Raw genomic sequence first — 72,089 nt, forward strand, 5'->3', positions numbered from 1 at the left:
CTTTTTTATACTAAACATATAAACCTCTATAGGGTTTATAGAAACCCTATTAAAATATAAGAACAACAACAACAGCTTTTTTTATGTTATGCCCTATTCAGCTGATACTGTCCTTTTGGAAAGCCAATGACTTGTTAGTACCTCTAGCAGGAGTGTGAACAGATGCGTCCCTGACAGGCGATGGATGGTCAGGGTCCATCTGGCCAGTGCAGCTTGGACAGAAATGATGTATACAGCTTCATCAGCGAATGACTGTCATCAATCCTGTGCCATGGATAGCGTAAATGACAGCTACTCTGCAGCTGAGGCCCAGGTGTGAGAACCAAGAAGGGGCTGATTTAAGAATGCTGGGTAATCAGGAATGTATAGTCTCCAGGACTTTAATTTGTATCTTTAACCTCCTATAAATATCCCTGTATGCTGTAGGAGGCATGTGTTTTTAAAGAGTCCGATAGTGAAATTAGCTTCAGGATGACAGACATTCTTTGCTCTCCTGTAACTGCTGATTACCCCAGTTCCCAGTATACATTAAGAAATGCATGCTGAGCTTTGGTCACTGTACTGTGGGCTCCGCAATTTAATTATTACCTCATTGATTTTTCATGTATTTCAATTTTCTTTTCTTCAAATCACAGTGACCGTCCTATTGGGTGCAATGTTTGTTTTTTCTTTCCAAGATTTCCTTGTGGAATTTATTTTGAATTCAAGGATTTATTTTTTTTAAAGCATCAGGAACTCATATTTGCTTAGCCTGTCAGTTCATAGACAGGGAGATTCACAAACCCTTAAATTGAAACTGAACTTTATGGTTAAAGCTAGATATAAACAGAAAACAACAATGTACTGACCACTGGTATTAAAGGTAGCTCTGTTTTTTAAAATGTCTCCGTTTTAGCATGCATCAAAGAGCATGCATAATTTGCATTTATTAGCATTTTATTATTTCATAGCATTGGGGACAGAAAAATGGACACAATTACTGTATCCTCACAGGGTATTTCTCTGTGTCTATTTCACAACAAATTGCTTTTCTTTATCAGTGGATCATATGGATTAAAGCACTGATTTAAAAGCCCAAGAAATTATTAATGTTTTATATAACGATATAGATTGGTCGTTTCATTACACAGTAATATGTTTGTAGTCATAAAAGGAAAGTGGATATGTCTTAATATTGAGGTGCCCTGGTCCAGCTCCTTTTCCATCCAGATTGGATGAATTAGACTTAGCTTGGAAAGAAATCCCATTTTTAAGTCTTAAATAAATAAATAAATAAATAAATAAATGCTTGAGTGTGTGCAAATTTACACATGAGAGTATTTGAGTATGTACTTCCCAATAGTAATTTTCTGAAAACAGTTTAATTAATATTCTGAAAATAGTCCTCTTCAAGTTCACTGAAAGTCAAAACCAAGAACTATTCTGAAGAAAGAAATTGGAAAATTCCTTGAAAAAAAATTTATCTGTGGCGAACATGGAACTTTTTGGCCTCCAGACAGAAAATTTAATTTATAAAAAAAATTCCAGTAAATGTATTAAGATTAATCATCTGGATTTTCCTGAAGAGAATCTATCTACTCAAACAGGAGGGAAAAAAATATAAACCCTTCCCCCCTCCAGGTTTGCAGAAAGGAAATTTTTCATCAGAATACTAATGCAACAAACCCCCTGACAAGTCTACAAAAAGACCATAGTGCAGGTTTCTGTGAAACACAGATGAGCTGTATATACACAGACTTTCGGCTTTAAGTGGTTTAAGAAGACATTTTCAAAAAGCGCATGTGGAGTTTAGTATTGGTGATCTCCAGAAAGTCTTTGCAATTTGTGCTATGAAATTCTTGCAGACTTGAAAAAATACGCCCTTTAATATTTTATAGGGCTGTAGTTTAACCTTTAGAATATGAATAGAGCCCCCATCTGTGTAGGCTTACTTGTTACCCAGTAGTGCAGGTCAGTACCCATCAGATCAATACGACCTCAGGAGAAGACGGAAGTGGAAAAGGGCCATTGAGCAGGGAGCATTTACACCCATGAATCACAATTACAGGAACACCTGTGCTAACAAACTGTGTCCTGGTCCACTGGGAAAACCTGCACAGTGCTCAGTAGCCCTCTGAATTCCTCATTTATTATCACTGGTGGGTTGGCCTGAAGTTGTATATTGTGTTACAGTGTAAAATTCAGAAGGACGCTGGTCAAGACCTCTTAGGATGACTAAGCCTTCATAGGGCATTTTGCTGTGTCTCCTATATATGCCTTTTAGCATTATCTTTAAGGTACTGCTGGATGCTTTTCATTCATACATCTTAGTTTTGAACAGCAAAACACACATTCGAGGAGCACATTTTCAAAACCGTTACATCTAAAATCATGCTCACATTGAAAGCGATGCCTGTTAATGAACTGTTTACAAGTTATGGCTACATATATTACAGAGAAAAAGAGAAAACAGGAAAAATAACCATACAACACTTGAAAACCCCTCCCTTGCACACTGCTACAAGACTATCTGTTATCATAGGTGTGGAAGAGCTTTATTATTGCTGTGTCATTACAGTAAATTATCTACCTGAAGTGTAAGGAAAGGCAGCAGTATAATGAGGAACAGCCACTACATGAGAGTTTGGACTGGCAGGAAATACAAGCATGCCTGTCTCTCTAAAGCAACAATATATTAATACATCTCGAGTTTCTTCACTTCTGTGCTATCATAATACTGCACAACATCTGTTTTGCTATATATGCCAGAAAACTAATAAATATATTGCTGAACGATGCATCTTTAAAATCACATAGAAGCCAGAAAGCTTCCAAAGATTTCCTGTGAAATTTAGCAGATAACATTGGTGATATGCAGCAGGCAGAGCCACGTCATTTGCATTTCACATGTGTTTCACAGTGAGCAAGCATCAGCATAGAAGACCATGCTACACAACTGAGAGGAAAGTGTCCATCCAGCAAGCCTCATTCTTCTGGCTTCAGAAGTCATGCTGAGAAACAGCTACTTGGAGATTGGGACAGATGAAGACCTGGATATGTTCTCTTTTTCTATCTCAACATTTTGTCTAGGCAAATCTAAGGCTTTGAACATACGTTCAGGATGTCTGTCTGGATGCCCTTCAGCCCTGGTAAAAGAACACAGCTGTTTTACCTCTGACTAGGCTTTGGCACATCTGAAAACCCTGTGTAGTAAGATTGCTGAAGAACATGCCCAGTGAGCTGGTACACTGAAGACACAACACTTAGGCTGTGCTATGTAGATGACATGGAAAACTAAAATATCCCACGTGCAATGTCATCTGTGAAATATCATCATGCAAGGGGATATCATCATTGCACCACCCAGACACTATTTGGCACATTTGTTTATATTTGTTCATACAGGTGAGGAATACAGAATATCACCAAACTCCTACATCTTAAAGCCAGAAGATAAGAAGTGGGACTGAAGATTATATGAAGGGAGGAAAAGAATGAGACATCCGGAGAAAATCTTCATTTTCCATAAAGAGTTTACATGACAAAGTGCTTTAGGGGGAAGAGAGTTAGCTATGCACTAAGCTATTTAATTTATCACTCTGCAGAGCAGAATGAAGATATCCATTCCTACTTGCCACACATGAGTACCTCTCGAGATTTGAATTCAGATTTGATCACAACTAGAAAACTATTCAGCTGAGTTAGCCTTTCCATCATTTCTCATAAAATGAGGAGGTACTTATTTTGCTTAACAAAAACAGCAAAAATCACCAAATTTCCATTTATTCCTGGACCTCTGTTCTCTGACTCCTCTTACAGCTACTACTCTTTTCCCAGTGTTTGGTTTTTCTCAGGGTCTCTCAGATACCCATTGCTATCACCCTCATATCTCCCCAACCAGACCACATTTAACAAAATTCCTGCTCAAATCTCATCAGATTTTTCAAGGCAAAATACCACATGGTACTGAACAAACAAATTAAAAGGAGGGGAAGGCCCCAATAGAGTGCACATGTATTATCATTGATACTGCCTTTTCAGTCATTGCTCAAGCCTGAGAACCAGCATAGGACAAAATTTAAAAGGACGTACAAATCTGTAGTCTTACTATGATCAGTTTCCAGCTGTATAGAAAAATTAAGGATGGAATGCCTAATCTGATATATTAGTAATTGTTAAAAGTAATTTTTCATTAGCAAAACTTGCATTGTCAAGATTTTATAAAGTCCAGTGTGCCTTAAAACTCCTTTGATGCATTTTTGCTATTCTGGTTTTGGGACCTGCTTGATTGGAAACCACTAAGCATGCTTAACTGTGCCACTTATTTTTCCCTCTGATTAAAATGCAGGCTGGCACAAGCAGAGACTGATGGCCTCTGAGTTTATAGACTGACCAGGGCACCTGCCGTGCAAGCATCTTTGTGCTGCCCCATCACTGAATTTCATTCTGACCTTGAAGCATCACACTTGATAAAGCTGAAAGTTAGTTTCTATTTCTATTTCCAGCCCTGTTTTTTAGTATCCCTTAACAGACTGTCAATTGTACTCTGACACAATGGTGCCTGCTTCTTCTAGGTTGTAGCTCTCAAGAGATAGTAAACTCGATGTTTTCAGCTAGAGAGTTTTGCAGTTTTTTCGTATAATTATGGCTTAAAATACTTTTAAATCAATCACAGCAATAAGACCAGGAAGACATCTACTGATGACAGCTTTAATCTCCAGCAATTTTGCTGGATTCCTAAGATTGTACCTGGTCATTTTGGTACCAGCGAAGTTTTTTGGTTAAAGGTCTGGTCAACCTAGTTCATAAGCAAAAGTCAGAAGTGAAGTTTCCTCAGGAAACAATACCACTTTCTGAAATGTCTCTTGCAGCAGAGCTGTAGATACATGTCATAATGAATGCAAACATTAAGTATAAATCTTCCAAACCCTGAAAAGTAAGGAAAGTAAGGAAAATTAATACAAAAATCAGAAAAAAAATAACAAGCTTGTGTTTGCAATGTTTCAAATAATTGCCCTTTTTTGTCCATAATCAAAAAATCAAGTACCCCAGAAATTAATGTATACATAACTGCGCAAGAGAATCACATTTTACAACAGTGGGGATTGGGTAGAAGTACATTGCTAAAGATTATCCTGATATAACATATAAAACTCTGAGAATAAAAACATGCACATAGAGCTCTGTCTCAGATGATAAAGACCTCACTTTCTGAATAAAATATGAAAACCTTTCCAGCACACAAAAATTATAAACTAAATGTAATTACTAGAAATACAGCCCTGAATTTTTTTTTTTTTTGCTTGTGAAATGTATGCAAAACCAACAAGTACTTCATTGTACAATGACCATGATGTTGCATCAACTCGACAACAGCTTCCTAGAAGGGTTTATGCATAAAGCAGAGCAATAACTGCAGCTACAAAGCACACCAAACATCTGAAGACAAGCCATCAAAAAGCAAGGAAATTCTGATTTCTACTTGAGGCCTGTGACATTTACAGGCTATACCAGAATACATGGGATGTTATACAGCATTGCGCATCATTATTGTGGAAGTCATTGTTTCCCTCATTAGTGCTCTAGATCTGTACATTACTTTCATTCCAGGTCAACGACCTCCATGCTGACAGTCCATCCTTAACTCACCCTTTTGTGCCTAGGTATTGTAGCAAATTTGCTACAGTACGTGACATCTCACACTTGAATTTTCTGCAATATTTGAAGACATGTATCCCATTCAAATGCACTACTTATCAACTCGGAGGTCTTCAGAAAACTATTAAGAAGATATGGGACACATATCTAAAGGAAAATTAGGTATAATTTCATTTGTAAGTGTTGTATTTTATTATAATATTTAAGCTGTAGTTCTCTGTAGAGCTTTTAATTTTATGTGATAGAATGATGTGCAAATCATGCAGCACAGTTACAGTATTCCCAAAATGTTTTTAAAATCTAATAGCGTTTTCCAAATGAATAAAGATATTCATTCTCTAGGAAAATGCAAAACATTAAACAGTTCCACACTCATTGTCCAGATTTCTTTAAGTGTTAATTAAAAGCATAACTTAATAGGCTGCAAACATGTTAGACTTTCATTTTTAATGTAATTGAAGATAAATGACTAAAATTTAGCAGTGAATCTGGACTCCTGAAAAACTGTGATTGACACAGTATCATCCTGTAATGAAGCAGTTAATATGCAGACATTGACATGGCAGACCCATTATGATAGATCATATCAATTCATAATTTGGCTTCATAAATATGCAGAATTATTGACACAATATCTTACAATGGCACATCCTTTTCTACAATGTTAATGCACAGGACCGGCCTCTGCAGTGAGAACTTTAAAGTACAACCTGAGAGGATGTGACACGTGGAGAGGAGATAACATTCATGTTACAGTAAGTCACTTTCTGTTTTAATATCAGAAAACCAGTGTTAAAACCAGGAAAAGGAATCAATTGGGGTTTTCACACCTGAAAGTCACTTTAATACTTAGATAATACTTGCTGTCCACATTTGTTGTTTTGTTGTTCAGGAAATTGCTCAGAATTTGCCAGACAGTGGGAAATTGTTCGATCAAACTAGAAGGAAAAAATGCAAACCCCAATTCAATTTTATGGTTAGATAAAGAAAGAAGAAAACTGACCAACTGCAGCATTTTCCTTTGTGTTTTTCAAAGAAACCTTGTGTGGACTTGTTTTATGAAATTAATTTTTGAGGTTTGGTTTGAAATGTGCAAATAAACTTTTCTCACAACTTACTGGCACTGATGTTAGAGCCCAGGGAAACAAAGGCAAAGCAACAGAACCAGACAAATGCAGCTATTTTGTCCCAGCTTAAACAGCACCCTGTCTGTAATACCACTGTGTAAACTAGCAAGAATTTGAATCAAAACATAGAATTCTGACAGATCCAGAATATGGTGATGGGTATACAAAAGATCTGTGTTTATTTGTCCCAGTGTTCTTGGGTGCTGTCATGATATTCATACTGGGTGTCCAGCAAGACTTCTAACATTTTAGTTCTGTGGCATAGCTTTGGTCTCCACTCTTCTTGCCCTTGACTAATAATGAGGAGAGGATGCTTGGTGGATATAAATGAATCACTTGGCTGATCTTGAATCTCAAAAGACAGAAGACAGTCAGCTGATTCACCCCAGCTGAGGGTATGCATATTTAAATTTTACTTTCACAATTAGCTTCTGTTCAAATTGTGAACAAAAGTACTCTTTAAAGTAATCTAAACCACTGCTATGTATACAGGATAAACAGAGGCTGCAATGATATACACCTTTTAAAAAACCCTAAAACATATTGTGTGGGCTGAGTACTTTATATTGACTTGTGGTGCTAAGAGAATTTTATAATGGAATTATAAAACCCTCAAAAAAGGGGTTTATAAAGGAAACTCTAATATACCTTTATCTATCATGGCACGGCTGGGGGCTACTATAATAATCCTTTTCCTTTCATGTGGCCATCTGGAGGCCTATTAAAACTAGTATCTAAAACAGACTCCCAAGTGTGTTGAGTTTGCCAGTTTCCCACTAAGTCACTAAAATCGGGGAGTTAGCCCTGCTATAGGGTGAACTGTCTGCTACAGAGAGAAGACAGCTTGAACTCTAACCTTTTACACTGTGAATATGTTGTGTACAGGCTGATTTTGATACATACACTTTAATTGTGAAAAACCCCTTGCCCTAGGACTTTTGTGCACCTCTGGGGTTGTACAACAAGATGGAAGAGAGTAGGCAAAGTGAGAATCAAAATAATGCAAATTTAATGAAGTATTCTGTTTCAGCTGAGAAATACTCTATTCTGACTTTCATGGAGAGCAACAATGAAATACTGAAATTTTTTTCATTAACCTACTTTCCTTGCTCAAATATAAACACAGAGATTATATATAACATTTGTTTAGTGCTGTGAGTTTTTACCCAAAGTGTAATGGAAATAAATATTTGAATATGCAAATTATTTTAAGTGTAATTTGGGTTCTCTCTTTGTTTTTTATTCAATTAAGATTAGGTTCATGTTAATTTACTTAGTGAAACATTTTGTTTCAGTGGAAAATGGGTATCATTTGTCCAAAATAAAGCCCTTTCCATATACTCATTACTGATCTTATTCAGTAATGTTGTTACATCCTATTATACCTGATACATAAAAAAAAAAAAAAGACAAAGAAATTAAGTTGCTGTCTAAAACCACACTAGAACTCAGATCTAGGACCAAATAAGATGCATTAATTGCTTTACTGCTTCACTGCAAAGCCACTCTTAAAACATAATTCCTTAATGAAGTCCGTTAATTTGTTCATGGCAGTACACAAGCTGTTCAAAATGACACAGAATTGCACTCTGTTTTCTAACCCCTGCAGTTTCTTCTGTTAGTCACTCTGCCTTGTGTTGTTATCCCATGGATAGTAATTATTTTATAGTGGCTGTAATTAGGAGAGAATTAGGCTTGGTAAACAAAACCTGCCTTCTCCTGTTAATAGCTAAGGATAATAAATTTGGCTCTGACATTCACTATATTTGGACAAGGCTTGGCCTTCTTCCAGTTTTCCCAATAAGAACTTTATTATATAATTATGCCTTGGAGGAGCTCATATTACAAGGTAATTTTTTTTTTTGTTAAGACACATATTGCATGGCTTCCAGCCAGTAAATGATATACTGTAATATATGCCTTCAATAAATGTTTTAAACAAAATCTCTTTAAGCAATGTTCTGCTAGAGCTGCACATTGCAATTCGGATGCTATATTTACAGGAGTTTTTCATAATGCAAATGATTTTCTTTTGCTCCCAAGTCCAACATAAAAGTGTTTACAAAGAAGCCTAGGATTTTTTTTATTAGCAAATGACATGATTAGATCTTTAACTTATATCTCAGTAGCTTAAAAAAACCATACTTTTTATTCTGTGAGTAAAGTTTTGTTTTGTTGACATGCACAGAAGTGCAGCAAGTATCTGTTTTTCTATTTTCAGCTTGAATTAAAAAACAACCCTTTGTTCCATCTCTCAACACACACATTAATGCACCATCTCCCACCCTTTCCTTTATTTATCTTTTACCTTTTATGTAAAATACAATTTGAGTCAACAAACAATAGCACATAAATGCTTTTCAAAGGGAGTCAATCATAAGCTAAACAGAAAAGGAGGGGCTTAAGGGAAAATACATGAAGTAGTGAGTGGCTCAAAGGAGAGAAAGAAATCATTTCAGTGACAAGGAGGAGCAGAGATAGGATCAAGGCTGGGAAAGGGGAGCAAGCAATTAAATTCTGAAAAAAAAATCAAACAAGACAAGTTTTTAAGACACTAAATATTTCTCCTGCTGATAAGTTATAACTTCTCAGAAGATATAAGTAAATAATTTATCATAATTGCATTCACCATTTTTTGTAAAAACTGTGTAGGTGAGCACAAATGGGTTTACATACTTAAACAAATAAACCAAGTCCAAAAAGATTAAAAACTGGGTAAACAAAAGAAGAATCCAAAAGCCATGTTTCCAGGCGGTCTTTTCTAGTCACTAAATATCATGCCGTCCCTTTTGAATTTTTCTGTATACTATTTAATGCTACAGGTTAAAGAGTAGGAACTCTTCAATTGCAAAAACAATGTGATTCAGATAGATACACTGACCACCAAATGGTTTTGGTGTAAAAATAACTTATTTTGTATATTTTTACTTCACTCAATCTCATTTGAAAGCTCAATCTATTTTCTAGTGACACAAATCAGATCAGTATTGATAACTTCAGCATACAATCCCCAAGGTAAGAGGAGTCAAAAAGATCAGGAGAAGGGAACTGGGATATGTGTCAAGACAATGATGCCAAGGTTCTCTTGCATAGAATATGAATGATATATTAGCTTTAAAAACACTACGCTCACATAGACAGCAGAAAATAAGATTAATTGTGATGCAAAAAGAGTAAAATAATTATAAGACCTATGCTTCAAATTTAAGGCATAACTAAGCACTAAAGAAGTTAAAAATCTTGAGCAAAATTTATCTGCAGTAGCAGCACCCAGTGGATTAACTTGGCCCTTGGTAAGAAAGCTGAAAAGCACATGGGCAGGGAACAAGTACCTCAACAGTCATTCCAAACTGAAAAAAGATTATTTGATCAGCCAGAACAGTCTTATTCCCATTTGTTAATATAATAGAATACAAGACAGTATTTTGTTCCATGTTGTCTCAAATATATATTTTTAATTACTCAAAATAAAGAACACTCCTTTCCTTGGGAAACAAATGCCTAAGCATTCCATATTGTTTCAATCATACCTTGGAGGATATACATTCTACATTTCTCCAGAAAGTGTCCTCCAGAAAGTATTATTTTACTGTTTCTGTTAACTCTTCAGAACTTTTAAATTATCTTTGTTCTTTTCATCCGACTTCCCGGAACTCTCTTAGAAGGGGGTCCACAGAGTTGCCACAGCCCTTGAGACAACAGAGTTCAAAGAAGTACCTCTTCTGTGGATTCACATGGAAATGTCAAGGAAGCAGGGTGAGACTACTTTTTTTCATCAGGAGAGCACAGACCAGTAGTGATTTTATAGAGGTATAACAGTGTATAAAGGTGCTGTTGACAAAAAGGACTCATCTCAAGGTCTCTCCAAGATTTGGATTCTATAATTTTGTGAAGATCAAGTGGCAAAAGAAACTTCTATTGTTGCCTTTCCTCCCTCTATTTTCTCCTCTTCCTTTCCTCTTCTTTCCTTTCTCAAAAGGATTGCAGAAGAAGGAAATGAAAATAAAGCTGAAAGAGCATGAAAGATATTCAGGGTACATCTTTCTTGTTTCCAAGATGCAGAAGGAGATGCAAGACCATGAGGAACTGGTTTATGTATAATGGTGTTGATTAAGAATTTCTTTTGCCATCGTACCTTAAGCTAACATGATCTCAGTGTCTGGAAGGTTTTATATGGTTCATAATTTTAAAATATCGCTTTAGAAGGAGGAGAAGGTGGGACACAGACATAATTCTCTCCTGTATTGAAAGCTCAGCTACCTGACAAACACTAAGAGCCCATAAATGTGCATGTTGCCCTATGATGCACAAGGTGACCAGATTCAGACTTTGATAGATGACCAGTGGAAGCACATTCTAACATCAAAGAACCTCCTCTTGAAGTCTCTAGGATATGTCTCTATTACCCTCCAAAATTTTTGTAAATTTGGTAACAGAATAGCCAGTCTCTTCAGAAAAAAAACCATCATGTCTCAAGAAAAAACCAAATAAAAACCTCTATAAACCTAGGAGTAAAATGATAATTGAGAAGCAATGTATATAGGCTATAAAGACGCATAAAAATTATTGTATCCCCCCTCCTTCCCATTAGGCTGTCTCCATACTTCTGCAACTGTAGTAAAAGGCAAAAGGCAGTTTAAATAACCATATTGCACTTCCTATACAGACAACTTACTGAAAGTAGTAAGTATCCTAAGATACTCTCTGGAAGAGAGTTGGGGGAGTTGGCCTGAACAAATACTCAAAAGCCTTCTTTCTGGACTCCACACTGTGTTTTACGTTGAAGAGCTCTGAGTTTACTCTAAATTATGCACAGAGCCAAATTTTACCGTGGTCAGAGCCAGGGTGTAAATGAAATATGGAAAATTTTGCACACCTTTTGTATCCTTAACTGAGAGCATTTCTGACAGAACCGAGGATTAAGCATACCTTGTTTCAAACAGGGTTTTGGAGTTTACTTTTTTAAAGGCTGAGGAAAGCAAGCTCAGAGAAGGGCAGAGTGAGCAGCAGGGAAGCAAAACTCCTTTTATCATTATTCTAAAATGAGATAAAGTGAAAGAATGGTCATGAAGAATATCAGACATTAAATAGCATCCCTGTGTGCAAATCATAATGGCAAGCTCTGTTTTAGATAATGGCTTATATAGGGAAATGGCTCTTTATAAAGAAGAAACACTAAAAAAGGTGATTGAGAGGCCTGATGGTATTCTTATGAGAAATATTAGGGAATAAAGACAAAATGTTTCATTTGAGAAGCATACTTATAATATGTGCCCAGGTTCTTTCTTCTTTCTTGGTAAGCCATCCTATATGACAATATGTGAAATCCATAGCATATAGTCAGCTTTGGGTATGTGAGCTTTCTAGAAACTGAGAAAGATTCATGCAGTGGTAAGGAAAGGTCTAAATAGTATTGGCTCTAATTCTTTGACTTACCACAGAAGGCTTTTGGGCAGCTGGCTTGGTAATACATCCTTGGCTGGATGTCTGATGAAGATGGTCATTTATAAATGTGCAAAATCTCTACAGCTCCACCCTGGTCAGGTCACATTGGAAAAAATTGCTTCTGCTCTCGACCCATCTGCCTGTAAACACATCAGACTGACAGCTTGCTTTACTTGCAGTGCCCAGTAGGCATAGGGACAGCACCATGCTCTAACAAAGGCCTAGGCCACTGACTAGCTTTTGGCAAATCTTTGTGATACCAAACAAGGACATTGGTCTAGATGCTGATGATCCATAGCTTGTAGGTGTAAGAGATGTGAGGGGATGTGATTCTTCTCATACATGGTAAGATTAGTGTGTTAAAACTGCAAATGGAGTAAACAACTTCTGATTTGTTTAAGGCTAGTCAGTGTCTTTATCAATATCATCAACTGTGTGAATTACTACTACAACCAGCTAACAAAGACTCTCCTTTACATAAACAGCAGATGACTGTGGTTTTGGAAACAAAGGACAAAGAGAAGCTGAGCTGTCTCTGCAGTGTAACACTTAGACTGATATCTCACACTTACACTTTGGTAAAACAGTGGCATCTGGGCCAGAGCAGAAACATTTGGTTAGCAGAAATAACAATACTTTGGTCCCTTTCACCTTGGAAAACATTTCTATGCATTTGACCGCTGCAACATTTCCCAATTCCCTGGGAAAATAAATTATTTGGGGGGTACCAACTCTGACAGAAGCATCAAAACATTAGCACTTTATTTTCAAGCTTCCTCGTGATGTCAATTCCCACACCAAAATAATTTGTATTCAGATTTCATGACTACTTGGAAGAAATAACAAAAGTAGCAGAAAAGATTGCACACACAAAGAAAAAGTGATGGTCCCCAAGGATAATTCAAGAAGAAAAGTGGATTGTGTGAACACCAGTTTCTGTCCACCTCCCAGTGAGGGGGAAGATTTTGTGTAGCCATTTCTATCCCTCTGCAAAGGTGAGCAAGGTTCTGTTAATTACGAAATCTTTCCTAAGTCTAATTACAAGGAAACAAGAAACAACAAGAAAGGAGTTAAAAACAAACCAACAGAAGAATATGAGAGAATGAAATAAGCATTTATGGGTTTTTTTTCCTCTGGATGTCAGTTCATTACTAGACTGATACTATAACTTCAAGGGTCATTTCTCTGCAGTCACTAAAATACCAAAACAAGGGAAAAGCTGCATGTGAGTAGAAGAGAAACCAAAAGCCCTAGATCATTATACTCTCAAAAGAATTTTTACATAAAAGAGGCCTTGTAAAAGACAGTCCCCCTAAGTCATACACTGTTAACTGCATTCCCCTGCTAATGAAAGAGAGAACATATTAAATAGAGGAAGGACTCAGTGGAAAGATGCTGGAAAACAAGATTAGGTAAAATATTTTATTTTAAAAACATTTAGTGCTTTTTAGAGGGGAAGAAAAGACACTGGTAGAAAACTCTTCCTATGCTTTTTCAACATATGCAAGTGTAGCTTGAATATGAACTTTGCCTCACTGGACTTGACTGCCTACATATTTTCAACAACATTGTACACATGGTTCAAGGCCATTTGTAGGACCGAAACATGGAAATTCTTTGCATTTCAGATTTCTGCAAGGATTAATAGATTAGATTCCCCTCTGGTAGCTGTGCAACTCATCAGAAAAATTCAAATGATGTACAGATATTGCTACTCTCATATCAAGACAGTAGTTACACAGTTTGTGTACATTATGGTCACAGATATCAACTGACTTTTTAAAATAGCCATATTCAAAGTCCAACCACTGCTATCCAGAGATGTTTCAGAGATAGCACAAGTTCAGACCAATAAATGAATTCTCTGACAAGCTAAATTTCATAAGCAGTTATTTGCCCAAAATAGAAATTTCTAGATAGCTTTAGCGGTAGCAGAAAGCACTTTGATTATCTAGGGGTAAAACTGTTTTACATTCATTCCAAAGAAGAGGTGAAATTATAAAAGTAGTTTGAAAAATACACCAGTGAACCAGCATGTCAGGGCAGCTCCTCATAACATGACTGATGTGAAGTTTATCTGATCATATATCCGCCTTCATGAATGCCCATTTAAAAATGAGGTAAGGCCAATCTTTTGTAAACAGATCCCTTAAATTCAGAGTGAAAATAAACATCCCCTAAACATGAATACAGGACTAGTGAATTCCATAGGGCCATATGTACCAAACTGTTTCATTTCACAACCTAGGTGAGGCTGCGCCCTAAACCAGGGACCTGCCTAGACCCTTTTCTCCTGACCTTGAGCAGCAGCCCCTATGGAAAAATCTGTTTAAACAGATAAAGACCATTTCATTTTATATTTTGGGAAGACATAGTCAGATACAAGACTTCCTGGTTACTTTAATCCTCGTCAGAGAACAAAGAGCAAGATAAAATGGAACTTAGGGCTTGAGCCAAAATCCTTTGAAATCAATTAGATTCTTTTCATTGATTTCAATGAGTTGTGGATCAGACCACCTCTTCCTCAAGGCAGCAATAAGACACTTCCTAGAGAAGGCAGGGGTCCTCAGTTTCACCATTCATTCATTTTGATCTTTCACTGTTTAATGAATCTCTTCATCCTGCTCTTATTCTCAGCTCTCAGCCAGGCAGGCATTAGCAGTGCATTCACTAGGCAGTAGATGATCACCAGTATCCATCTTTCAAAAGAGACGTACAACTGCGGCCACTCAGGGCCATTAAAGATCCCATGGTATTTTTGCAAGAGCAGAAATAACAATGCCAGTGTCTTGGCCAAACTCCAGCCTCTTTAATTACATTCTGTCCATCTATATTCCCTCCTTAGTTTCAGCTGGAAAAATTAGCCACCATTTTCCACTATCTTATTAATCTTTTAATGTAGAATTAATTATAACAGAAAGACTATGAGTGTAAAATATTGGCACTTACAGTTATAATGAGAAAATCATTGCTGTCCATAAAAAACAGAAAATGCAACTCTCTTTTCACTGAAAAAGTGTACATCATTAGCACAGTAAAAGTAATCAGATAACCATTTTCTACTTTAAAAAGAGAATAGCCAAAATATGCCTGAGTGGAAAAAAAACCAAACAAAAACTACCCAAACAACCTAAAACAAAACTAAAATTTAAAAAAAAAGAAAAAGGGGAAAAGAAAAAAATATTTAGCACAGCATGGACAAGCTCCACATTACTATTTAACATCAGGAACCACTCAGAATTCTTGACCAGTGGGATTATTTATGTGCCTTTTGGAGTTGAAAACACTGTGATAAGATATCCAGCTATCTTGAGCTCTAGATTAGAAGAACATGCAGTTATTTTTTAGCATCTCTACTTAAAAACAAACAAACAACATTTAATCCAGGTAATTGACAATGTGTAAAATATCTGATCATTCCGCTCCTTGAGGACACTGAAAATCAAGGCAACAACTTCGCACTTTTGTCATAAGAAAAAAAAAGAGACCTTAAATGCTTTTCTTTCCACAGTATGGATGTAACTTATCATAGAGAAGACAGTGGCCCAAAAAGATCTCAGGGGTACAAAATTTTAAGTAAAAATTTGGATAAAGATGCAGCATAACTACATCTCTGTGGAATACAGTGAAAGAGGGTTTAACCATGAAAGCTTGCAGCTCACTCACTCACTCTTCTATCAGATGTGGTTGTGATTAAAAGGCTGTTAGCAACAAGTAAAATGAAGAGCACTCTAGGGGGCCCAGAGAGCTAGTCCATTAACTTCATCAGCCCTAGATTTAGTTCCCATCTCAGTACAGTCTTAGGAAATAGTCAAATTGCATTTACCCATCCTAATTACGGCATTCACTGAAAATGTAGGGCAATAGGTAGAGAATTCATAGCCAGAAATAAGGTCATGTGGGTATCTTTCTGTATAAATAATTTGGTCATTTGCAGATCATATTAGGTCAAGTCACTTGTGGTACTGTAATCAAAGCTACGGACTGGAGAGCTTCTGAGTGATGATAAATGACAGGAGATTGTGTCAAGAGTCAAGAGATCTGAAAGGAGAGAGAAAAACTAAGGGGAATCTTGCAATAAGTTCAACTGACCAAAGAGCTGCTCTTGCTTAGTTGAACTCAGGGCAATCTTCATGTTTTCTGGGCTCTGTTCTGCCTCTTCAGCAGAATTGACAGTATCTCATTTGCTAAGACATCTAACAGTGAAAAGCTGATATGTGGGAATTCCTAGGAAGAAACAATTCATCGGTGACAGGAAATAGCCTAGATAACTTCTGAAACTTTTCAGTCTTCATGAAAATTTGCAACAAAAAGCACTTGAAAAACTAAAGCATTGTTATACATTATTGGTATTATTTTCTCTTTGAGACAGCAGCACCGCTTTGATAGTAAAGTTCTGCTGTTCAAATCAACTGTAATGTTGAACCATCCTGGATTTCATCCCGCCTGTAGTGGTTTTTACCTGGCATTGAGAGGTAGAGTGAGGAACTGAGCCTCTGTCTTATTTCTGACATCTTCTGTGTGGTTACTGCTATATGAGCTGTAGGAGAAAGGTACACAGATGTACACATTTCTCTTGAATTCCTGCCATACATGACAATATTTGTTAAGACTTAATATTCCAATTATAGCTGTTCCGTAGCTAGTTTCACTAGCTATAGAAAGTACCAGAATACTCTCTTTCCTCCTGAGATATTGTAAAGCAGACTGTAACTTCCTCACAGACAAACAAGCGAAGTAGGAAGCCTAATATGTTCAATTCAGAACTTTTTTCCAGTAAGAGGTAACTTTCCTCAGACAGCTCTCAATGCTGCTCACAGAGCATGTAGAAAATAATTTTTAAAAATACAGGGAGAAATTATCTGCACTGATACAATAAAGACTTCTGAAACATCCACGAAATATTTCAAATTTTTTTTGTGATAAATTTTTCAGACATTACACCTGCCCAAGCTCTCAGAGTTTGCAAACATAGCTAACTCTGTCAACAGTCTTGTGAGGAGAATAGTTTTTAAGTGTTCATTCTCTCCCTCAGCCCATTTAAATGCTTTTACTTGCTGTTTGTGCAAGATGGACAGACAAGAAAAGCTGAAAGTGTGTTCAGAGACTCCAGTAAAATTTTTTATTACACAAGTTAATGTTAAATGTATGATTTTAAAAAAACAGATGAATACATTGTTACTCAAATCTTTTACAGATATCTCAATCCTGTAATAAGGAAAGACCAAATAATTTTCAGGTAAGTGTGTGCCCTTTCTCTACAGGTATTAATAAGGGAAACACCCGGTCCCCTCTTGCTCACTGATACTGTTTTTTTCCAGCAACTAATTATCCTTGATAATTTGCATTGGGCATGAAGAACTATTTGAATTTGAACATATTAAAAAAGTGTTCTCTGCAACAGAAATCTCCAAATGCAGCATGTCCTGTCCCACAGATTCAAATTAAAGACCTTACAGCAGCTACCTACCCACTGCTTACCCAACCAAGAAATCTCTACCTATCAAGTGTAGCTAGTAGGTTATAGGCAGAGAAAATAAATCGAGCAGCCTAATCTAATTTATGAATGTACATAATTATGAATAATTGAATGAAGCTAAAAGAAGAAAACTACGAGTGAATGACGGAGTACAGATCAATTCCCAAGTAAAGCAGTGCACACCCAATGGTTTACCACAAATTAAATTTGACTGAAAAAAAACTAAAAAAAATTACTCTTCTGGCAAGAAATAGAAGTGATGATCTAGCACATCCTATAAGCCTATGATTAATTACCAAAAAGCCCTTTACATATTAATAACTTTCTTTTTTTTTTCTCTTGAAATGTACTTTGCTTTTGAAAACATAGCTGCTTTTAATACTGTAATAAAAATAATAATATTTTAAAAGTTGTCCTCACCAAGAATAGTACATTTCATAATTAAAAAGCTAGATGTAGCCTCATTTTTAGTTTGGGGGTCAGCCTGGATGACACAACGGCCATTTCTGGCTCGACTATCTACAAATACGTAATTGGAGTGTAAATTATTTTCTCTATATAAATAGCTCTTGATGATATCACAATTTGTAAATAGCGCCGTTTATTTTCCCAGAAGCAGTTTTGTGCTAGCTGACAGCTCTGAAAAGTTTCTGCACTTGATTATGCCTTTTTCCTCTTTATAGTTCAATAGGAAACTAGATGTCGTGTGCCCAGTATGAATTGGGTCTGCTTTTCCAGATGTTTTCTTACATCCATGACACATAGGCACCTTTAACATCCTTGGCTGGGAAAGCAAACTACATGCACATAGATGTATTATTTTTAAGTCTTTATTTTTATGTAGCTGCAACAGTGTATTTCACAGCTGGCTGATGAAACACACTAGAATGATTTGGAATTCCTCAGTGCTCCTTAACAGGCAATTAAACTGAAAATAGAAATGACCGTATGTGGTCAGGTGCATTTCTTCTACTGTATTACTCACACTGTTGCCAGCAGAATATTTAAAGCATACATTGGTGCAGCTGTGCAAAGGGCTTTCCAAATTTCACTACTCAAACTTGCCCTAGAGAAACCTTAAAAATGCATCTGTTTACTAAGATTTTTCCATTAACCTTTCCAATATCATGGCATCTTTTTAACTTGCTTAGTGATTTTTAATAACACTATGCTGTATAGTTTATATCTGAAGACTTTTAAACCCACTGAGAAAGTATTCTAGAAACCTTCTATCCTTCTCAAATAGAAAAGTAATATTAAGAAATGGCTTTCAAGGAGAATATCCTCCTTTTCTTCCTACAGAAGTTGAAGTTAAATGCACCACAGAAGAGGCTAGAAAATCCTGTGCTGAGATACTCCAGAAGCTGGCACAACATATGGCGAGATGAAATGGGATGAGTCTCTCGGGTAATGTGGTCAGAGAGAAATCCTCTTCTGTTACCTTGTAAAAATTGCCTTTTCTTGAAAGACTAGAGATTGTTGTATTCACCTCCCTTCATCCTCTAGAAGAGACAAAACTGTTACTACTTCCCTGTCTGTTCCTTAGGCAAGACTGCACAAGAACAAGAGCTTACCAAGAAGCTTACCAAACAGAAGGGAGGGCTTTTTACCAAAAGTAGTATAAGATAATACACATCCATACACAGTACTATTTTCAATATAAGCATTTTCTTCCTTGCGTCCATAGAGAAAGCAAGGGGGAAGGAAAAAAGACACATAGCTTTTATCTACTAATGTGAAATTTTTTAAAGTGAAGCTCAGTTATAGAAAAGTCTTACAGAAGTTATAAATACTTCCTATTGTATGTAGCAGTTTTTTGATAAACATCTGTCGAGTCCAGCTAATTTAGATCTTAGCCAATTCTCTAAGAATTGTCATTGGGAAGAAATGGAAGCATGTAAGCCGACATAACCGCAAAAACAAGTGGGGCCATCTCTAGGAAAGAGAGTGACAGTCATAGAAACCTGCAGCGTCCAGAGGAGAAGCAATCAGCCCAGGTGGAGGGAAAAAGCAGCAGTTTGAGATTCAAACTCTCGATCAGGAAGCCCAAGGAATTCCTCCCTCCCCTCACACACATGGCAGGGGTGGTGGGGCTGCCAATGGAAGAGAGGAAACTATCCCAGCTCTCAGTTAGAACAGTGAGAAGTGTGGCTTAGCAAACTAAAACACAACTGAAATGAGGAAGCAGACAGCTATGTGGTATCACTTTGAAGTTTTGTTTCTAAGTTTCTGCACTAAAACTGCCATTGTTGAAAAGTCGTATTAGATTTACTTATCTACACATGAAAGTCTTGTTAAGGTTAATGAGAATTTCTGTTAGATAGGTGATAACAGACTTTTTCATTATTATTACAACACCAAAATGTTTTCCCAGGTTTCAGGATTAGAAAGCAGTGGGTGTCTTGAATTCTAGGTCTCTGAAAAGCTCCATGAGAAGTTCATCTATTTCGATCAGCAGCAATGTGGAAGCTGTCAGCTAATCATATTTTGATCCTAACTGCAACACATTAATTAGAAATAAAATAAAAGTAGCCTGTTTTAGGAGAGGGTGAGGCACTTAGCTGACAGACATATAAAGTCTTTTTTCCATTACACGTCACATGTTCCTTATTATTTAGATCCAGATTCTTTCTAGATTTTCTTTTAAGCTGCAATATCAAATAGCATTTATCTAGGCATTTTAAAATCATGACAAGATAAAAGCCAATCTTTTTGTAATCAGTATGCAGAGAAGAAGAGAAGCAGTAGTAAAGCAGTTGATGCATGTTTGCTGACAAAATATTTAATCCAAACATTTAATTTCAATCTGCCACTGTTCTCAGTTGGTATAATTACTTTAAGCAAATATCATGTAGAAAGGAGCAGAAAATAGTCTCAGCTACTGAAATGTAAATAATAAAATATATTCATAATCAAATGTTTAAAGCGATATAATTCCATTCTAGGATCGTTTTGTGTGGACTATTTTAAATGTTTAAATGATTTTAAATTATTTCTGACATAATGGCCTATGATGCTATCTATACTGGCAAGCAGTGGAAAAGATTTAATTCTCTCTCATGTTCATACACACCATTCTTCAAATGGTCAATGGAAAATTGTAGACTTTTGCTTTTCACGTCATTGAACATTAAAATCAACAGAAATTTGGGTAGTGATCATAACAAATTTTTGTGTGATTTAACCAAATTAATATGAACAATGTATATTACTCTTTTAAGCTTACTTGAAACCAAATTAGCTCAGCACCCGGTGACAGAGTCTCCAATTTTTAGGACAACATTTTTGAGCAAATTTTCTATTTTCTGCAAAATTTGGGATGTAAAATACCACTCCACCCAAAAGCCCCTTTGATTTTCAACAATAAGGTAATCAATCCATCACAAATCTTGTGGCGCTACAAAGGGCTAAGAGTGTGATTAAGGTGGATTTCAATGATGATTAATTCTTTTCTTGCGGTTTTCCACATTCTTGACTCTATTACAATGCTTTTCTATAGTGCTGATGGGATTTTGGACCCTGTTCTAGAAGTTATATAGGCTTGTAGTACTTAAATACAACTGCCAAACATGTGCATTATTCAAAACAAACAAACCAACAAAACCAACAACAAACAAACAAAGACTGCTCTTAAGCGCTATTCTCAAGTGAGTAAAATTTACTTTTGTGCAGAGGATCATTACAAAGGAAGAGCAGAAATCAAGTCTTTTTTTAAACACTGACTTGCAGATTGATTGGGAAAATTGCAATTACAGTAACTACAAAGTTTATAGATAGTTTTACAGTTTGGAAAAAAAGGAAACCGTTTGGTTGCCTGTGTCCCAGTCATATGAAGAAAATTATTAAAAGGCTGAGAAGAGGCCAGGATAAAGAATAGAAACAGCTTTGTTTGCTAATTGAGTGCAGTATTTTTTTAGCAAAGTTCTGTACTATACTATAAAGTTTGATCCCCAAAGTAACTTGCTTTCACTTTTTCCTCTTCGAAGACTTCCTCTAGAACAGAAACAGGTAAGAGTGTTAATGTGAAGTATGAGTGACCATTCAATACCAGTCCTGTCCTCTCCTTTAGCTGCTCCATAGCACTTGCTCCTGTCCTTGCAGACTGGGAACAGAGAGCCAAGCTCAAAGCCTGCACTGCCGGCTCCCAGCCACTCTCATCTCTCAGTTCACCTAGACACATAGCACCGTTTGCATATATGGGAGGTGAGAGAGAAAACATTTCTACTTGCGATGGTGAGAGGGAGGCATTTTTGGGGTTTTCTGTATATAGCAAAAGCACAAATTCATTTCAAAGCAAAATGGTGTATGTTCTTAATTTGTTGCTTATGAAGTGCATGAGCAGATGAGATAATGCATACCAGAGAGGTTATCCAGACTAACTAGATATAACAAGGAAATCAGAAACAATCCAGGGGGGAAAAAGAAAAAAAAAAAAAAAAAAAAAAAAGAAAAGAAACTGTTTTAAAGTGAACTAAGCAGGATCCAAAGACTCTCAGAGTCATGTAATCTCTAACATAATTACACCAATATTTCTCTGAAGTGAAGTTACAATTTTGTTTACTTCTCTGGCAGACTCGCCTGTATTACAGGTCAAGCATGCGTGTCAAAACTGGCCGGCTTTTCAGCAGTGATTGCTGTTACTTATCGGGTTTGTTTCCATGGCTAAACAGGCGGCGCTCCCCTCTCCTCCCCAGCCCCATACCAAAGCAGAGCGGGGCGGGCGGGGAAGGCACAGCTGACAATGGCAGCAGAGGCTTTATTTATTGCTCCCAGCGGGGGTGCGATGCCGCAGCTTCTTTACAATCATCAACACCCTGGGGCTTTTTAGTTCCACATATAAGACAAGGAAGATGGGGGATGACAACTAACCTCAAGGGATTAGGTACCTGAATCCTATCCCAACTACTAGCAGACTCCAACTGTGTTTAAATGTTTTTTGAAGAATTTCTGATGTTCAGTGGTTGCTGATTACTTCCAGATTTTAGTTCTACACCAGTGGAGCTCTGCTACAAAGAGTTTAGCAGTTGTTGGTAAAAATTGCAATTGCACCAAAGAAATGTCTTCTTTAAAACTAGTTTCAAAAATATTACTACACTGTTAAAAAAACCAGCCAACCAACCAACAAACCAACCAAACAAACAAAAAAACCCAATCCAAACCCAAACCTACAGGTTTCTTCACAGTAAAAGAAGAATGCGGAGAAGTTGGGGGGAAGGGAGGAGAGAGGGTGGAGAAGATGACAGAGATCATTTTAGCTTTAAAGCCTTCTCAAATTTTCCTTAAAATGTTATAATGCTATTTTAATCTTCAGGAGGATGACTTACATAAATGTTCTATAGACAACATTTACTTTCTGTTGAGTTTACACAATTTAAGCTTCAAACTGGGGCATGTCTGGGCCTTTTCTCCATTATTAAATCTCAATGTAAGAGAATGTGTATACTTAAATGTGTCTTTTATTTTAGTAAGTTAGATATAATTAGATAGTAAGATACCATTTCAATATTATTAAATGAGTTACAAAGGGTTTTCTAACACACACAAAAATCCCACACATTCTGTTTTCAGTTGTATACATCTTTCTAGTAAATCAGAGGCCATTCAGTGAATAGCCTGAAGGTAAATGTGGTGAATTTGGAAATGTGGAGCTACTGAGTCTAGAAAACTACCAGGAAGGCTTCACTTGAGTTTTCTTCAGCTTTCTAGAGAATTAAAGGCATAATTCCCATATTTATATCTAAATACTTAATTGTTTTGTAAAAAAAGAAAGCATACTTAGAGGAAAACCTTAAAAGAAGTAATATCAGTTATATGACTGTCTTTTGTATATTTTTACACTGAATTTAAGACGAGTTTTGAACACAACTCAGTGGAAGAAAGACCTCCTTTGTAAGGTTGGTTTGTCTGTTTGTTTCCAGGTATGCTCATAGTTTTAAATAGCAATCAAGGCTAAAACAGGCATTTTAATAGAAGAAGAATTTAGAAGACTTATTATTTCCATTAACTGTTTTCAATGCAAGTGTAAATTTTTTAATTCATCAAAGCTCCTTCCCACAAAAGAAAAGGGAAAGAAAAAAGAGGAGTATAAGAAAAAGGAAAAAGAGAGAGACTAATGGAAGATTTTCCAGCACTCTTAAGGAACTGCAAAAGTCCTTAAAATCTTGGTAGTGAGACAAAAGCATGTAAACTAGAATTCACTTAATCTTCAGAAATGTTCACCATGTTTAGATAGACACTGCTCACATAGCAGAGCTCAATTCTGATATGAACTTCTTTTAGTTTTGCGATGCAATACTGGAGCTTACATCTTTCTAGCAAGCTCCAGGACAGTATCAAACTAGATTATTTTGGGCAGGCTATAGCCCAAGCAGCAAAAGGCAGATACTAGTGCATATTCACATGGTGCAAACTAGACAATATGTCTGTTTCATGGCACTAGGATTTTTGGGAGTACAAATTCAACATGGGAATAGATTTCAAATCTTTTCAGATCCAAAATGGATCTGAAGCTGGATGTACAGACTTCTGATGCATCGACAGCCCTATTATCTTATTACAACATGTGCATTCATTAGAGAGGAATTTTTCTGATTTTGTGTGAAGTAAGTCTCTGATGGCAAGCTGCATTTGCAGCACTGACTCTTGGCAGCACACAATATACCACAGCCAGCATTGTCCAAGAAGGGATTATTTCATTCCACTACATCATATCACAACTGACTGTACCTCATAGTACAAATGCAACCTTGTCATTGCAATTTGTCACACTTTTTTGTGTGCATTATAGCTCACAGAAGTCTCATCTCCTGTGCTGAATAGCCCACTGCCATATAACAGATGACACTATAAATGAAAAAGGTGAGATCTCAACAAGGGAGATATTGGTCATAGCATCCGTTACAGAGCTGGCTGTCTCCCGGATCACACACACTCTGGAACTGCATCCAAAGCTCAACCAGGGGACAGTTTTGCTGCCACCATCACGTGTCTGCTGGCCTCTTAGCAGACGTGGCTTGCTTTACATAATCATTGGATAACTTAGGAGCAGTTGCACGTAAAACATCAGGTGTCAATTCTGTTTGTTCCTTAGTTATCCAAGCCAATGTACAACTGAAAACAACAAAATCTATCTCCATTCTCATCATTCTCCACACTTTTTTTCCATTTAAAATCACTTCTGCAGTATCAAGAGAAGTAAAGGTAGAAATGAGAAGGCAGGAAGAGTTAGGCCTAGTCAGATGGGAGCTGGTGGGAAGAGGACTCTCAACAGTGTGAGGTGCCCACCCCTTCTCTGGGTCTGCATTCAAGCCCTGCCCTGCAACTCGGGTGAAAACCCAGCCTCCTTTGGGCACTGCGGGAAACTATAACTGTGCTGGGGGATGGCTGCTTGACTGGGACTCCATGCCTACATCTCACTGCTGATGTGTATTAAACAGTGTAAAACAACCTACACCAAGAAAAGTGCTGGAGGTGGGGGGTAGATTCTTTGGGATTTTCCGAAAGCATTAAGTTCCCTACCAGTTTCCCATCCTAACACTCTCTCATGCCTGATGCTAAGCAGCTGCACTGCTTTGACCACTGTTTTTCATGAAGAGTACTGTCTCATTGTTCCCTTATGTTATCCTTATTTCATCCATCCTTTGTGTACAAGTGTAAACCTTACACTGCAGGTTTCCCTGTGCAGTGATTGTCTTTGTTAGACATTTGTAAAGTGCTTAACTCAGAGAATCCATGGCCTATACATGTTACTGTTATAGAATGATAATAACAGGAGGTAGATTACTTAGAAGGAAGTGCATGAATTTTTCAAGCAGGTATGTGCAAATCAGGAAAAAACCCTCAGCAGTGAAAAATTTGTGATAGCAGAGTGAGTGAAATACATGAGTGGGCAATTGCCTATTGTATGGTTTTATATCATTGTGAGAAGTCTTTTAAGAAGTTTCCCCTCTCAAGACTTATTTCCATCTAGTTAACATGGAACCACTAACTCCAAAGTTTCAATTTTGTGTAAGATATAAAACAATTCAGCCAGCATAGAAAAACAGCGCACAGCAGGGAAACATTTTAGATAAAATTGAAGTGTAATTTCTGCTATTCTTACATACCTAATGAATACACTTTAATACAGCAGTACAATAGAGGTTGAGATTTCTTGAATCACAGACACACGGAAAATGTTTGTGTGTAAATAATTATATTCATATCCTACCACCTCTGATTTTCTAGCAAAACAAAAACTGTATAATACATTTAGGACTACACAGTAAAATATTCTCTTTCTCAATATTAAGGGGTTTCTGTTGCTCTTAACAAGTCCAAGAGGTGCTTTTCATTGCTGAAAAATTTCTTTCTAATCCTCAAAACAAATACAGGTTATTTTAGGTTCAGATCAACCTACTTAGCACATTTCACAACACCTTACCTGTACAGAATACTTTCCAAAAGCCAAATTTCAGTTCATTATCAAAGGATGAATGTGGTACAATAGCTCAGAAAAGAACTTCATAAATGCTCTGAACGATACAGTTAATTTTAGCCCACTTGCCAAGTTTTGCACTACACATCCCATGCCCTCCCTGCATAGTGTTCCCCAATCCTTGGCAAATTTAGAGTCTTGAGCTAATCACTTTACAGTTATCTCTGAATCCATCATACAGCCAGGCTACAAATGGCTTGTCAGGGCACTGTTTCCTTCTTCATTCAGCTTCCTTTTAAGTTAGTAGCAGCACTTTACAACAGAAGAACATCAATTAATAGTAAATTACGACAGGATTCATGTGGGATCGTATATTACAACCTCCTTGATGCCAAAACCTTTCACAATGATGAATACCAATACAGTGAATACCAAACACAACTTATAATGATTTTGCCATTCCTGAAAAGTGTTGCCAATCTACCTTTGATTCCAAAGAAGTAGCACATCTTTATCTGTCTGAAAATACGAACTTTTGCTCATGCGATCTACACAAAGGCTCTTTTATGTAGGTCAAAGGATGCTTCCCCTATGCCCATTTAATATGTTTTCTGTGAAGTTCTGTGTGCTGCCCTTAGGGCCATGCACATGCTGTCTGTATGCATGCAAGTTGCACAGCAAGTTCTTCCCCCTGCCCCATCACAGTATCTATGGTTCCATCTGCCCTGTAATGAAATTGTGTGCCTCCATCTATTTTTCAAGCATTCTTAAGTGTCACACATACAGTAAATCACTGCTTTATGAATAGGCTTCTAAGACAAGGACACAGTTTACAAGAAACTTAGCATTTAAGCTATTTTCATCTTGACAATGACTGACACGTCTCTCAGAGAATATTATATATTTAGAGTACTTTGAAGGCACTGTACTTAAGAAACATGTCTCATCAATTGGATGAACTACTGAACTGAGTCTTAAATGTTTAAAGAAGGGTCAAAAAGACACCCTGCTACAAAAGCATGCAACCTACACCTCACTAATATCAGAGTAGAAATCCACTCAATGAATATTTTTTGCAAGTTTTCTTTCTATTAAAAAAAAACTTATGCTTTATCTCTGAATATTTATCAGACCTGGAACTGATACTTTAAGTAGAAGTTAAGCTCTAAAGCAAAACAAAAAAAAAAACACATCCCATTCTTCATAAACTTCCTGAGAATTTCCTCAACACATGTCTCCATTTATACAACACATCAAGGAAGCCTAGAATCCAATTTCAAATCAAATAACCTCCATATCAATGCATGGTGTAGTTCTCAGTGCACTCTTATCAAGTTGTGCTTTCTGGTGGCTAATGCACACAATATAACTTAGAGCAGCCATTTGACAGAGCACTGCTGTAGTCAAATTGAAATAGCCTTTAGTACCTTGGTTAAAATGGAGAGCCATAAGGAATGCCTGTCACTTGGTGAAAAAGTGTCTTTAAATTAAGAACAAAAATTTCTCTTGGAAATATGACCCAGGACAATGGCATAGATGTTTTATTTAAAACCATAAAGGCACAATACAGCACAGAGACACGATTTCTTAGGAAACAAAAGATCATGTGCCAGTGACCAAAGATTTGCTGTTGGATTCTTGTCATAGAAGTAGCAAGAAAATGTGAGCTACCTACATATAATTACTCATTCCTCAAGGGATGCTTTTAAACTGGTATCACAGTACAGAACAAACACATACCTTACCAAAATAAAAACCATGGTAAAAACCATATTTGATCATATGAAACAGGTAGCTGATGTGACATTATACATTTAAGAAATATACAAGGTTTTTTTTTTAAGCACTAAGATGTATCTGATGAACCATGGAAATAAGGAGTCAGATAATATAAACAGAAATTCAGACCAAAAAATAGATTATGAATGAGATTTAAAAAATCACTGAAGGTCATGGAAGAAGTTTTCACTTACATAATAGATTCTTTGAAATGTCCAGCTACTTCACCCAAATAATTTGCATAGCTAAATCAGGCGCCTGAAACACCAGTCGTAAATAAGAACTGGTGCTTCAGCTATGCGACTTATTTGGGAGAAGTATCAAAGAGCTGAAACACTGTCTTTTCCTAAGCAAGCAGAAACCTGGACTGTTGCCATCAAGAGCTCAACTAGTAGATCAAGGACAGCAATTCCTCCCCTTTCCTAGGTGCTTGTTAGGACAATCCACCCAGCTTTGGCTCTCCAGTGTCACCTATATGATGGGGAATCGTAGGGACTCCAGCAGAGGCCGCCAACACAGGTAGGAAGCACATAACCTCCAAGGAGGGGCTAAGGCTTGTTCAACCTGGGGAGGAGGTGGCATTCAGGGGAACTTACAGCACCTCCCTGAGCAAGAGGGGCGGTTACCTGGCTCTAGAGCAAGGGTCCTCACTGAAGGAAATGCAGGAAAAGGAGAATAAAGTGTCACAGATTAAATCAGAAGACTAGAAATAATGAAAATAAAAATCCTTGAAAGAATAGTTAGGGACTGGAACAGATTTCACCAAGAAGTTGTAGAATCTCTGTCCTTGGGGACTTTCACGGCCCAGCTGACTGAAACCCCACAGCTGATATTGTTGCTACATCAAGCACAGTAGGGCTTCCCCAGCCTGACCTAAATAAAAACCAGCACCACCAAGATAGTTTTCTTCTGTGATATGACAACAGACACATTAGGGAAATTACAGGCATAAAACCAAATACTGCTTGTTTTGTTGAGGAATCAGCATTCACTCCTGAAATTTATAAATACTTTTAAAAGTTTGTATGTTGAATGCATGTGCTTTCCACTTTGCTAATAATGCTGGAAATCAGAACATATGAAATTTGAAAATCTGTGTTAATTCAGTGAAAATCTGTGTCAATTCAATGCCATATGGCTATAGGCATTCATCCAAAAAACTGGCATCTCAACAAACTATTAGAAGAGCTTTCCAGGTTTGAAGTTGGAGTTCAGTGGAGAATCCAGTTGACTGACTGCTTAAAGTATATGAACCTCTTGCAGGGCCTGCCTCCCTGTCTTTACTTTGGGAAAGGCAGTCTCTCACTTCCAATAGCAACAGCAACTCGGAAGGCTTTGCAGGGGTTTTTACATCTCTGCTCCCCTTTCTCTGAGAGAAAGGATTATGTTCTGTCTTCCACCTCAACCAAAACAATGGCAGGAAGAAACACAATAAAGCATAATTGCATATTGGAAAGGGCTACAATATTTTCTGAAATTTGCATCCAGCATACCAGAATGCAGGAACTGGACAACTCTACTCAGCACTACTGTGAGATACCACTAACTGCCAGGAACAATCATAAGAAGAAGAATTTGAAGAAATAATTAGTATTCCACAGTGTAAAATAGCATTTTAAGTAATCTGAATGTTGGGCAAAATTTAGTTAATTATTATTATCAACCAAAAAAAAGAGGCTGCTAATACCCTATTGCAACCAGTCAGGAATTTTAAGGGAAGACTAGTAACACTATGAGATTACCTTGCTTAAGCTTGATCAAGGAAAACTAAAACGAAGCTGCTTAAAATCATGCCAGCTAAAGTCTGTTAGTGTGCACATATACACTAGAAAGATAAAGATACGGTATATCAAAAATACTCGTGGGTTTTTCTTCAGATCAATAATTCTGTTACTCCATGTTGAATCTGACTAGAAAGTCTAAATGGAAGGGAAAAAATAGATACCAATTATATCAAAACTGTACAAGTACTATTTTTGATCATGTATCAGAGTAACTAGAAAATCTACTAACTTCCAGATTCAGACTTCCCAAACAGCAAATGAGCTGTCAGACTGAATGCAATGGGATTAATCAGCATATGAAAAATGTATTTTTTGTGCATCTGAAGAATTAGAACCCTCATTTAAGCCGTTTCAGAAGAAAACAATTCCTTCTGCATAAGTAATTTTGGCAATGATATAGTATTACTTTGTTTCAATTATTGTATTTTAGAATTTTTATTCTTGACTCCCTGCTGGAGATGTATGAACATTTTTAAAACTTGTCAGACTTTTCAAAATTCATGTTCTTGTTTAAGTCTCGGTAAGTATTACTGATGGAGACTTTTATCTGAATCAGTTTGTTCATTACTAAGTGCTAAAAAACATTAGAGACAAAGTATGTCTGTGATCTTAGATAAAAGTATTCTGTTCCGTTCACAGTTAACTCAGTAAAAGAATTGCATCAGACCAAATTAATATATGATGGGAAATCTTAAAAGAAAGGCCTCCGTGAAAAGTGATATTGGTAAAAAATACAAAACACTTTTATTGTTGGAAACAGTAGTGAATCAGTATCCAGCAGAACAGGATGCTTAAATACATAGTCACAACCTAAAATTAAGGTTATGACCTTTTTTCAAAATGAAATATCCTGTAGATATATTCTTAATGATAGGAGGTTATGCATGATCCCCTGTCCAGATTAGAGACAGAGAACATTTCACTTAATTAAATACAAACTGCAGTGTATCCCTGTATACCCCAAATACATAGATTTTATATGTGGGCCAAATTCTTGGTATTTAACTATATCTAATTTTCATTGCAAAAAGTGAAATTCTTCTTACTGATTTCAGTGATAGTGTATCCTGTTTGTCTGAAAAATGTAGTACATATATCAGAGCAACTAGACTTCCTCTTTACCAGAATAGTATAAATGACACCAGTAAAATAAATAAGGAATTAACTATTACATAATTATTTCAGCTATTATTGGAATAAATAAAACATGATTTTATCTACTCCTTGTTTTCTGGATGACAGAATCTTACCCTTTTTGTAGTATTTCCTTTAATTGTCTTATCATGACTTGCAAGTTGAAATCAAACAGGAAAAAAAATCATACTTGTGTGGTCTTATACTCGATAGTGGGCAAAGCTTAGGGGAGAGCGCAGCACTGCATTTGAAGCAATCACATATTATCTGGAGGATTCTCGTCTTTCAGGCTGTGTGAGGTACATGGGAAATTCCATTACAGAGTTTGCATCTCCATCATTTATTATCTACAGTGACAGACTGGCATTTCTTGCAATCGGGGAGAAAATACTTTGTGGATAACAACTCAATTATGTCTTAAAATTAAGTTCTAGAGAAAAGTTTGTGCTCTGTATAGCTCATGCAAGTATTTTCTCAGAGGCTGTCAGCTCTGAGAAAGCAAATTGTGAAAGGATATTTTGAAGCAAAATATAAATAAATATGAGAACCACTAATTAAGCTGAAAGATACATTATATACTTTAAAGTATGCCAGTTATTAAAGGTCTTCCCTAGTAGAGAAACATCTTCATATGTGAGATTTCACTAAGACGTTGTGAAAACAAGGACCTGAGGGAGGGAGTTGCAGAGAAAAAAAGTCTTGTGCATCTGAGTCACACTTTCCAAGCAGCACCTGTTCCTTTTTTTATCACTTGTTCCAGAACAACCACAGAAATGTTATAATTTTATTTGAGAAAAAATAATATAGTCTCACTAACTGTGGCTGCCCAAAAATTTTAATTTGGTACTTTTTTCTTTTGATATTTAAAGGGATAATATTAGATTTCATTTTAAAAATTATATTATTTTCTGTTGTAAAAAACCAGCAGCTAGTAGTCTTTCTGAAAACATTTGTCATCTTATGCAGGAAAGACAAAACATGCAGCCTCTAGGTAATTTAGAAATTTTGCTGCATCATCCAAATGTGATGAAGAAACCCCCAAATTTCTAAGAATTTAGCATTCTGCACAACTGCTGCCAGCTGGCCAGATTTGAGTGAAGATTGTCCCTGTTCTGATGCCACTGCAAACACCATGGGCAAAGGCTAGACCAGCTGACTCACAGAAACTGTTGAAATGCCACAAAACCGGTTCATATCGTGACACACACTAGAGCAGACACAGCATTTGGCTGCTGCAAAGTTTCATTTTGGCTGTGTTACTTTGATTCATTGCAGATGTGTGAAAAAGTGATGTATGAAAATGTTCTTTGTAATGCAGGACAAAATGGAGACCACACATCTCTTCGTGGCATTGAGCAGAAAGGTCTGTCAGTGACAATTTACCTTCAAGAGTAAAAGTTTTTCGCACTGCTTCCCTCCCCCTAATATTTGTGAATAGGCAGGCAGACAACATCACTCTTCAAAAACAGCAGCTTCAAGCTCTGGTTGATCATTGGGCCAAGACTGGCTACTGGCTACCAACAGCAAATCTTCACTGATCTCCTCTGATGCCTGTGGACAGGGAGGAGAAGAGCAGGACTGTACTGAGGTTAAAAAAAAGAGCAGCCAGCCTTGCTTCCATTTCCTACTGAATACTGTCATAGAAATAAGCAGATTTGAGCTCAAAATCTCAAAACTTGTAAAGCACTCCAGGAAAACTAGACTATTTTCAGCAAAAAGAAGAGTAAAAGCATTTTAGATGCTATGTTATACTCTTAATTCTTGGCTAACGTGTAGGCAAAGCTTGTTTATTAACATTCCAGTTACTTTTCATTAGTGAGAGGGTAACTAAGATTAAAGACTGGGGATTTCAGCAGCTGTTATTTGGTGTTTTGCTTTTGTAGTTTTTTGTAGTGGGGTTTTTTTGGCTTGGTTTTGTTTTGTTTTTGAGGGGGGAAGGGCAGGTGTTTGTTTTTAGCTGTGGAAATATTTGAAAGCTAAATGAAATGTGACATGCTTTCCAGAGCAACTTTGATTTAGCCAGCAAGGAAGCATGGAGAGGACTGCATCTCCTATATCATTGTGTGCTTTCTGTTTGGCTTTGGCAATAAGCAAGCCAAAAAGATAAAATGTATTTGCAATAACTGAAAGGAAGACTATGAATAGAGGAATTACCATACCAGTGGAAATGATCTGCTCTCACATTGTGAGACCAGCTGTTCTAGCCTTCATCATTTGTACGTTTGCGGTATGAAGGGTGAATATACCCCATTATTGGAGCTGTGCACAACCTAGCCTGACCTAAATGCCAAGAAATAAGCAAGTGAGAGTGAAGCATCAGTGGCAAATTGGAATCTAAGGCCTATTGTGCTTGTTAAATGGTGGAATGATTATAATTGGAAAAAGTGATGTGCATTAGTTCTGAGTGAATGTACAAGAAATGACAAGCGTGTAACTTAATGATTACTTCACAACACCCAGGACTGCCTTCTAGTCTTGCACTGAGAGGCTGAGCCCTACAGCAGAGAAAACTGCATGTCTTCTCCTGCTATTCATGGGCATCCTCCACAGGTCACATGGAAATAACCCTGAAGTGATAAGTCTCGGTTTAGGAAGTCTGCTGCTTAAGCTTATATAAGTCATTGTGACAGAGCATTTTTTTTTTCTCTCTCCACAAGCCTTTGTCTGTATTAGTAGTAACTGGGCAGAGTCCAGCTTTAAATGAAAACATACACTCATTGTTTATTCTCACAGGTAGAAAGCATATTCGCAATCAACATCTTGACTTGCTTGACTACACATCATTTAGGCTTTATTATTTTTCATGTTTTCATTCTGCAAATCACCATGATGGTAGCAAAAAAAAAAGCCAAAAAAACCCAATAAAACATTAGTCCAAACATACTAATGAATAATTTCAAGTGAATAAGAAAATTAATAACTGCAGATTAATTAAACTTCTTTTTACAGCTGGCAGAAACTATTTCCCAGGATATTAGAAATTCAGTACAATTAATTTTTCTTCATGTTAAAATAATTTCTGTCTAGGAAAAGCATTGCCAAGCATTTCCTGGATGATAGGCATGTGCTTTATGGTAGGCTCGTATAAAGATTCAGGGTTAAATGCTCAATGAAAATGTATAGTACATAAATCTACACACAGAAGTGGCAGGCAAAGTGTCAAGAAGCAATCATCTCCAAAGTCAGTTTACCCTCACAACAGGGGCCTTGTCATGGTCAGAGTTAAACAGGCTCTGGATAGGACTGAATTTCTGGCTGCATAAAAGAGGCAGAACTGGGGAGTTTACCAGGACATTAGAATTTCACAATTAAGCAATATAGTTAAACAAACCAATCCTAGCTACTTTTCACAGGGAGGACCTTGAAGCTCTTTAAAAGCAGTTCACCAGAAATGATTTCACATCTTTTTTTTTACTAATGTTCATTTATATGTTACTTTCAATATGCTGTCTTTTAAATGGGAAGAATTCTCCTTTTCTCAAAGTAATTAAGACCTGTTTTTTCACAAACGAAAAGTTGCAACCCCCTTCTATATCACTAGCTGAAGTCCTTTGGAAACTGCTGAAGGTGCTTAGCTGAATATTTTTTTGACACATTATGATGACAGAGGTCTCAGCATTAAACAAAAATATATAAAAGGTGATCTTTAAAAAATTAAATACTAATATCATTTCCTTACTCTTGTTTAAGACAGATTTTGAAGCTCTCATAAGTCAAAAGGTAACCCTACTGTAGACACGCCAGAAGCAGAATGACTGCTCTAAGTAACACATGCACCCAAAGTCCATAATCTTCAGGTCCCAAGCAGGGACTTAAAACAACCCTTAATGTTTTGCCAACTCTCACAACAGAAGAAAATGCAGTCCTATTTCTATTTAAGAACTTTCTTGTTTCTATGGAGGAATGTCTAAGGAACCTGTAAAAATTCCAAAGTAAAGAGTAGCTACTACTGCCTTCTTACCCCAGACGCATCGAACTTACAGAACAGCCCCACATTTTCCCATGCAATGTTTGGAAAGATGGAACATCAGGGAAAGAGCTGCTCTCCCTTGTCCTCTTTCATTAGTAATGTTCATTTGAATATGATTTACTATGGAAAAGGATGTTAATAAGAAATGCTTTTTTACATTTATTAGTGGAGAGATGGCCTGACAGTTGGGAAGGAGAATGTATTATAAAGACGATAGTGCAGGTAATATCCTGTATATTGAGTCTAATCACCCATTTAAAGTTAAAACAGGAGTTGTTAAGAATGTAGTGAATCACACTCTAATGATTAGTGATGAGAATCACCTAGATAATGAAATTGGTATTGAGAAACAGATTTTTCGGCAGGATGATTATCCTGCAAGATTGATTAAAAGGATAATTGTAGAACAATGTAACCTTTTCCATAATTATAGCACTGAACTTGTTTAAAGCCATTTGTCATAACAGTGTGGCTCTGCCATATCACAAAGAGACTGACCACTGATTAACACGATATTTTATTACTTTCCAGAAAAGTGAGGATTACCACACCTGTACATGGTAGTTTTAATGTCTCTGCATCAAAAGTTAAGAATATTGTAAAACCACTTGAAGCAGTCAGAACTATAAAATTCCACGTGGTTGCACATTTCTAGCTGCTGAACCTCAAGGATGGGGTTTCCATCCCTTTTACTGTGAGGTCCCATGAGACTAACACTATAGCACTTTCTCACTGGTACTGGCACGTTTACGAGACAAGACTGTTTTTCAACATTTGGCACAGCAAAAGAAAATATCAGAAACCTTAAAAATTGTACTCAAAGAACTTCTAAAAGACCTGCAGCTGGAAATGCTAAAAGTTCCAGTATTTGAGGTATGATAGAGTAGGGCCTTTTGTTTTGTTTTGTTTTGTGCTTTTTGTTATTTTTTTCCTTTAATATTCTAACGAGTAGTTTTGAGTAGCTTCAGTGAGAAATTCCTGAAGATTTTTAGGAACATTTCAGCATTCTTTACAATACAATTAAATCTTTCAACATTTTAGCCACACATTCAAGTAGTAAAGTTTTAACATGAGGGAATCTTTTCAACCTTTAAGAATGATGAAATCGGGCAGCAGGTTTATCAAAAGAAACAAACTACTATGATGATGTTGACATGAATGTGAGCTACAGCACTTAGAGGGAAGAAGTAAAACGTCTAGTATCCATAAGCAAACTTTGTAATGCTTTCTCCACAGACTAGAATTTCTCAGACAGTTCTGTCAGTTTACAGGTAAGTTTCTCCCTTAGCTTTGTTATGACAGAAGTGTTTAGTGCTTTTTGCTGGTTCATGTGAGGTCTTTTAAATGAACAAAGCAGAACACACAGCTTCACACAAGACAACACTCACGGGATGTGTATGAGAAACACTCTCAGACATTAAATAGCTGCGAGTTAAAATGCACAGAGGCCCAGGGAAGCACCTTCACTTAAACATCTTTCTTGAACAGACACACCATCAACACCAGAAAAAGCCAAACTTTTAAAACCTTCACAAATGGAAGTTCCTGAGCCTCCCTGCCTAACCAGCACCAGCACTTGGATACCCTCCTAGTAAAAACATTTCAAGCAAGCATCTCTTCTTTACCGTTGATATTATAAAAAAGAATTCTCTCCCCAGTTGTAGGATACTTCTGCTTCCCCTCTCAGTTCCCTCTTTGCCAGACTAAATAACTCTCATCTTAGGTCAAGTACAAGAGGTCCTTTACTTCTTGTGGGTCCTCTACTGGATCATGCCTTACATTTCAATGTCCTTCTTGCACAAGGACAGCACCAAACTGGATACAGTATTCCAGGTAATGCCCAACCTGGGCCAGGCAGAGGTAGATAACCAGCTCCATTCACTAGCTGTGTTTCTCCTTATGTAGGCAAGGGCGCATCTTACATTACTTCCCATATGCACACACTCTCGGTATCCCTCATATTCCCAGGGATGTTTTGCATTCAGTTGGCTTTCAGTTTGTACTAAGGCAAACAGCTACTTTTCTTCAAGTGCAGAACTGTCAAAGGTTTTGAGGCTTCTGTCAGACCAGCCTTCCAGCTTCTCAGTTCTACTCAACTGAAGCTTTAGTGGATGGGATTGTCATCCCCTACCTGCCACTTAGGTGTCCTCAGCAAATTTACTGAGTTTTACATCATCATCCAGCTTGCTGTGAAAACATTGAACTCTATCAGCCCCAGCATCAACCCTCAAGTTCATGCAGATGCTTCATCCTAAAGTTTCATATATTGTTAGGGTTTCCTAAATTTGCAATTTGAGAAGAGATGAACACTCTGTGGTATCATAAATCACATTTTCATAAATGTGGTATCATAAATCACATAAATCACATTTTAACATTAAAAAATGTACCACTAATCTATGGGTTGACTCCCCAGGTGTGGAGGGAAAGGGAAAGGCAGAAATATCTTGACAACTCTATATTTTGGTAAACCCTAACAATCAGAGAGATGCAGTGGTTTTCATTTAAGAATGATGCTCTGTTCTTCAAGAAGCTCTTACAGAGTAAATGCAATGCTTGGTAATAACACTGTTTTTACTGTTGGGCTACTATATTTCAAATTTTTAGGTACCATTTTGTGCCAATGTATATCAATTCACATGTGAGTAGATGTGATGGAGAAGAGTGTATATGGGCTAAGTTCTTCATTCTCTTCATGTTGTTCTAGCCTGCAGAATAATAATTATGGGAATCCACCATCTGGTGAACATATGTAAGGATTGACTCAACCCAGGGAGAGGACGATAAGTGGCCTACTTCAGGTGAGTAACTGTGGGGCTTCTAATCTGTCCAAGGTAATGACAGATTCCTTCCCTCCTCCTGGAGCAGGCAATAGTACATTAGGGGGCCAGCAAGAGACTTTATTTGTTTTAACTCACCTAGGGCTCTTGCATTCATTTGCGGAAGCCAGCGGCAGCAATTCCAGACGCTAATGAGTAATGACATGGCAGGAGGAAATATGTGGCACACAGTCAGAGTGTGGCTACGCACCATTTGACATGTGCTGAGCTAAGATGTGGGAGCAGCCTGACGGCAGCAGTTCCCGCAAGGCCTCCCGCTACAGCCACCTAATGGATGCTGCTGGAGCGGGAGCAGCCCCTGCGTAAAGCTACCAAACTGCTTGTGGCACACAAGAGTAAAAGATGATATAGGCCAGCAAGAAATCAAAAGAAATACAAAAAAGGCATGTTGGCTCATGCTTGTGGCCAAACCACATTGCTAATAGTCTAAATACAATCCATGACTTTCCTCTCTCACATTTGGCATTTGGACACAGAACAAAAGTTAATTAAAAAGTCAGAATAAAAAAAAAAATTCCAAACATTTTTTTCTATGCAATCCATTCCAGGCATGTGCCTTTGCTGACTTTACATTGGAAGTGTCTGGCATCACATGGTAGAAGACAAAGGCACAAGCTATTCCACCACTCACAGTGAGAAGAATATCTTGAAGGGCTGGTTGCTGAAAGAGAGGACTCTGAAACTAGGTAGTGGAGACTGAATTAAAAGCCAGGACAAGGTAGCCTTTTTGCTTATATTGCTTTGTGTGATTCATACTTATAATGATTCCCTCCTGCTGAAAAGTCCTGGCTGCCTGGTGGTTTTGCTCAGTCATCTCCATCAGTTTTACATATGGATTTTACTGGAATGAGAGAATTACAGCAAGAACATGATTGTTTTTATTTCACAGGTGATGAAGAACAAAAGTAGAAAAGTAGTTATGAAATCTTATTTTGTTGTCATCTCTGCTGTAAGAAATTTTCCACACCTACCTCAGACAATGGGCAAATTTTCGCCTTAAGATTTTCATTATGTTTCTCAAGAGATGAGTGAAATTACTTGGTTTTTCACTCATTCAGGGTATCTGCTTCAAAGGTTAAAATACAATGAAGCTTCCCAGAATTTTCTCTGTGTAGACACAGATAGCTCTGCAAAGACTACAGTACAAAGATAGAGATTCGTAAAGCTGACATATCTTTTTTTAAATGTGCATGTGGTGACGGAGGTTCATTTCTCCTGAAGCAGATGTGTGAAAAATATTGCAAGACTTTTGCAGAACAAAAGTGAGAATTAATTTCAGAGCTCTGACAGATCTAAAAGCCCCTAATATTACAATTTGTTAGGGAAAATAATCCAATAGCAGATTCAGACAATGTGAAAAAATATACAACACATATTTGGGGTGAAGATCTTATACTGCTTTACAACTTTGGTTCTATTGTCACTTAGAATAAAATCAGGGGGAAAGACCTTGAGAGATAAGCTGCTTATTTATTTGTTCCTGAAGCTTTGATAGCATGTAGGTTGCTGTGTGATCTTTATAAACTCAGAGGTGCTAAGCACAGCTTGTTTTTGAAAGTCAATGCCAGCAAGAGACAGACTTTTTGCAATAACACCCGGTGAGCTGTGGCACTCATATACTTGTCTGTGCCAAAGCCTTACCTAGTCTATATTAACAGAGTTCTTTTGACTTCATGCTGGGGATTTGGCCCATTATCCATTTCTTGAATATGTATATCCAACCAGGACAGACATACTCGAGAAGATATTTCTCATCTTCACACTCACCAAAATCCAAACACCTTTAAACTAGAAATAAAGCCAGTAATCCCTTTCTTTTCCTAAATCTTACAGGATAGAGGCTGATCAGATGTGAAAATCCTTTTTTTTTTTTTTTTTTTGAGGATCTAATAGAACAGGTAGATAGTTTTAAAAGAAAAAAAGAATGAATTTGTCAATTGCCCTAATTCCACATGCAAACTGACCTCAGATAATCTGGATCTCAAAAAGGAAATGATACTTTAAAATAAATCATGCAATAATCCTCAGCAGCAGCATACACATAAATCAGGTAGAGGACTTACTGAAAAGGCATTTGGGGTAAACTTCTACTTGCATTATCCTACATCTTTACAGATTTGAAGTGTGTGATTGTAAGTGATTCAGATCCAGAAGTACGAAAGGAATCCAACACCTGTGCTCATTTTCCCTATGCCAACATGGGTCCCAGGACCCAGCAAGGGACCTCTCCCTTGATCCATGGCTTTGCCCTGCTAGAAGGTTATGGCATGACTTTAGAAGAATTTCACTCTCATAGAAAGTTGTTACCCTACATGAAGAGGTGACTCCAAAATGCTGCAGCTTCTGCAGAGAAATAGAAACATCAGGATAAGTGCACATGTGACTTGGATGATCCCTGGTATGATAAGATGTGATGACTGGGAAGGTTGGGAATACCACAGCCCAACCTATACCTTTTCCTTTTAATTTTTTAATTGATCCTTCTTCTCACATTTCTCCTAAATTTGTCCATTCTTCCAGTCTGTGCATTACACTGCATTCCAGAAACATGATATTCATGCTTGAAGGCCCAGCCAAGCAATGGATAAACTAGAGGGTAACACATTGTTTCTGTACCAAAAGCAGGTTGACATGCTACACCATGCAGGCTGTTAATCTTTGATTTTCTGTCCTATGAACAAAACAGTGATTTAGTTGTATAATGGAGATGCAGTTACCCAGAAGGAAAGCACTTATACTAATGACATCAAACACTGGCATAAACACCCAACAGCCACTGTTTCTGCTTAAAAATATTATTTTACTTCAGGAGGGTACTATTGTCTCATTTTTCTCTTCTTTACAACTCAGTGATAGATTTCAAAAAAACAAAGCAACTCTGTAAGCACTTTTATAGCCAATGAATTGAGGAAAACGGGAGGTCCTGTCCATTAATTCACTTTAAGTTCAGAGAGTGTTGGCAGAATGGCAAGTACAAGAAAAGATATCAAAAAAGCCACAGTCCATAAGGCAGAACACTTTCTGTAACACTCCATAATAAAGAAATCTGGCTGTCCACATAGTTGTATAAGAATTTCTTACCGAAGAACAGCCATAGTATGTGTCTATCCACTATGCCACCTCCGAGATATGCTGATGGAGAGATTATATACGCAAAATCTTACTTCTAGGAGAATTCCTCTGAAAACCAAGTTTTAAATTCTAGATTTTGAGTCATGAAGTTTTATTTCCACTGTCTTCTATTATAAATTGAGCTGTCTGTTGTACATGTACACCAACATTCCCTTGTTAGCAGTGGCAATGAGTTTCACAGTTCCATAATTTTTATTTCTTTATTTAACTAGCATTTTCCCCCTATTTTAAATTTCCCACCAATTATTTTAATTGACTATTCCATTCTTATTAAGACCGAAGATGTCCTTAAAATGGTATGCAACACAAAGGGTGATCTAAAAGACACAAGTAATTAAGAGTAGCTGTACATACCTTCCTTCATGTCTTTCCTAGTGGTTTTTTTTGCTGTCTGCAGTTAACAACTCATGTTTTTCTCTTTCCCTACACAAGCATGTTTCAACTAAACTTTGTGTTTACAGACACTTTATTCTTTTCAGTGTTGACACCAGACCCAGACTTCCAGATCTGAATATTGAAAGACAAATGAGACAGAGAGTTGATTTTTAGGAAGGATTTCTAACCTCTTTGGTGCACATCATATTCTATTCCACCAGCTCCCTAACAAGATGGAGGGGACTGACCAGTCCCCTCCAATCTTATCCTATATTCTCCATCTAGAGTATGCATGAATATTTCTTTTATCATTCTCTTTAGAGAGGGTTTATCATTCTCTTTAGAGAGGGTTTCTCTTTAGATTGGTTTGTGAGAAATATTCCATCTGGTACATCAATGTCTACTGTTTTGATATTTCTTTATTCTCCAATGGAATTCTCTGCCACAAAGTTTCTGGAAATAAATGCCCAACCAAACCTCATATCATGCAACAAAATTTGACTTTAACAATTATTGCTTGCATCTTTGTTTTATTTACTCTATCTTCCTATTTTTTCAACTTGTAAAAGAATATTAAATTTTATAGAAAAAATTGAGGCACCTCTTACACATTTCCATAGCATGAAAACCTTCTAGTTAATTGCTGATTCATAACAATACTTTGTCTTTCTGCACAAATATTAGTTTCTTCTTCAACAAGCTAACTTTGATCAACAACTTTTGAGTTCACTTTAGCATTTCTGTAGGGGCAAATTTCATGTCTGTGAAATACCCTAGCTTGAGATTTGAATTTTCAAACACTGGATGATTGAATGGCACAGTCTATATGCTCACATTTCATCTAGGCCTACGCCAGCACCTGGCAGTGTCTTGGAGAAAGGAGCCTGAAGATTCCCTGTTAAAGTATCACTGTTTGCCTCAGCATGCTGGGAGTGCTCAGCAGTGGCTATTCCCTCAGAACAAACTGTCACACAATTAAAAGGAAATGTGAAAATCACAGAAAGGAAAAATGTTAATATTTCAAAATCTAATGTCAAAGAAAGTATGGTAAGCCAGCCTGTACATGATTTTTGCAAAATGTTATTTGGAAATAATTATCAAACGAGATTGTTTGAGTCTTTTCTTTTAGCCTTAAACTCAGCATGACCATGTGTGAAATGATCCATCAGATTTCATCAAAGTTAAGAATCCCATATGGCTAGTATTGCCACAGTTTAAAACTTCCCTTGATTCAAGATACGTCTACACTGTTCACAAAGAAATGCTTCAGTTAGATTACAACTTGGTTGTTCAGTATAAATAGCACCAGTCCTCCCTGAGATGCTGGATGAAAGTTTAGGCTTTGTGAGACACTCTGCGTTGCCAGGACCAGCGGGTCCTGAGCTTATTCCTTTGAAACTGAGCCCAGGTAGGGTCAATGTATCTGAGCTACATTGATGGTAACATCAGAATAACTTTTTTGGGCCCTAACTGTAAATAATTGTTAATTTGCTGGAATAGCCCATAAATTTGAATTATTGACTGTGTACATATATATACACACTTTACAAACAAGAATTTTTCAAGATTTACCATGCTTCTTTTTTTGTATCAAATGGGGTGTGAGGTTTGGATTTGTGTTATTTTCTGTGTAATGATTATTGTTTTCAAAGGTAACCCACTCTTAAAATCTCAAATGACTTCCAGTGTTTTCAGTTTAATATCTAGTTGTTTAAACCTCCTTATCTGAAGGCCCTCAGATGAGCTGCGCTGGAAACCTAATTTTAAGAGGTTTTTTCCACATTTCTTCCATGCTAAAACTTCCAGAACTTCTGTAAGAAATGATGCTCCTGAGTATGTTTTACTTCAACCTAGTTTTGTCAAAAAGAGCAATATTCTACAATACGCTATGAGAACATGCATATTGTACAAGACAGAGTGCAGACTTGAGACCCAAGTCTTCCAAAGGTGGTGAAGATACAGAATAAAGGACATAAAAAACACCAGTAAATAATTCAGGCATTACAGCTCAATATGTTACAAAAGTTTCATTTATCTAGAGAGGAAAACTTTCACCTAGACTCAATTTCTACACCTCTCCTTCAAGGCTTAATGATATTTTCCAACAAAACAAAATCAATACTGCCATTAAACATATTACTTGCATTATGTAAGTAACTTAGATTCAAATGAGTAGTAATTGAAATTACTGAATATTTCATCCCCTAAAATGGCTGTGCTTAATACTGCTTATATCGGACTGACAATGTGTATTTTTTGCCTTGGACTATCTCAGAAACATTTGGGACCATTTTTGCAGATTATAAAATAGTATCCCTTTTGTTTCTGAAAATTTCAACTACAATTAGTATGGGAAGTGGAAAAAAAAACATGTGAAAGATGCTGACATAAATGTTCTGCTCTGAATTGTGCATTTCTTAAGCAGACTTAGGTGAACTGTGATATGGACAAGGTACTTTAAGATTAAAAACCTTGAAATAAACAATATATGTAAGTTCCATGTTTTGCAGTAGTGCAAAATGCAAAACATTCTCTTTTTAAAAATATAAAACAGAACTATTAAATACATTTTGATTCTGTACATAAAATTCATATATGTTATTTCCCCTCCTTTTCTACCACTGGTATTTATCTCTTCATCGAAATTAAGAGTAATAAGGTCAGATATTAAATGGCTATTCTCCAGAGAGAACAATGAATATGACACAATTAATTAATTAACCATTAGAATATGATATAATTAAAGATGAACTAGAACAACAACAATCCTTAAGATTGCCTGTTGTAAATCAATTGTTTTCCAGGAGAAAAAAAATAAAAATCAAAACCAATAATAATTGCAAGAAGCATTGTTTAAATCTCTGTAAATTAGAAAAACAGAAAGCCAAAGAAAACACAAATATAAAATGACAAGGTAACCATTAACTTCAGATTATGTGGTATTAAAATACCTTTCAAATGTCATTTATTTACAATAATCTCTCTTATGTCATTACACTGAGTTAGGAGACACAAGTCCTTTTTTCCAGTCTCACTTCTCTTGTACCTCCATTTCTGGTTTCTTATCTGAAAATGAAGATGATACCCAAGTGCTACCTTTGCAAAGGTGTTACAAGGGTTAGATAAGTACCATCTATAAAGCCCTTTGAGATCCTTAGATGAAAAGCTCTGTAAGACACAAGAAAAGCTCTGTAAGTGCAATATTTTTACTGTAGTTCTTACTATATTTATTTGTTTACTCTCCTCTAGAGAACATAATTCTGAAGAGATTTACATTTGAACTTTGAAAGAATTCTGTTATCTGTCTTTCGAATTGCTCTTAAGGACTCTGTAGAGGAAAGGCAAATGCTCACAAAAGCACACTCAAATCTTTCCAAAGATCCCATTCTGCAAGATATTCAGTGTTTCTTGAGCAGCACAGAGCACTCTCAGCTGACTGCACTCATCACAATTGCAAAATTCGGCCTTGGATTTCAGGTGCCAGCCTTCCTATGAACAAGAATCCCAGCAGAAAAATATGTAATTCTACAGTTCCTTCTCAGTTCCTTGTTAGCTGCTCACAGATCAGGTGGGCAGAAACAGTTATTGAGTCCACTGCCTCGGTGCTCATCAGAACACCGATGTACTCCACAAAGTACAGAGAGCAGGTCTTTTTACTGTCATTGATGCTGCAAAACAGAGAGTGCCCATGGGTCACTGCAGGTATTTTTATTGCATTCCTGGACATTATGGACAGATTGAACATCCAACTGCCTTATCATAAGGTCATTTCTCCCTTTGATTTCTGAAAAAAAATAAACTTAAGGCCTTTCAACCAGTTTTATATGGAATTTTAATGCTATTCCTGTCGTGAAGAATGAGAGCGTGGAAAGTGGCACATGGGTGAGAAGGAAGGATGGATAAGTAGGAAAGGAAACTGGCAACAACTTAAGATTAAGAGACTCAAAACTTCCCTAAAGTGATATACTATTGTAGAACCTAATCTGGTAGCCTTTGACCAGATATTTTCTGAGGTGGCAATGGAAGACAAAGGGCTTCCAAAAAAACCTCAAAACTAAGATCAAAACCAAGCAAAAATATCCCTGTATAATTGCATCAGTTATGGGGAAAGAAGCAAAATGTTTGTTTTGGTCGTCTGAGGGTACCTTAAAATACTGCTCATGCTATGAAAATCATTGCTTCAAGTTTATTGAAGACAAAATTGCTCCTTCCTGAGGTTCAGTAAACCAACACAGCTAAGAGGCATTATTTTCTCCTTCATTTCAATGCACAATGAGATTCTTTAAAAAAAAATAATTAATCCTACTTACAGTAGACTTCCAATTTTACTATATTTGCAACTGAGTAGCATTCTTCCATAAGACATTTTTGAAGAGAAAACTCATCCTTACTTATGGAGTTTATATGTGATTAAAATCTCTGATTTCAGAAAAATATATAGCTGACAATAACAGAGTAATTACAGTCACTGCTTCAATATTGCTGCATAAATCATCATGATTCAACCTACAGTAGTAATAAAAATAAATTATATTTGGTTTGGTTCATTACTGTTTATCTAATAAAATATTACAAAATTTTAAAAATCCTGAATGTAATAGTTCCATAAAAATAAGAATTTATCAAAGACTTCTTAACAACTTATGCGAATACAATACATAAGAATTCTTGATAAAAATAACCTTATGATGAGAAATTATTTTAATTTTATTCCATTCCTCATAGTATTTTTACCCAATGTGTTTTCCTCAGTGAGTACCTTTTCATAATTCAGATTTCCTTGATTTAGTAAATGAGACACGAGGAGGAGTTTATTAACATAAATGAATTAGATTCATTCTGAAAAAAGTTCTATGATCATGTGCAATATTACCTCTCGGAGCAGAAAACAGAGAACTGTACCATAAAATATCCCAAAGCAGGTTTCTTTCTCTACCTATTCCTTTATAAGAAAACAATTTCCCCACCAAAACTGCATGGTAACTGCAAGAAATCAGTGTATGGCTCTTTTGAACAAGTCTCCCTCATTAACTAGGCCTGTCTGCTGTGATAGAAAATGTGAAGATACATTTGTGTTCTATAATACCAGCTTTAGGTGAGATTACTCCTTTAAATGTTTTCTTTACATCCTGCATCAGATCAAGCTGCCTGAATACACCTGTTTGATCAATCACACAGTGGACACATCAGCCTACAAAGCATAAGACTTGTGCTCAGATACAGCCAGCTGGAGCTTTGCACCAGCTTCAGGACATGATGTTTTGCTGAGACTGAAGCCCTTCAGTTCTGGTGCTGGCAGGAATAGGTCAGACTATCAATCCATAAAAAAAATGTTGAATTTTAACCTTAAAGGTTTTCCCACTGGGCATAGTTTCAGGAACTGGTAACGAAGTGCTCAGATGTTTCACATGTGTTGGAGAGCGTTATGCAAACCACCTTTCTGATGTTCCTTTATAGATAACATCACTGTCACAACAAACAGCTTTTACTTTATCTTAAGTATTCCAGAAAAACATAATTGAGTTTTCAGTGCAGCTGGAAGCTTGTTACAGTCAACAGTGTAGAAATATACATGTTAATTCCCAAAATTCAGTTGAAAACTAGAAATCACAGATGATAATTCAAGCCCTCAGTGGGAGAGGATATGAATAACTGCTTTGACACTAAGTAATCTTTGCTAACTAGGGATGCAGATTCCATAAGCATTGCCAGCATTATTCATGGTAATTCAATTATATTTGAATTTTTTAAAAAATTCAAGTTAGTTGAAAAAATTTTGGTTAAATCTTAAAAAAAAATAAAACTCATGAGACAATGTTATAGAGGGATGCCAAAAATCTGCATTGGTCTGCAGGGAATAAAACCACCAAAGCATTTAGAATTAGCTGGAGACTATATTTTGTAGAGGAAATTAATCTTTTTTCCTGCAAGAAAAGATTTAGAGAACCTTTGGATTAAGTTAAAGTAGAGGATCAGCCTGAGTTCTGTGACCATGGATTTCTGCATGTCTGGAACAGGTTATTTCCCAGTCCCTCACTGACACCTAGTCCAGGATGAGGGAAAGATCAACAAACAACAGAAAAGAGAATAAAATCAAGTGTTTAGGAGACCAGTGAGAAATCAAAGTCAATGTAACAGGCCTCTGCTGTGCAGAGCTCAGCAAAATCTGCCTCCCTCCCAGCAGATGGGCAGCAAATTCCTGATTTAGCAAAAGAAGCAGTTTCATTCTAACTGCCATGGTAAATGGTATCCCCATCATGCTTTCTGAAAGGACAGACAAGGCATGAACGCTCTCCAAATGTTCTATATGAGAAGGATAGAACCATTCCATACTTCTGGAATCATTCAAAATTAAAAAGACACATATCACATTCAAGTGGCCATTGCCATAAACGTTGTATATTACATTTACCATGTATGAAAAACCTTTGAGTTGCAGCAGCAAGCAGCAGAAGAAAAAGGAAAGAAAAATTCCTGAATAAAAGATTTTTGGACTTATGGTGGAGTAGTTACTCTCTGCAAAATCTAAATACCTTGATAGTGTTTGGTAAGGTTTTTAGAGGGAAGAAAAGGATGTTTGAGGAGTAACTGTCCCTTAGTAGCATGTGTCTCATTTACACTTTTTCCTTAGGTAAAAATTATTAATATATCAAAATTTATCAGTGGAGTGCACCATCAAGTTGTGAAGGCTCATTCTCTCAAACACCACTCTTAATGCAAACATGGACTGGGCATATGCTGTAAAAAATATTTTTCTTTTTAAGAACGTGAATTTGCACACATTCAGAAATATTCATGTATCTTTGCTGTAAACTACAAAAACCTTACAAAACCACAGCATAATCCGGGTATATGAGCACCTACTTTGCTGTTTAACAGAGATAATAGAAGAGTTGGAAGCAACAGGATCAAGGGAATTAGAGGAAATGCTCATTAAAACAAATTTAAAAGGTCTAATGATTAAAATATTGATTAATTAGCCAAACATTGATTAACAGTCACACTTTATCAACTACAAAGGTTCTAATTACTGCACCATTATTCCATAGATTGACCTGCTCTCTCTTGTCACTTACGATGAAGAACAATTTTTATTAAGTGGGTTTTGGATTTTTGACCTGTAAAATTTTAATAGGGAGTACAAAAAGGGTGTCGTGTGTGGTTTGGCATTTTAGTCACTGAGGGACTCATAGTTACTGTCTCTACTTAACCAAAGGCACAGAAGTGCAAGAGGGATGTAAATACTCAGGGATTAAAGCCCTCCCACAACTTCCCAATCATAAGAGAGAGAAATGCAAGAAATGCATTCAAAATTGCTCTAAGACTTCAGTGAAAAGAGAAACTCTATGATCCTAAACTCTATTGACGAATAACAACAAAGTGTTCTTGTTAACCAGACAAATCCTGTTTGTAAAGATATGCAAAAATTTAATGGCAAAATACAAAATTAAAATCTCTTCTAATTTCTGCACCTACTCCAAAGCAATCCAATGTAGCCTGGAGATTTAACTATTTCACCATTCACAGAAAAACAAAATAAAACCAAATCAAACCAAAACAAATAGAACCCCCCCCACAAAAAAAAAAGAACAACCCACCCCCCTCTCCAAAAAAAATCAACAACAATAAATCAAAGAGTAGCTCTAGAAGTTCACCTACCAAAATACTTCCTGCTACAGCAATCCAAATCTCAGAAACTGCCGCACACTTGAAAAATATTTTCCAGAAAATTTATGGAGGCCTTACATGAGACTATCTTGCTGATTTCAATAACTGTCCATTTAAATTTGTTGATGTAGCGTTTAAACCTTGCTTCACAAAAGAGAGAGGCTAATACACACACGGGGTTACACTCTCAATATAACTGTCTGAAAGTGATGGTCTGGATTTACTCCTGATGAGATCAGCTCTAAGGCCAGAAAGCAGATTTATAGTGTGAACATAAATGAGCATGGAGGAGGGGGACCTTTTTGATCATACATATGCTTGTCAGGCAAAAAGTGCTTAAGACCTCATTGCCAAAAAAGCAAAAGCAAGTCTCGTACAGCCAGAGGAAAATGGCACGAGGAGGACAAGTCCAAACTGATGCACCAGGCTGACAGCTTCAATAGCCAAATCCTGGTAAAAGATCAGAGAGAAAAAAAGAAAAAAAAAATGGCATCCAGGTGCTAACAGAGTTTGATTTCCTTCAGACTAAACTTACTGGTTCTCAGAGGGACAACAGTATAGAAAGAGGAACTACTGCCATGCCAAGGTCTGAAACTCCCCAATCAATGCTTCACCCGGGTAGTGGTACTCAAGAGCAAGTGAAGGAATTAATGCTGTAGTAAACAGGTAGATGTCCTTGGCCTTCCCACGCCATCCTCCTGTTACACTGTCTATTTTAACCAAAGCAATTCCTTTACTTCTACCCTCCACATCAGCAAAATAAAAACCATTTCATTTCCATTATGTACCATATGGTCTCTTGATCTGCCTTCTTGATTTTTTACACCAGAAAAGCTGTTATATTTGTAATACAATTAGAACTTAAATCCACAAGACAGTTTACAGCATAATTGGAGAGGTCTGCCCGAGTGTTATTTTGCTGTGCCAAGGTTTATGGATTTTCTCAGGTTCAGTGAGAGGGAAAAAAAATGGGGGAAAGGGGGGAGACTTTCTTGAGAATTCTTTTCCCTTCCTACGTTCATACACACCCAAAATCAATACAGTAAGAAAGTAAGAAATTCCATGATAGGCCACCTAAAGGATATTTTAGACTAAAATTTAGAAAAGTATCTCTCTTCTAATTACATTGCCTGGCTCTTCAGCTCCCCCAGAGCAATAGGAAGAGGCAGAGTTTCATGACTACCACAGGGCACGTCAAATCCTAGACTTGCTTTCAGTTTTGCTCATGCAGACCAGGCTGAGACAATTACATCAGAGAGGAGAATGGTCCCAAGGTGTCATAGAAAGTTCATCTCAACAAGACTTGTCTTGTTGCTGCTGGTCCACAGAAGTCTTCTCAACTCTTTTAACACCATGCTTGGGACTGTAGCAGCCTCTGAGGGAAACCAGCATCTTTGTGAGATTCAAAACACTGCACAACCGCTCCTTGTCTTTTTCCCTTCAGGATACAACTTTCCCAAGATTACTTGTAAGGGACAGTTGTTGTGTACATTTTTGCTTTTGTACTTTCAGAAGGTACTATTTGCCCTGCCTGCAATGCAGTTCTTTGCACTAAGAACACAAGAATATGATCCTAACTGGAAAAAAAAAACATAATAAAACAAGGGTTTAACAAACTGTCCCTTTGCCATTATGATGGGATTTGCAGTCCATAAGGTTGATTTTACTGTAACAAAGAAGCACAACTATTGCTTCAGTGCCACAGTGAAACCGCAGAGTCAAGTGTGTTCAAGATTAAAAACCTAAATCCCACATTTAATGAACTACTACCCACTACTTACAGGTAGCTCAGATATACAAGCCTGTACAGAGCTTTTGCAAGGTGTAGTAGCATACTGAATGCCTACCAAATTTAAGATAATGCTAAGGTACCTGCAAAAAACAGAAAAATATGTGAGCAATCAGCAAGACAACCTATCTGCTCAAGAGTGCTTCTGAAGAGAAATACTAGTTCCTGTTTGAGGGTAAAAAAGAGGGTTGTGAAAAAGTTGCCTTAAAAAGAAGGAACCTTTTGATTATCACTGATAGGGGAAAAAACCTTTAAGATTTAAATATATTTGCTTCATCTAAAGATTCCTTCCTGACTGCTCACTGCCAAGATTTTACTTCCTCCATGATCCCCTTTCTCCAACAAGAGATTTTTTTCACTCTTCACCTCATGATTTTGTGAGATCATCTAGTCTCCTGCTCTTCTATTTAGCAAGTGCCTTCCTAATTAAACAAGTTCTCCCCCCCTCCACCCCAAAAGCATACTACCAATGAAATGCTAATGAGTAATGTGTACAGTAAGTATTCACGTTTGAGCATTTAGTCTAAAAACATCCAATTCTTGTGTGGGGTACTATTCTAAAAATGACATCTTGACACTAACTGTAGTGATGCTTCTACAAATGTATTAATTTTCTATATTTAGATGTAACCCTATCCAACACCATTCAACTATATCTGATTATGAGCACTTGTCAGTGCTATTTCAGAAAACAATGTGCAAGCAATACTGATTTACGTAATCTAAAAAGTAAAAAAAATCCTGCAAATATGCATTTCTGACCATGTTTCACAAGATATCAGAGAAATTTCATAAAAAATGTGCTTAAATTGAGGTAGATCTACTGGTTTGATTTAGAGCAATTATTTTACAGACAAATAACAGAGTCAGTGAATTGTTCAGCACTATTAGAAACTGTCTTTTAAATTCAGGTTTGCATTTCAATCGGTGCTGTTTCCATCTCCTATACAAAAGGGTTACTAGGAAAAAACCCTATAGACAGAAGCAATCTAAGCGCATACTGTATGCCACAAGACTGGTACAGGCTCCAGGACTTGTCCTTCAATCCAACAGCCATGGCTACAGGCTCCTTTCCCACCTCCCAGAAATTGCTGCTTGGCATGATAAACAACCAGCATACAGTTGAAAGCAAAATATCTCCAGTTCCCTTTCATGTTTTCTTTGTCCAGCTTCATTTCTTCTACTAACAGACATGGAAAACTCCATCTGGGGACCTTTAAGACTACTTTAATACAAAAATGGTAATTATTTTTTGTATACAGATGTGCTATCTTAAAGATACTAACTTAGCAAAGTAAGCTTCTGTTTCATATTCTAATTATTTAAATATCTACAGTTGTGTTTCTCTTAAATTTGGTTCAAGCATGCTATGCTGTTATTAGTATCAATTTTCTTAATATTGTAGTCACTTTCAGGTTTAGAGAATGTTTGTATCTCAGGCATACTTCGGTAGATTTAGTTGCTGGAAGGAAATAGTTCAATCCCTTCCTTTGAAAAATAAACATACATGTAAAAGCAGCATTTACATACATCTCTTCAAATAGACCCTGGTGAAACACAGAGAATGAAGTTGATCCTTGTGTGTAGTGAGAACATAAAGCTTTATGTACCACTTAAGTCTTTTAAAACAGTGTTTAAGTAGGAGTTAAGCATAATTTTTTTCAGGCACTCTTCATGGGGTAAAATTTACTAACAGAAGGCTTGAATAACTTGAGCAGAGGGCACTAGGGGCCACACAAAAGGAAGGAGTAGGGAATCGTGCCTCAACATGGTAACTGTTGGTAAAGGTCAGCTTCCTACCGACAATAAAGTGCAGTCACTGTATTTATCTGGCAGATCCCTGTGACAATGGCTGGTAATCTACAGATAGTTTTTTAGAAAGGTTTGAGCAGTGGCCTTCACTCAGCATAACTATTATTCTCTAAAAAGTTTCTGTGTTCAGTTCTCATGTGCCCCAAACAATAGAACACAGAAGGAACATTAGAGCCCACAAAATGATGTACAGTAAAAATAAAAGCTCCAAACTACATTTTTAAGAAATCACCCATTTTAATCTTCAAGTTCTGTGGCTGGTAATGTCTAAAATCATATTTTCTACATTGTCAGTAGGGAACTTTCCCTGGAGGCAGTATTGTATAATCACTCAGAAGAGACACTGCACTCATCTGCCCAAAAATATATGCAAGAACCGAGAGAAAACAAACAACAAGAGGGGCAAAGAAAACACAGACTGATCAAACCATACTCTGGTGTAGACAAAAATTGGCAATAGTTAGGCTATTTGCCACTGTAAGCTAAATGTCATCCATCCTTTGAGTTATGCCATGGGTCTTTTTTGCTCAGAGTTGACTTAAGACATCTTTAACTCTGAACCCTCTAGCTTTTATCTGTTTGCTTTATAATCTCAGTGTTATCCAGACTTATTTTTTTAGCACGTACATCCACCCACCCAACCAGATACACACATGAACAGGGAAAATAAGGAATTTTTTATCCTTGTAGTATTTTGGCAGCATAATGGGAATAGACAGCAACTACTTTGTGTTACAAATTTGAATGTGAAAATTCAGAAAACCTCCTTGTATTAAAAATGAATTAACTGTGTGATTATTAATTGTGCATATTCCAATCCCTTTGTGCTGTACTGCATGTTTCTTGAATCTCATTTGAATCCTTTGGCTAAGTAATGTGTCAAGGGGGGTAACTAGCCTGAATGCCTGGGTTATTTAAAAAGCAGGACAGCACTTCCAGATTAGAATACCAATGAGTGGGGTTAAAAAGGCTCTACTGTAGTTGGAGGGCAGCTCTCAGTCTGAGTAGTACCTGAAAAGGACCTCTATGGACTAATTTTCAGAATCACATTGTAATGTGGGCTCATGTCAATCATCAGAACAGACAGCTTCATCCCATGATATAAACTAGTTATACATTCAAGAGCTGCCAGAGGATCTTCATTAAAAAGGGACTTAGCATTAAAAGAAGAAGGTTGTTTTATTATAATACTTCAAACACTTTTTTTTGTTTTATATGTTCTCAGAAATATTTTTTGTTCTTCACAATATCAAAAAAAGTGCCACAGAAGCAGCAAAAACATTAAATATTCCCATTTTTAATGGGAATCAAGGTAGCTCTCTGGTTTAAGGCATTAAAATCATATACATTTTTCTAAATATATTCATGTATTTGAATAACAAAAAGAAGTCTCTAGATGTAATAGGAGGATGTTTTTAATCTTTTGTGAGAAGGGATTTGCAGAGCTGACTACTCAAGGTACAATATCTACTGGCAAAGTATATCAGTGAGCGCTTTATACATATAAATTTGTATAAAAGCTTTGGGCTATCCACAAGCTTCCAGATACCAGTTAGATATTACAATCCATGTCATTAAAATTTAATATGATTGTGTTAAGAAGAAAACATTAATAATATCCATGTAAGTAAATCATTGACACAGTAATCTAGTATTTCAAGAAACCTTAACAGGGGTTTATCAAAAAATAAATAGATAAATGTATCTATTTACCTATATATGCGTATCATTTCAAAGAACCTGATTTAAATATAATTTTACAAATCATGCAGCTTCTTCAAAGTAGCTGGGAGTATCTTGATCTAAAATTGCTGTTGCCTACCTGCTTCATACCAGGATAAATAGTTTACAGGAATCTAACTGAAATGAGGTGTTCCTTTTGGAGCAGAATATAGTGTCCAGTCGAATATGTTTTCTGCTGCGCTTTTAAGCTATAGTACTTATACTCCACATTATTTCCTGTCCTGAAAAGTGATCTCCATTTGCAGCCTTTTTCCTTTTTTTAAAATCAGCTCAAAAGTCTTAAAAAATAGGACACATTCTTAGTAATAGTAATTCTGAGATTTTCATTGCACAGCTCTTTCCATTTTCTATTACCTTCACAATTATTAGCTAATTAATTATTAACAAGTTAATGAGTTTTTCTATTGCCCTCATTACCATAATATCTAACACCTCTCAAAAATTTCAAAATTCCACTTCCAAACTGCCTGTGAAGCAGGAAATATTGCGTGCCCCCCCTCCCCCCCCCCATTTTAGAGATGAGAGACGGCAGCACAAAGGATTTAATTTCTGTATGCACATTTTGTAACGATGATAACATTAAAAGCTAATAGGAATGCTTTTAAAACAAAGTTATTTCAGTCATCGTTGGCAAGAAGATTAAGAAACCTGGCACAAAGAGACTTAGGTAAATTTAACAAGGTTACAGGGGAATCAAACTACTAATTAAAACTGAGATGTTCTTGTCTCCTATTTCTCCGGACAGACCACTAGACTTTCCATTTTTATTTTTCACGTAAATCAGCTATGATGGGTTACAACAGTAACAGTACATGATATGATAATACAATATATATTGCATTTTTCAGTGATCCTCTTCAGATATTTCTCTGGAAGCAGTATCATTAAAAATGAGTTTCAAGAGCTTAGAAAACCCTCCCGGTGAGTGAGCTCTAGCAAACTCACATGAACCCAGGGATATCTTAATTAAAGTCTTTCTGATGCTTGAAGATAAAACAGACATAACAATTCTTGCTCTTTTGGGTTCTTAAAAGAACTCTTTTGAGGCCACCCTCTCTCTCTCTTTCTGCCATGCTGAAGCCTTGAATTACACATAAACACGCACAAAATATCCACCTCAAAAAAATCTCTACAGAATGAGAGCATGACAATTACTTTGAAGTGCTAGCACCTTTGCTAGCCCCTGTCCTTGGAGCAGTTAGCGGTTCAATCTTTGATTTGGCCTTTATCACTGCCTAACAGGTAAATGGCATACCAATCTTAAGCCCAAAATACGCACATTTGGAGGACTTGTACAGCATAGTTCAAATCACTGGCACAGGGCTCTTTACAGCACTATAGAACCACAAAATTAAGGGAACAATGAAAGCCTGCATTGCTGCAGCAAATTATATATAAAGAATACATGGTGGCAATGAACAGGATCATAAAGGACTTGCATACAAAAAATACTCAGTGGGACTGCAGCTGCTGCCAACCATCTGTTGGGCATCCATACCTCTTACTAAACTTGTGGAATCTCCAAAGGCCTGTACCTCCCAAAATCAAAACTTAGATTAACATCATCTTGTAATCGGCATGCTTCCAAACTAGTACAATAGCTGAAAATATAAATCTTTTTTTACATTATTTGACTCTACAGAGGGTATTGCAAGATGCTTCATGTCTCAGAGCATGAACAATTATTCTTTTAAAAAAGTCTCCTGCAGCGCTAGTCCAACTTTCTATCTTTGGTTTGTTTTGTTTTGGTTTTTTTTTAGAAACAAACTACTATTCATTGTATAGTTCTATATCGCTTGCAGGAATTTGCAGAGCTTATTCTGGCAGATGAGCCTATTTATTACAAATTGAATTTTTATTTTTGGTAAACCATGCAGATGTGTGACAGATTCCCATCAAATTATACATCTGATTACCCTCGACACCTCATTTAAGGTGCAATATATTCTGTGCATTGTCTTCCTTTAAGCCCACGCTCACCTTGTCCATCTCTTTGCCATTTTCAATATGCTGATTACACCAACTCAGAGGCTTCAGCGCTATTTAAAATATATAAATCCCTTTGCATGTGATTTCCAAAGAGGGAGCAATACCAGTAAATTCAAGATTAAACACTATTCTTTTTAATTTATGTTTTGTTTACATTTATATTGTAATATGTTTATCCTGAAGGTAAAACTTCCAATGCCATTCACCTGTCATCCATGAACCATGTACTGCAGTCTCTCTACTTATGGAAAGAGATGAGGTGCAGGTATGCAAGGTAACTATTTTGGTGAACCATTCTGGACACAAAGCAATATATATCATATATATCTTTTATACCACCAGATTATATGATATTGTCTTGTAATTTTACCTGTCTGTGTCTTAATACTTTCAGGGTTATATTTAGCAGTTGTCATTGAAACCTGCAGTCAAAAACATGTGTAAAAATATATTATAGAAAAAAACCTATGCAATCCATCAAGTCTCAGACTGCAAGCAGACAGAGCACTTAGAGAGACTTGAATGAAAGGAGGTTATCAGAATCCTTTGGAAGGGATTTATTGACACCACTCAGAGTGCAACACTGGAAGAGGCCTATACGTTAATAAAAAAGAAAAATCCTCTACTGCTTCTCTTTGCCTCACTAATTTACCTATGGTTTGACTAAGCTGATGGGTTTCACAGACGGACATGACAGCTAGAAACCACAGGTTCCCTGGAGTGCACCACTGCCCGAGAAAAAATGCTTTGCTACAGAGAACAAAAACTTCTTCTAGGGAAATAGAGGCAAAAAGTGAATCCAAAACAACCTAAAGTCACAAGAAACAGCTTGAGGTAAAAAATCTGATAGGTTTGTTAGGTCGTTCCAAGTCTTAGTTAGCATTTTGTTCTACCCTAACAGGATAGAGAAAGGAATAAAGATGCTAGAACATCCATGCTATCGAAGTAGACATTAATCAATTTTACAAAGGCAGCAATATCAAACTCAGCCACTTTCTATTACTTATTGCAAATTAAAGCCGTTTTTGTCAAAACAGCCTCAAAGAAATCGGCAAGTTCACCCATTCATGAAATGAGGGTTCTAGTTCTCAGGTAGCTAAAAATTCCTAACACCCTTCAACAGCAGCTAAATATATATAGATATAATATAAAACTGCTACTTAGCCAGCATTTTGTATTGTAGAATGTAGAATGATCCTCGTTTCTTATATGAGATCAAGAGATTGGTGTTAGAATTATCTTCATACAACATGAAATTAGTAGGAAAAATATGTCTAAACTAGTAATATCCACTTATGCAAAAGCTCAAAATTAATTTTTTTTAATGTAGAATTGGTCTTAAATTTTTATGCCTGAGTTAAATTCTCATTAAGGAAACAAAACATCAAATCATACATCTTCTCAGAAAAACCATTGAAGCTTCCAAAGACAAGTACTTTCTAAAGAGTGATAGACACTTGTGTAGCTGCAAATATCTTTAAGTAAGGAGCCCATTTTTTCTACAAATGGCTTAAAGGGTTTTTGAGGAACATTAGGAAATTAATCATCTGAATGAAGCTGTTTTAAGGAAAACAAAAAAGGAGTGGAAGGTTGCCCATATTTTACATTGTTATTCTACTTCACAATATGTAGGGAGTATTGAGTTTCTACCATAATTCCTCATTTATTTGAATTTAATAAGTTTTAGTGTTCATGATATTATGCTTTACTACTCTACGCCTATTGATGCATTTCCACCAAATCATTTTCTGTGTCTTCTTTTGGAAAAATCCTTAGAAAAGCTGCAACAGCAAATGGGGGGTGGGAGTGTGGAGAAGAGAGGGAAAAAAAAAAGAAAGAAAGAAAGAAAAAAACCTACCATTCTTGCAGATCTTAGACTATTTTTTTCAAAGGCCTGTAGCCATCACCACACCAGAGAACCTCACACAGATTTTTATTTTTTTTCTTTTCAGAAAATGTTTTAACACCAGGATTTGATGTCTAGTCTCTGCTTCACAGACATATCTCTTTAAAGGAGTCTTTCCTCTCTATCATTAATGTGTAAGTCAGTCAGTCAGACCTTTTTAATAAGCAGTTGAAGAGCCACTGTCTTTAGCACATGAAACTAACAAAAGCCTCATTAGTCAAATGAACGAAGAATAGTTTGAATATCAATGTATTATTTTAGAGGTAAGCCTCCAAGAGAATCTCAATGCAATTCTTTTTACTGGAGTTTCTCCTGTCCAAATTTTAATGTTCTGGACCCTACCTATGAAAAATTGATGAGCAAAGAAAGCTGTTAAAAGACAACATCCATTGCATGTCACTTTTGCAACGTGCCACTGCATTTGACAATACAAGAAGTACGTAACAGGTTTTTTAGAAAAAAAAAAAACAACTTGTTCAACACAACTGGTTTTTTCTGCTCTGTCAGTGATCTGTTGCATAAGTAACCTTGCATCAATTAACAAGGTTATTTAAGTGACCTCTTAGCAGACTAATAGGGCATCAAACCTATAGAAAATTTGATGATAACCGCATGTTTATGGCACAAGCAAAAATAAAATCTCTACTGGGAATGCCTATAAGCAATTTGGGAAAAAAGTCACAAATGTTCTGTATAAAGATTTTATGAAACTAAGTTTGGAGACAACAGCAAGTCATATTCTCAATTATTTATTAAAACAAAGGACAAAAATCTGAGCAATTATTCCACAGAGATAGTACACAATGAGTTTTATCTATACACTAGAAGGTATTATTCATCCACTTTTGAGGAGATATGCTCACTAAACACTCTGGCATAAACATACAGGAGGTACCTACAGAAACAAACAGTCTTGGTACCATAAGCTTTCCTTCCACACATAGGCTTACCATGCAAATACAGATAACTCAATGATAAAACATTATTTTTTAGTAGAATGGCATAATTTAAAAAGCTACATGGATCCATCCTTTTTCCAGCCAGAGGTGGTACAATAATTGGTTCTTACCAGTCTTGTAGTAAATCACAGACATGTGGTACCTGATATACCTGTCTATTAAAATGCTGCAGAATGTAATCAGCATGTTTCTCTCAAAATGCAGTACTATTCTTCCAATACTATCCTGTCTCAAAACAGTGCTGTGAATAACTTCATACAGAAAGTGAGGAGAAAAAGTTGCAAATGGATCAAATTTAATGTGAGATAATAATTATAGCTAAATATTTAAGACACTTGGGGAAATGAATGCATAATATTATTCATCCAGATATGTTGTTAGGGACTAAAATTACAAGTGCTTTCAACCTCCAAATTGTGCCTTTAAGGCATATTAGCATAGGTTGAAGGGGTTTGTCCTCATGCTATGACATGGAGCAGCACAGACTACTAACAAATCTTGCAGGTACAGGCTGAAAGTAGATGAAATCTGTTGCCATATCTCACTGTTACAGCAATTCCACACAGAGACAAGAGCAAGTAGGAAAAAAAATCTGAAGTGATTCTAGAAAAAGCTAGTAAGAATGGAAAATTACAGAGTTCTTGCTTAAAGTAACAAAAGTGTTGACTAGAGAACTTTCAGACAAAACACATTGGAATTAAGGAATACTTCTTATACAAAATTGCAGAAAATCCTGCCCTATAAAGGTCAAGAAAATATAGCACTAGAGGTGGTTAGAGAACTAGCTTGGATATCTGACACAAAGGTTACTTGTGGGGATGTAGGGAGTTGATAAGGGGGATGCCGTGAGCATTAGAATTTCTGCTGTTGGGTTTGTTTGGGGCTTTTTTCTTTTTCTTTCTGTATTTATGACCTGGCAGAAGAAATGTGAAGAAAGGTGAGACAGTTTTTGCTGACACAAAAATGGGCTGGGGGAGTGAGTCAATACAAAAGTGAAAAGCAATATAGGTCAGAAAGTCTTAGGACAAACTAGGAATCTGAATGGATAAAAGTGAGTTCTAAAACTCATTCTAAAAATTGTAAAATAATGAAGCAAGAGTAGAGAAAGAGGAGATCAAAATTAATTTTCTTTTCACAGAACTGAATAGGGATATGACAAAATACAAAGTATCTGCTTCTACAGCATTATATGCATTATTGGTCATGTTGTTGTGATTCACCACAGTTAAAAGGCAAAACAAATTCTGAAATGGTTAAGCAGCAGAGGTGAGTCAAGGGAAGCATTCTAAACGAGCAAGAATTTCAGCCGCTGGGATAACTCCAGTAAGTCATCATGTCAGAAAAGAAAGAATAGTTTAGAGTTGCTGAGTATACAGCAAAGGAGAGCAACTTTACATGGTAAGACTGGGATGTGGAAAGCTTGATTATTTATAAAGCTAAGGGAAATTTTGTGGCTTTTTTCAAAAGCAAAGGTGATTATGAAGAAACTCTATTAAGGTACACACAATCCTGAAGGGAACAGAAAGGAGAGATGCTGCAGGCTATCTGAGCTTGTGTTAAATAGAAGTACAAGGGGTTATGAACTTAAGGTGGGGGGGGAATTAGACACTAAAAGAATTAAGGTAGAGTTTTCTTGCACTGCTGCCCTTAGTGAAATAACCTACCAAGGCCATTCATTGTAATAAGCAGTATACAGAAAGAAATATTGGACAACTATATTGTGGTGTGACTGTCCATTTAAAGCAGTATGGCAGCTCCATGAGGGTTTTTTGCCCTCGATTTTCAGAAACTGTCCCAACTTTGCAAAAGTTTAAGGCACTTAGTACCCTCTTGGGAAAAATATAATTAAATGGGATAAAATGCTTGAATTCTGAGTATGCAATTCAAAAGTATGTGCACACAATATGAATATTTCCATGCACAATGTAATACAAATTGTAGAATAAATTGCATTTCATATTAACTTAATTGCTGATGGTAGGTATCCAGATGGAAAGTACTAGGGACTGAGAACTCCTTGTTTTTAGAAGGGGAACAATTTAGGGACTGACATGGAAAAAAATTAAAACTCTTTTACGTTCATATTCCTTAGGAAAAACAATTTTGAGGTTAGGAATACTACCCTCATTTTCTTTATGCAAACTACCAGAATTAAGACTAACAGAATCTATTCACAAAGTGCTGACAAAACAGCACCTTTTGATTCCTAAAAACACATAATTACCTTAAACCTAAGACGGAATGCTAGCTGTTTTAAAACCAAATATTAGATCTTTCTCTAAGTTTCCTCCCTCCCAAAGATGAGTCTTTTTAATATCTCAGTTTTATCCAAAGCTCTGTAGAGCCATACAGTCATTCAGGTTGTAAAAGACTTCTATGGTCATCAAGCCCAACCACTAACCTAACACTGACAGGTTCACCAGACCCAGGTCAAACCATGTCCCCAGGTGCCACAACTGCAATAGCTTTTAAATACCTCCCAGGATAGTAAAAAACACTGTCCTGAACAGCCTGTTCCAGTGCTTGACAAACATTTCCATCAAGAAATTTTTCCCAACATCCAATTAAACCTCCCTTGGCACAACTTTGAGTCCATTTACTCTTGTCCTATTTCTTTTAACTTGAGAAAGGAGAACAACCCCTGCCTGGCTACAACCTCCTTACAGGTGACTGTAGGGAGCAGAAAGGTCCCTCCAAGCCTTCTTTTCTCCATACGAAACAACCTCAGCTCCCTCATTCACTCCTCATAGATTTTGTCCCCCAGACCCTTCCCCAGCACTTTTGCTCTTCCCTGGACACACTCCAGCACCTGAATGTCTTTCTTGCAGTGAGGTGCCCAGAATAGGACACAGCCCTCAAGGTGCAACCTCACCAGAGAAGCAACTATGCCCCTGGTCCTGCTGGCCACACTACTGCTGATACAGGCCAGAATGCCATTGGCCTTCTTTTCCACCTGGGCACCGCTGGCTCGTGTTCAGCAGCTGCCACCCAGCAGCTCCAGGTCCTTTACCACAATGCAGCTTTCTAGCTGATTACGGTGATTACACTGCAAATGCAGTGTCCTCCAACACTGGCACCTAGGCATTAATGTGGATTACACACCTCCCTACTGTTAATGTTTGTGATATCCCCTTGTCTAAATATCCTCCCATAGCCAGCTCTGGAGACTGATAAAAGATACCAAGGTACATAGATCTTCGGGGCTAACACAGTACAGCTGTTCTCAACTTCTCACATATGCCAGGGAATTTCTTTTGTTTCACTATGGAACTAAGAAATCAAATACATTTTTAGCATTGCACTTCATGAACCTTTGACAGCATTATACAGGGATTGAATATAATGTTGGTGGATTTTAAAATCAGACAACTTGATCTGTTCAAGAGAACATTTTTCAAACAGGACTAACAATTCAGGAATGTAATTTTAGACCAAAAGCCAGGTTAACAAGAAAGCACCTGCTATTTATGGCCTTTATTTAAAATAGAACTATGTAATCCCAAAATATCACTGCATGAAACACATCTACAGTAGAAACTTTACATAATCATTTTAAAAGGAAAATGACCATAAATTACCTTTGTGACCATATGAAGCAACATAGGCATTCAAATTCAAGTTTTGCTACTGACTTCAGTGAAATTATTGTTTGTTACAGGTGAAATCATCTGCTGTGAAATATCGCATTTCAGGACCCCCCACAAAATTGTGTATTAAGAGAATATTAAGCCTGAGCTTCACAAGTCATATGCTCCAATTTAACATCAAAAGTTTAAGTTCTTGCAATTGAACACCCTTCGTTATCATTACAGTAGCAAATTACTTGCCCCCAGTGAATGACAAACTGACAGGTTTGATGCAAGGCAAAGCTGAAGAGAAGTGACTAAATTTTTCTCAACCACCAACTACAAAACAAGCCTCACCAAGTTTAGAAATTGAAAATGCACTCGCTAAACATTTCAAAGCACTGAAAAATTGTCTTTGTCTATTATCTCATTGATTTTTCTGAATGGCAAAGCTGTCAAGAGACCACTGAAGAGACTTCTTGAATCTTCCAGCAGTTCACCCCCTTGATGGCAAAATACTCTCATTTCCTAAGTCAATTTGGTTAGAAACTCAGTTTGCTAACAAATCATTTGGAGAGAGGTCTTGTTTGGAAAGGGCTTAAAAATACACTGTGTGAATATATGCTGCCTATTAAAAAATAAAACCCACACCACACACAGTTTAACATACACATATCTGTTTTGTTGTCTAACAAAAAAAAATGCTTGGATCAGTTTTAAAGGATCTTTAACAAAGGTGTTTAAATTTTAAATGTACTTAACAAAATGGACAAGTCATTCTATAACTTTGAGCCTTTAACTCCCTCCCCTTGATGTACATCACCACACTGATGATTCTTTGCATACTCCATTTCATACTACCAAGAAGAAATTGCTTAAGTAAGGTCTTAAAAAAAACCCACCCCCCCCCAAAAAATATTCACTAGAACCTGGGTTAAGATTTCAAACTCATTTCACACAGACCACGTCCCAGATTTACTTAATGGCTACTTTAGTTCTCTATAGACAGATCCCAACTCATTCAAAAGGGGTTCATACCTCATTATCATTTATCTAAGCACTCCTTTACCATCAAATTTACCTCTGCCATATCAAGTAGAGCTCAGAATTAAGAAGGTTTAGTAACAAAAATGCCAAGAGCAGAAAGCTGACACATGCTATGCATATTGTAAAGAATGACCTACTTTAAAACATGCCTATTTCTTAATTCCTACAACATTTTACTGGTTATTCTCTACAGAAATTTGAGACCTTAACTTATCAAGGAGGAAACTAAAAGGCATGTGTTCATTTTCAAGGAAGTTGTAGATAGATGGCTGGTGCATATTTTTTGTAAAACAGAGATAACAAAGAAGAGCTGAAGCAAATGGAAGAAGACTTCCTCTTTAAAATAAAGGTCCATATTGCTGAATTACAACACCACAATTCTCCAACACTTGAATATGCACAGGTGAAAGTGGCAGTATTTTTTTTTCCTGTGAGCAGAAAAAAAACAACCAAAAAACAAAACAAAATAAAGGCAAAAAACCCCAAAGCAAAACAAAAAAAAAGTACCCCAAACCAGCTCAACCATCCAACGAGCCACAAAAGTACTCATTTTCCAGATGTGAAAACCAACTTATTTTCACAGTTCATGTAACTTTTGGGGTAGGTTTTGCTGTCCACTCAGAACATACCTTCCAGAAACTGAGATTTTATTTCTATCAGAATTTTAAATAGATATCACCTGAATTATTACATTTTTTAAATTATGTAGCTTTTTGTGACATTGTTTCAGCCTGATGAGTCCATTATGTAACTGTGCAGCTTCATAGGTACTATCAGGATGAACTCTGAAAGGCAGTTAGAGTTTAAAACTTTGCTTTCAAATTTATTTCACAGTTTAGCTTTGAGAGGAAGTGTTTTTCTCTATAGGAATTTTCAGACAGCTATGCTGAGCAAACTAGGTGTTTCTTCCTTTCAAGTCAAACCCTTTAGATTACTTTAACACAGTTCTTTGTGGTTTAATTTATCATATATCCTGGCACCATTTATCACTAAATGCAGAATGATGAAGAAACGGCTCTATTAAAATGGAATAACTACTGAATTAAAAAGCTGTTAAATGAGTTGGAGTGCAGACTCCTGTTAACAATATGTGGGAAGAGTGTTTGGCTGAAATAAATTACTTTCACAGTAATAATTTGAGAAGTGCACCTTTGGAGAAACATGTTCAAAAATTCACATCTTGATTTCCTGACTAAAATCACATTCACCACTAATAATATTTTAAAATTAGCTTCATCGCTAAAGTGGAGAAAAAAATTAGTCTCAAATACATTGGTTCAAAACCAAAATACTCTTTATAAAATAAGCTATGAATGGCAGTTCTAAAAATATACATGCAAAATAAAATAGCTGATTCCAATTAAGATATATTTCTCATGCTTACCCTTAACTTAAAAAAAAAACTTTTACAATCCTTCAAAGTAGTCTGCCATAAAAACTTGTAAATAATATATAGCCCTGTAATTCAGAGTAGTCTGCATTGTAACTCCGAAAATTGTAAAGTCAACTAGCTAATGAGTCAAGATATACTTTCATTTTATTGATTGGAATAGAAAATGGAGGTAAGAGAAAGTACTGAATAGATGATCAGTAAGTTCATGATAATTGACATGTTTCAGATATAAGGTACTTTTGTCATATTCTAAAACAAAATGTTGCTGGATTAGACAATTTATAGTTTGTTATTAACAACAGCCCATTTCCAAACAATTATTTAGTGCTGTAGATCACTGCATTCTTATTCTTGTACTTAATCAACACATTTGTGGTTAACAGCAGCATTTACTCAACCCTTATTAGGAAATTATTTAGCTCAATAAAAGGAAGTGTCCATCTATCACTCAGGGCCCTCTCATGCACTGATTGATTTCACTGGAAGCAAAAATCATTTCCCAGAACTCACGTGCATCATCTTGCACCTCTGAAATGACCTCCTAAGGGATGTCTTATAGTCACAGGGTGGCATCTTTATGGCTTTAAGAGCAGATTTTATTTCTGTGAATTGTTGCTAAAAAGCTGTATCCTGACTAAGTGTGTTTTCAGGCTCTGCTGTGGCACAGAATACAAAAATAGTTATAACACACATCTCTGTCAACTTTGCCAACACTATGTGTGGACAAATACTGTGCATGAGATGCCTGGGCAAAGGCACGTCATGATTACTCCCAAGCATTCTAGAAAAAGCTAGCCATCTTACATAAATCTTCATCAAACAAAAGAAAAAGTCATAGTGGCCAAAAGGGTCACTGTATGTAGATTTACATTGAAATGACAGACTGTTACCTGAACATTGGACAGTTTTATAGAAAAGAGAGTAATATTGTGATTGCAAGAAATATCCAGTATTCCTAAAGGAAAGGCAAATGGAGGGCCTTTGCATTTCTCAACTGAAAATTTTTGTTAAATTTACCTCAAACCACTGTGTATTTTATGTATCAGAAATACACAGGCCATAAAAAACACAAGGATTCTATTTTCATTTCAGACTTGGTTGGCAGAAAAACTCATTTTTACCTCTACAGACTGTGTGATTGCCAGGCCTGTTGTGAAATCCAGGGCAGAACTATATACATTGACCTTTACACTTGCCCTCCATAGTCATCTGCATATATACCATCTTGCTTCCTTTTGCATGTACAGGAACAGAAGGAGTAAGAATAGTAGTGCAGTGACCCACTTTCATACATCCTTCTTTAGCTTTAATATACTGCAATTTTCCCCCCCTACGCCAACTGAAGGCCACTTCATGCTTGTATACGTTTGTCTTGTTCTCTCCTCTCCTTTGTACACACACCACACTGTGTTCATCTGGTCCAGAGCAGTGGCTAAGTCCACCTGCCCTTGTTCCTTTGCCAACTAAAGCTCCATCAATCTGCCTAGGCCAGAATTAATAAAGAAGAAAAAAAAAAACAATCATGGTTTCTTTCATAGTTAACTTCAACAGTGTTGAAGTAAAAAGGGCCTTGAGGCTTTGGGCTTTTCTAAGGGTATTTTTGTGTGTGGTTTTGTTGTTGTTGGGTCTAGGTTTTTTTTCAGAGAATTATAAAAGAGGCAAGTTAAGAAATGAATGTTACCTTCAGCTGAAAACTGTATTTAAGCAAGAAATACACACTCTATATAGTCTTTTCTGCCATGTTACCATGGATAAAACAAAGTATGAATTCAATCTCAAGTGGGTTTGGATTTTTTAACAAGTAATCTCCATAGAATTTATCTTATTTTCTTTATAATAGTAAGCAGTTGCATAATAAAATATATAAATTATAAAATATATCTGATACAATAAATGCATCTTAGGGGTTTCACCACATTTGTAGCACAGCAAATCTTTCCTTATTGGTACTCAAGTTATACCATCCAGCATAGCCACTCTCAGAAATGTCCAATAAATTAAAGGGTTTATTACTTGGAATGGTATTTTAAACAAATGTTAGAGAGTCTCTGCTCCACAAGTAACAGAATCATCAGGGTTGAAAGAGACCTTCAAGATCATCTAGTCCAACCATCTAGCACCACCATAATCACTCCTAACCAATATCTTCAACAGATCCAGGGACCTCCTGAACACTTCCAGAGATGATGATTCTACCTCCCCCCCCAGGCAACTTGTTCTAACGCCTAACCACTCTTTCCGTGAAAGGGGGATTTCCTAATATCTAATCTGAACCTCCTCTGGGGAAATGAACTTCAGAAATTGTCAACTGATTATCATAAAATTTAATCTAGATATAGAGATTTCAAAGTAATTTGCTTTCCAATTTGTAGGATGGGACAAGGTGGCCAATCAAAGAAACCTCTCCTCAATGCACATCTGAGGACAAAATTGAGGGAGGATTCAAGATTCCAGTCTGGTCCCAAGGCTCCAAGGGAGGGCTGCCACCCCCTCTGCATTGTGCACAGTGGTGAAAGCTCTTGGCCAGCCCTAAAATACAGATTAGAACCCACAAATTCAGTGCTCATGCAGCCACACAGCAAGTTCTGATGCTCCTCACTGGAAATAAATAACTAAATAAAACAGAATAAGATTTGCTGCTTTACCTGTTCTCTTATATTTGGCTCTGGAGATTTCTAGAGATTCAAAATGGATTTAGGGAATAATTATAAAAATGTAAATGGCTGTCATTCATCAACAGTGAGAACAGAACTCTCAAATCCTAAACCCTGTTTAGCACAAATGCTTCAAATGGAGGAGTTCTTACAAATGCTCTACTGGGCATAACCAAATGTCTTAAGCAGGAATAAACAGACTAAGCTACTGAACTGAGGTAAGAGCAAAATGGAAAGGCCCAGTTTCAGAGCAGGCAATAGTTTAAAGCTAAATTCATTAAAGAGTGTATTTTAGTCAAAAAAAGAAACAACCCTGAGTATTTTACCAACTTTCTATTTATTTAAACTTTCCTTTATAAATATTTCTTTTTAATTACAAACAAGTTTTTAAATTAAATTATTTGCACTAATAATTTTTATGTATTTTTTCAGAGTTTTCAGCCATTTTTAAATTTGAGTTTCTTTTTTTTTCATAGACGTAACCACATTTCTCAATGTTTGGGGAAAAAAACACCCCAAACGGTAACCTCCAAAGGAACACACAGTTCATTGACTGGGAATCCAAACAAATTTGAACAGCTCAGAAAGAACACAGCTTTTCAATAGTTAATATTCTATCCATTTAATATCTCTAATTATTTTCCCTCTGCAGCTTTGATGGGTAGTTATAGCCTGGAATAAAAACACTGTGGTAAGGACGACTGCACAGCAAGGTTAAGTGCCTTCTTGTCTTCAGTACCAATAATTACCTTTAAAAAAAAAACTGTTTTCAGGTTTGACAGTTAATTTACTAATGAGTACGTGGACCCAATTTATAATAAAGCAATATTGACCAGAAATAATCCCACATTGGTACTCATTCGAATTATTTTATTGTTCAAGTCTCCTATTAAATAAATTGGAAAAGATTAATTTTGTAAGATGGATTGTCAGAAGCTGCTGCATAAACTAGATACATGTCAGCACTAAGTTTAATTATTGATCACAATACAATAGTGCTGAGTATTCCAATCCCCAAACAGCTTCCAGTAACTATCAGCAGATTCCAAATATAGAAACTGAAGGAAAAAATTTGATTGCAGATGACTACATTTTAAAATAAATAAATAATTCATTAGCACCCAATAAAAAATTAATTTTGAAGTACAATTCAGATCACTCACTAGAACATATAACAAGTAATCAGAAAATGAAAGTGCCTCCTTTCATGTGACAAACTCTAATGAAGTAGCATAATGCGCTTTTGATCAGGGAATTCCTGTGATTTGCCAATTCTGGAAGAGAAATGATAGTTGGAAATGGAGGTTGGTTGGAGCAGAGTGCCTCATTACAACCTGTTCTGTTTCAAGACAAATGTAAATATTGCAGGAAGTACAGTAGAACACTGTACTTACAGAAACATGGGACAGGAAAGACATGAGGATGCGTCACTGGAAAAAAAAAAACAATCTTCCAGCCCTAATTAAGTTTTCTAACTGTAGAAACAAAAACACACAAGAAAAGAACCCAACCACTTCAAAATGAGGTTATAGCAGATGAAGGATACAAAGTTAGGAGAATTTTTGCATATTTGTCTAACAGGACAATCCCAATGCTTTCTAGAAGCAGTCAGTGGTGGCGAGTTTTCCTTTAAATTTTATAAACTTCAGCAAATGGACATGATAAATGCTTACCTGAGATTTTGCACCTATAGTCCTTAAAAATCTCTCAGAAAAAAAAAAGGGGGGGCAGGGGGGATGAAGTTACAGCCTGATGAAATTCAGCCTAGTTACTTTGTGAAGACTTTGAATCCAGAGTAGCGAGTGATTATAAAAGTTCTCTTAGATACAGGAATCAGCAGGTAAATGTACATAGAGATATATAGATATGTATGTATAGTAGCAGGAAAAATGGAAACAGCATACAATTAATTTTTTAACACAATGACAGATTAATATAATATTAGTATGGTCAGTGCAAAGTAATTTTCACAGTTTAATTCTGTACAGCTACTGCTTAAATTTACAGATTTTATTAACTTTCATATAAATAGTGCTCATGAAAGCTCTGTTTTACTAGTGAATTTTAGCATGCATTCTGAAAACTTTTCAACTTTCTCTGACCTTTGAATAATACTTTCAGACTAACTCTGCTCCATTTAGAGCAAAAATAATTTTCCAAGCCAGTATCCAATATCACAGAGTGTCCAGGTCCACTTTAACATCATAGACATAGCAGAAACAACTCCAAGGTTGTTTGAAGATTATTCAAAAAATAAACAAGCCCTTCCAAGGCTTTTTTTAATGCAGCTACAAAGTTCTAAATTTTTCTCACTGTTAGAAATATCAGTGTTAACTCCTAAATCTGGGCTTCATCCAACACCTGCTGTAGACAATAAAATTGCCCCCTTGACTTAACCATGCGCTGGATCACGTCCTTTGTGACAATTATAACACACTTACCAAATGTTACATCCCCAGACCAGGAGAATTTTTAATTGAGCTTTAAAAGTTTTTATTAAACTCTTGCTATATTCCAAAAGACCAAACACAGCTTGCCACTGAGCCCTTCTCCTGGAGAATCTCCCAGGAGCACTAAACTCTTCTGATGAGTCTAAAGGAATGCTTGGCACACTCACTGGTTTTCACAAGGTCTGTGACTGCCTTTGGCAGGCATTGAGCTCCTTTCAGCATAACCTGCTCTAACATTGCTATGCCAGTTTAGGAGTATTCCACTAGCTCAGAGAAATTAATTTGTTAAAAAAAAAATTAGGCTATTACAAACTTCCTTAATTTATACCCTAAAGCCATTTGAGGTGTAAAAGCAACATTGTGCTGGCCCTTACACCCACAGCCACTTTTATCTGAGGAAAGTCATGGGTTCTCAACCATTCCTTAAGCTACTGAAGACTGGATACGAGGTATACAAAATGCTTTCAACTGTGGGTCACTCATAGCATGAGATATTACAGTCCATTTAATTCCCTTCTCCAGTTACAGCTGGTTGTAGGCACACTGGCAAATGTAAGAATTTTTAAAATAATAATAAAAAAAAAACCAAAAAAAAAAAAAAAAAGCCACACAAGAAAAGAACCCAACCACTTCAAAATGAGGTTATAGCAGATGAAGGATACAAAGTTAGGAGAATTTTTGCATATATCTAGGCATTCAGGAATTTTTCTTAATTATAAATTATGTTAAATACAAAAGGTCTCTCTTAAGTTGCCTTCTCTAAAAAGCACGACTTCTCAGACTAGGTAGTCAGTTGAAATAGATTAAAGCATCCATTCTTTAATCTCACCCCAGCACTTCTATGAAGACCTAAGCACTTATTTTTAAGCATATATGAAGTCCAGTGGGGAGGAAAAAAATGTCCCTCACTTGCTTAAAGGTAGCGTATGAATCTTTGCTCTATTAAAAACAAAGTCTTTTGAAATCCTAGTAGCATTTTCCAAACACCACAAAACAACTTTTAAAGAAGCAGTTTTCACCGTAACTCAGTTCACTTAGTGCACACACAAAGGAAATCTGTTTATATCCCAAGAGATTCACAGCACAAAAAATAATTATTCACTGACAAGACTGTAATCTAAACCTCACAGATGAAGGCAGATGTTTTCAGTAGGAATGATATGGAAAAAAAAGCCAGTTCATAATCAATAATATTCTTTCATATTATTATTATTTCAATAATGCCTAGAGGCTCACAAATGTAAGGGAATTACCCTGACAAGTCTCTGTTTACAAACTGCACTATAATACTCTGGCCTGGAAAATCTCTGTGGCAGTTGTGCCACCCAGCTCCTTATCCATCTACCTGCCTCTCTCTGATTCTGAATGGATGCCTCTAACACAGTAAAACCCCCTGCTTCTCCTCCACACCAGGCCCTTTGCAGGAGCTGTATTTTTAGTTTTTCTCATCCCAGTAAGTCCTGTGAGATTTGTTCCTGCGAATGAGGGAGCTTTCCTTCACGACACTTACTGCCTGCTCATCAGGCTACAACATGAGGAGGGTTGTGAAACTTCTGACAGTCGGATAAATATTTTTGTTGTTAAAGATAAATAATGGACAGGTACTACCCCCTCCAGCAGCCTGGCTGCCAAGCTGGGGAAGCAATGGTGCCATGGGTTGGAAAGTTCCTTTCAACCTTCTTCATTAGGGTAAGAGGGAAAAAAGCCCTGAACTACAAATCAAGTAATGAGTGTTTAGCAAATATTGGATGACCACCTCTTAATGAAGATTTTCCATCTCCCCAGAAAGGGGATTTTGCCATTTGCTGAGATTCTGAGCTTTGTCACTGCCTTCGAAGCATATGGAAAGGGCTGCAACACTCAACACAGCAGCAATCCCAGGGTAAACTGGCAAAGGGGGAGACCTGCAGCCAATATTGCAGCACATGGGGAGTCCCCAGCCTGCCTTGGGCAGTGCTGATGAGAAGGAGATATCATTGCTGATCATGAATTGTT

This window comes from Fringilla coelebs (genome assembly GCF_963513975.1).
Source record: "Fringilla coelebs genome assembly, chromosome: 7".
In the NCBI taxonomy this organism is placed as follows: Eukaryota; Metazoa; Chordata; class Aves; order Passeriformes; family Fringillidae; genus Fringilla; species Fringilla coelebs.